The sequence below is a fragment of the Hyaena hyaena genome, unplaced genomic scaffold (genome assembly GCF_003009895.1).
Source record: "Hyaena hyaena isolate Hyena2069 unplaced genomic scaffold, ASM300989v1 scaffold_486, whole genome shotgun sequence".
Taxonomy (NCBI): Eukaryota; Metazoa; Chordata; class Mammalia; order Carnivora; family Hyaenidae; genus Hyaena; species Hyaena hyaena.
This window is the reverse complement of record NW_024081116.1, coordinates 130,073-202,161: the sequence shown is the minus strand read 5'-3', so window position 1 is coordinate 202,161 and position 72,089 is coordinate 130,073. Positions and strand designations below refer to the sequence as shown.

The 72,089-nt window shown below is 35.1% G+C and overlaps 1 pseudogene; it reads right to left on the bottom strand.

Annotated features, from left to right (window-relative positions):
- Window positions 1–24,795: 24,795 nt before the first annotated feature.
- LOC120246724 lies at window positions 24,796–26,294 on the bottom strand (annotated as a pseudogene).
- Between the last annotated feature and the right edge of the window lie 45,795 nt (window positions 26,295–72,089).

The window sequence follows — 72,089 nt, the reverse complement described above, 5'->3', positions numbered from 1 at the left end:
CCCAATTAAAATAAGAGAAGTCAGAAAAAAGAGGGAAGTAAAATGAACAAGGAACAAATGCAAATAGACAATATTAACAAAATAGTGAATTTTAATTCAAATATATCAGTAATATCAGTTTTAATTCAAATATATCAGTAATCGGTAAACATATTAAAATGCAGAGATTATAGAGTGAATTAAAAAATAACAAGAACCATCTAAAGTTGGTCAGAGGACAGTATTTGAAATAAAGACTCTAATTAATATTTTCAGGATAGAGAAAGATATATAATGCAAGCACTAATCAAAGTGAAACTTGTGTGGCTGTATGGACCTCAGAAAAAGATGAGTAAAAGAAAAGAAAGAAAAAGGTGAATAATATAGGAGAATACCAAAGGTAAACAAGAATATTATGTAATAATAAAGAGGCTACTTTTCCAGGAAGACATAATATTCCTAACGCTGTATGACCTAATGTGTGTGTGTGTGTGTGTGTGTGTGTGTGTGTGTGTGTGAAAACACGAGGCAAAAACTGTCAGAACTGGAAAGAGAAATAGGCAAATTAACTACTATGATTACAGACATCAATGTCACCTTCCAGTAATTTATATATTAAGTGAGCAGAATGTCCGTAGGGGTATAGATGATCTGAATAGTACTATCAATAAACTTGACCTAATTGATACTTACACAACACTCCACCCAATAGTAGAATACATATGAAACATCACAAAGATAAACCGCAACCCAGGCCACAAAACAAACCTTAGCAAATTAAAAAAAAAAAAATTATGCAAAGTATATTTTCAGACCATGAAATAATTAAACTAAAAATCAATAACAGAAGTACAGCTAAGAATTGCCATATAATTGGAAATGGAACAATATGCTTCTAAAAATTAGATGAGTCTATCAGGACATTACAAAGGGAATTTTTTTTTTAAATTCTATGATCCAACAATTACACCTGTGGTATTCATGCAAAGGAGTTGAGAATTTATGTCCACAGAAAAACGAAAAAGAAAATAAAAAACAAATGAACAAACAAATAAAGCTTGTACATGGGTGTTTACAGCAGCTTTCTCCATAATTTCCAAACCTTGGAGGCAATAAAGATGTCTTTCAGCAGGTGCATAGGTAAATAAACTGTGGTACACCCAGATAATGGAATATTAGCAGTAAAAGGAAACTACCTCTTAAGCCATGAAAAGAAATAGAAGAACCTTAAATGCGTACTACTAAGTTACATAAGGCAATCAGAAAGACTACACACTGTAAATTCCAACTATATGATGTTTTGGGAAAGGTAAAACTAAAGACAGTGGAAAGATCCATGATTGAGGGGAGAGGTGAGATGACTGGGTGGACACAAAAGACTTTTAGGGAAGTGAAAGCCTTCTGTATGATATCATAGTGAGAGATACAAGTCATTATAAATTTGTCAAACAGTGAGGAATGAAAGGAACATCTTAACACAATTTGTAGTTTGTATTATCAAGCTCTGATCAGTGGCTTTCACAGCACTAAGGTTGCTAATTTCCCATCTTTAAATATGAGCTGAGTGTAGTGACTTGCTTCCAAAGTTCAGAGTATGGAAATGAGAAGAGAGGTAAAAATTACAACTAATTTTACAATGAATAACCATGGCAATCTCTACCTCAGCCAGTTGATAGAGTTGTATATCAACAGCGAAGTCATATTGATAACATGTACCTTTCATATGACAGAATGAGAATAGCATTTCATCTTTGTGGTAGTCTACCTCCCCCCAAATTGTAATCCTTGTCTAGTCATGAGTAAACAAAATCAGGCAAAACCAAGTTGAGAGACATTCTATAAAATATCCAATCAGTATATCTTAAAAACATCAAGGTCATCAAAAACAAAGAAAATCTAGGAAGCTGTCACAAACTAAAAGAGGTTAATATATGAAATTGATGAGTAAATATATTAAGTTAATAAATGACTTAAATGTATTATAGAAAGGATCCTGGAAAAAAGAAAGACCATTAAAGAAATCTATGCAATAAGAATAAATCATGGATTTACTTAATTGTAAATAATAATAATAATAATAATAAACAGGATAATGAATATATAGAATGTGATATATGCATAGTTTTCATACAGAACATAAAAGTAGTAAACTACTACTACTTGTGTCAACCTAGCATTTATTGAGAAAGTAAATTGAATGGAATATATATAATCCAATGTTTATCATATATTTTATTTTATTTTTATTATTTTTTAACATTTATTTTTGAGAGAGAGAGAGAAATAGAGAGAGAGAGAGACAGAGCATGAGCAGGGGAGGGGCAGAGAGAGGGAGACACAGAATATGAAGCAGGCTTCAGGCTGTGAGCAGTCAGCATGGAGCCTGATGCAAGGGTTGAACTCCCGAACCGTGAGATCATGACCTGAGCCAAAGCTGGACACTTAACTGCCTGAGCCACTCCGATGTCTCTATATCATATATTTTGAAGTATGATATACTTTATATAAATTTTAAGACATGAAATATGCTTAAAGACACAAAAAGAGATAGATGATCGATCGATCGATAGATAATAGATATCCTATATTATTGCAAAAGCTACTTGTAGAACAATGAACTTAGCGGAATTTAATCTTTTTCAGCTTTATTAGAGTACAATTGGCAAATAAAATAAGAATTATATATTTAAAGTGATGATTATATACATGTATATATTGAGTTAATTAACACATAATCATTTCACATAGTGTCTTTTTTTTTTTTGTGAGAACACTTAACTTCTCCTCTCTGAGTAATTTTCAATCATGTGATTGTCAATCAAATGTGTCATCCTCTTCCACATGAAAATTGTGTTCCATTCACATACACTTCACTTTCCTTATGTTTGGCCTGGCTAATTCTTTTTCATTTGTTTTATAGCTCAGAAGTATCTTCCTTCAGAAAGCCAACTTTTATATCCAGGTTAAATGCCCATACATTTCATCCTTTTAGCATCCAGCATTTTCATTATGATGCTACTGATTATGCTATAAAGTTTATGCTGGTAAAGTTATCCACACTGATACTCACTAAAATGTAAAATCACAATGGGTATAGGGACTGAATTCAGAACTTAGCGAAGTGCTCATACAAAAAAGCTTCAAGAATGTATATAGATTAAGGATTAACGTCAAAATTGTTTTACTCTTCCTATCAAAATATTAAGAAGGTATTACAAGGAAAAACACTATTTTTTAAAATAAATATAAAGGGATTTCTGAAATACGATGCAGTTTTAATGTTTTGAAGCATAGCTAAAGTTTTAAAACACAGAGCAGTAAGTTCTGGAAGGCACTCAGGTTGGAACACATGGCATCAGCAAAGAATGAGGTAGAAATATTTGGGAAATAGAATTTTTTCTATTGTCTTCAAAATTACTCTTACGTGATGGAATAAGTGTCCTTAAGTCACTTATGAGGCTGCATATATTATGCAGATATAACTTTATAACTTTTTTCCAAAAATGTGAAAAGTTACTCTCATGTAATAACCTGTTTTCCTTCCTTCATTTTCTGTGAAGGAAGTAAGGTTCAAAATGAAGGAGGCTTCTCTACCTCCACCGACTATTAGTTCAAGATGATTAACCATGAAGACTGTATTCATTTGATCCATGTCCACAAATATTATAAAATACTGGCTTTTAAAATTAGTATATTATATGCATTTATAAAAGATGTTTCCATAAAAATGCATTAATAGTATCTATATTAATAATACTTCTAGAGGATAGTGACGTGCTGTTACACTGCCTTACTTTATCATGATTCCACGTTATATTTTTCTCTAAGGGAAATGAAAAATGAAATGGCAAATATTTGGTAAAAAGAAACTGTGTTAAAAATGTGTCAAAATAGGGGCGCCTGGGTGGCTTAGTCGTTTAAGCGTCCGACTTTCCGACTTTCGCTTAGGTCATGATCTCGCGGTTTGTGGGTTCGAGCCCCGCGTCGGGCTCTGTGCTGACTGCCAGCTCAGAGCCTTGAGCCTGTTTAGTCTGTGACTCCCTCTCTCTCTGACCCTCCCCTGCTCACGCTGATTCTCTCTCCTAGAAATAAATAAAACATTTAAAAAAAAAAATATGTGTCAAAATAAACACTTTTAATTTTGGAAATTATATTTTGTAGGTTTAATACATATATCAAAATTTTCAAATTATAGAAGTATGTACATTTTGTTATATTTATATGCCAATTGTTAATCAGTGAAGCTAGAAAAAAAAACATATTTTTCACTCACTATAATTTCAGAAATCAAATAATAACAAACCCCAAGATATATTTTTCTAATAATCAAAATTGCCAATTTAAGATATGTTTTAACATCTATGATTGTGATATTTTAAAGTAATCAATCTAACTGGTGGTATATTTAGCCTCTTGATTAAACCAATCATTATAATACACTTTTATACTTATATAACTTTATTACATTTCAAATAAATTTATTTTTCTTAACTATTTCTCTTTCCCCCTTTCATTGGGATCTATTGTTTTAATATCTGTGATCTTTTTGCTCTTATTGTTTATATTTATTCCACTTCCATTTGGTTCATTTTTCTCCTCCTAAGGTCTCTTCCAATGTTTCAAATTCCTTGGATGCTTTCTATAGATACAGTGGCTTCTGAAATAATGTTGCCTGACTAATTAGAGTACCAGGTGGTTGGCTAAATAGACAAGATAAGTCCCATTCTCCATACTTTGTTCACTGCCTCTATGCCTGCTCAAATACAGAATTTTAATTTCCTGGATTTGAAGAGTCAGCCAACTACCCTTTTAGTTGAAAAGATATAAAGATCTAAAAATGATGAACCTACAGGTTCAATGACAGTGACTGGTGCTAGAGATGGAATAAACTCTGTCTCAGAGGCCAAAAGGCAATGCATATCATCAATTACTTATAATCTAGAACTATGCTTGGATGTATTTTCTTTGCCATCAGATTATAAATCTCTACAGATTCAATTCTATTGTTTATTCTTTTTTAAATCATGATAAATATGATGCATGTAAAAACTGAAATTGATTGTATGAGTCAGAATTTTTTCCCAATGTTTCATCCACCTTTGAAATCTTAGCTTTATTTTTCATTTTTGGCATATAGCAATGGTAAATACCAATTACTATGCTAAACAGTGGTAGCAGAAAGTTGTGCAAAATACGTGTCTAGCCAGAAGAATGTCACAGTGTTTGTATGGTACAGTTTGACAATTACAATCCATTGGTAGACTTGTCAAAGCAGGATACTTAATACTATCAGTGTTTAACACTGTATATATACTAAAAGTTATATAAAATAATTTCACTTGACATAAAAGAAACAACTCAATATCCATGAATTGTGAAATTAAAATTGTGGTATATGTATATAAAGGAATATGTTAGCAAGGACAACACATGAACTATATCTACATATAATATGTTTGAATCTTATAAACATAATATTGATAAAAACAACCCAGCCAGACTCAAAGAATATAAATTGTATTATTCATATTGAATAAAATTTATAAATAGAAAACACTGAATTTAAAGTCAGAGTATATTATATTTGGGGAGTAAAGAGAGGAAACTAATTAAGATGGGAAAGAACAGTGTTTTCTAAGGTATTGTTAATAGCCTCTGTATTAGTTTTCTATTACTATAAAACAAATAACAAGTTACAACAATGCTCATTTGGGGCTTCTGGGTGGCTCAGTCGGTTAAGCGTCAGACTTCAGTTCAGGTCATGAACTTGCAGTCTGTGAGTTCGAGCCCTGCATCAGGCTCTGGGCTGACAGTTTGGAGCCTGGTGCCTGCTTTGAATTCTGTGTCTCCCACTCTCTCTGCCCTTCCCCTGCTCATTCTCTGTCTCTCTCTGTCTCTCAAAAATAAACATTTTTTTAAATGCACATTTATTAGTTGACAGTTTTCTTGGCTCAGGAGTCTAGCAGTTTAGCTGGATCTCTACAATCAAAGAGTTGGCCAGTATCTCATTGTCATTTGGGGGCTAGTTTGGGAAAGGGTTTGCTTTCAGATCACTAATGTTAGCATATGTAATTTCCTTACAGTTTTAAGGTTTGTGGTAGTTTGCTTCACGAAAGTCTCTAGAACAAGTTTGCTAATGAGATATGACAAAATCATGGGAGTGATGTTTCATCACTTTTTCCATGGTCTATTTCTTAGAAACAAGTCACATATCCTGCCAACACTCAAGGGGAAAGGATTATAAGGATACACATACAAAATGAAGGGACCATTTGGTGGTTACCTCAGGTTTTGCATGCCACATCATCTGGGTGGTGATTAGTTTGGTCAGTTCACCTTATTGTAAGTGATTCATTTGAAAACCATCTTATGCGTTAGTTAGACTCAGTGGATGTCATATCAACTATGTAAGATAAGCCGATGTGTTTTAAAAAGAAGGTCTTAATTAGAAGCCTAAAGGAATATTAATTATTGACAAGATATCAAATGGTAAATCCCCTTGTTTTCAATGATAATAACTAAAGAAAAAAAAACAAATGTAGTGTAACACACTGACATTCTCAGATTAATTTGAAACAAGTCGATGAGTAATGTAATTATTATGCATAACTGACATTCTTATAAAATTTCCTCTAAAATGTAAGTCAGGTATATTAGCTTTCTGTTGCTATTTTACAACTTATTTCAAATTTGGCAGTTTAAAACAGCATCCATTTATTATCTCACATGTCTGTAGGTTAAAAGTCCAATATGGCATGGCTAGATTATTTACTTATCTCACAAAGCCAAAGTCAAGAGTGGGCTGAGCTCTTATCAGGAGTCCCAAAGGAAGCACATATGTCCAAATTAAATCACGCTTTGGACTCATCACCCTGTTTCTATGCTGCTGCTCTCTTCTAGAGGCTACCTGTCTTCCTTTTAAAGGTGTCTTCTCCATCTTTGAGTGAGGCAAAGAACATCAAACCACCTCCTGCCACAAATCTCACCAACTTCCTCTTCTGTCTTTAAGATCTCCTGGGCATGTATTGTGTTCACTTGGATAATCCAGGATAATTTCCATGTTATAAAATTGGATGATTAAAAACCTTAATTAAATCTCTTCAAAGTCTCTTTTGCCGTGAAAATTAACATAAACAGACATAAGAATAGGGAATAATGGTCATAGAAAGAAAAATTCGCCTATCACGTAAGCATATTAGCATTTGAATGCAAAGCCTAGATCTCAAAATTAGAAACTTCTTATGTTAATACACTATTTTATTCTGAAGCCACATGCCTTGTTTTACTCTTGTCTCTGCAAGACATAATAAGTAAAATCCTATTGTAGGAAGAATAACTATTATTTGAATATATCAATGCATTTACTAGTCATGGTATGGAACTTTTACAAGCTAAACATATATTTTGCCTTGCCCATTAAAACAAAAAAAGCAGTGAGTGGTATCTTTACAATTCACATTTGTACTTTTAGAAATCAGAAAATAACTGTTCTTAAAACAAAGCAGGTATAAAAATATCTGTTTAAAGTTTCTATGTGCATTTCTTTGTATATCAAAATACAAAATCTACTCCACATCACATTCCATGCATTGGTCATAATATTATGCAAATAATTTCTCTAAGGAGTTTTGCTGTTGTGGATGCATATCATATATTATGTCAGTTATGCATATAGTATCACATGTTAATACCTTAATCTCCTTTTGTACATAGTTCTCCAGTTTAATCAGTTTTTCAAAATCACTGATCTGATTATACCAGTTTTCTCTTTTGTAAATACAAATGAGGTACAATATCAAATTTAGGAAAACAATTTTTAATGAATGTTTTCTTTTAGATAGTAAATAAATTATTGAGATATTAATTAATATTAATTGAGATATAATTGCCAAACTGTTATTCAAAGTGCCAGCACCATAACAAAGCCCACTAAAAATGTATGAAGAACCAAATTCTCCACATTCTTACCAACACCTGTAATTCCCTGTGTTTTCTATTACAGCCATACTTAAAGGTGTGATGCCCTCGTTTGGTTTTGATTTGCACTTTCATAGCGGCTAATGATGTTTAGATATTTTCATGTGACTATTAGACATGCCTCTATTTACTTTCAAGAAATGATTTTTCAGATACATTGCCAAATTTTTAATTGTTTTTCCCCTTTTATTACTGAGTTATAGGAAGTTTTTTGTATATTCTGGATACAAGTCCTACCTAAGACATATCATTTGCAAATATTTTCTCCCATTAAGTGGATTGTCTTTTCACTTTCTTGATGGTATACTTTTCATCACAGAAGCTTTTAATCATGATGAACTTGAGTTCATATATTTTTTCTTCTATCATGTGTGCTTTGGCTGTTCTATCCAAGAAAGCACTGTGTAACTCATGGTCAAAAAATGTATATTCCTAGGTTTTTTTTCTAAGATTTTATTATTTTGTTATAACCATTAGGTCTATGCTCATTTTACATCACATTTTGTGTATACCGTGAGATAGCAGTCCAAGCTTGCACTGATGTGTTAGCAAAGCCTAAAGAATTAGGAAGCCACAGGATGAACACACCAAGACGGGGTAAACATGATTAGGTACAGAGCAAAGGCCCTCAGTATAGGACAAAGATACAAGAATAGAAAAGCTTCAGGATGGAGGCATCAGAAATGAAGTAAACAAGATTAGGTGTCAGGGTGGAATCATCCCTCAACTTAGTACAATAGCAAAAAGTTGCCTTCATAGGAAGGAAGGACCAAAATGGGTAAATAAGTAAACAGGACTATGGACCCAGCAAGACGATGTTGCCCTCAGCAGAGCTAATTAGCAAAAGAAAGGTGCCTTGTTGACCCTGAGGTAGCATGCTCTGTCTTTCTTGTCCCTTAGGACAGTTTAGGTAAACAGGTGGTGCCTCACATCTGCTGTAAACAACCTTCCACCTAGCACCAGAATTTTGTTTTGTATTGACTCAAACACCTAATACTGCATATCTTCAAAACCTCCTTCCCGCCACACCCATGAGTTAATGTTCATGGTTTCACTGTCTTTTTGAGTACACCCATCATGCTTGTAAGCCCTCTGATCCTACTAAAAACAGAGCAAGGACCCTTACTGGGGGCTCTTGTCTCCTTCTGGACATTAGCTTCTCTCGCATTTTAATCATGTGTCCCGCTCTCTTGCTGGACAAGAGAGAACTCCAGACCCAGAGTCTGTGACATATAGAGTTATCCCAATGCCATTTGTTGACAAGATGATCCTTTGCCTATTTCGTTTTTGGCACCCTTTACAAAAGCCAATTCATCATAAATGTAAGATTTGTTTTGGACTGTCATTTCTATTTCATTAATATGTGACTATTTTTATAACTCACTTTATTAGTAAGGCTTGAAATCAGAAAGTATGAGTCCTCCAACTTTGTTCTTTTTCAAGATTGCATTGGCTGACTGAGGATACTTGAGATTTCATATGAATTTTAGGAACATCTTGTCCATTTCTATAACAATACCTTTTGGGACTTTGATATTGATAGTATTTATCTGTAGATAAGTTTGACTAGTTTTGCCATCTCAACATACTAAGTCTTCCAATCAATGAACATTAATTGTCTTTACATTTATTTAGATCTTTTAAAATGTCACTTAAAAATTGATTTTAAAGAAACAAATTTCTTTTATATAATAAAAAAATAAACTTAAAGAAACAATCCCATTTACAATAGCATGAAAACAGTAAAATGCTTAGAAATAAGTTTAACCAAATACGTTAAAGATCTGTATATTGAAAACTATAAGAAACTGATGAAAGAAATTATAAAAGGCAGATGTATTATGTTCATAACCTGGAACAATTAATATTGTCAAAAATGGTCTCACTATCCAAAGTGATCTACAGGTTCAATTCAATAGAGATTACTCTATTAAAATTCCAATAGCATTTCATGGTGAAGATGGCAGCTACACTTGTGGTGAGCATAGCATCATGTATAGACTTGTCAAATCACGACATTGTACACCTGAAACTAATGTAACTAATGTAATTGCGTGTTAATTACACTTCAGTAAAAATAAGAATTCCAATAGCCTTTTTCCCAAAAGTAGAAAAATCATATCTAAAATTTGCCAAGTACCAAAAAGACCCTTTTGCTCAAAGCAGTCTAGACAGAGAAGAATGGAGTTGGAGAAGGCACACTTCCTGTTTTCAAACTGTATTATAAAGCTATAGTAATCAAAACAGTAGGAGAAGCACATAGGACAATAGAACAGAATAGAGCAAAATTAATGCCACGCATGTATGGCCAATTAATCTTTGACAAGGATGCCAAGAACACAAAATGAGGAAAGGCTAGTTTCTTTGATAAATGGTGCTGAAAAAACTAGATATCTGCGTGCAAAAGAATAAAACCAGACCCCTATACCACTCAAACAAAATTAACTTGAAATAGATTAAAGAATTAAACATAAAACATGAAACCGTAAAATATTAAAAGAAAACATGCAGAAAACTCACTGGCATTGGTCTTTGCAATGATTATTTGGATGCGACACCGAAAGCACAGGCACTCCGAAAGTAGAGAATATTTTTATTTATTCTAAATAAAAATAAATACTGAATGAATGAATGAATGAATGTTAAATAATTAATAAGGCTATATCAAACTAAAAGCTTCTATATAGAAAAAGAAACTATCAATAAAATGGAAACTATTAAATGGAGAAAATATTTGCAAGTTATATTTCAACAAATGGTTAATTTCCAAAATACACAAGGTATTAATACAACTCAAGAGCAAAACAACAAAAAAAACCTGACTTAAAAAAAAGTAGCAAATGGAGCGCCTGGGTGACTTAGTCGGTTAAGCGTCCGACTTTCGCTTAGGTCATGATCTTGCGGTTCGTGGGTTCTAGCCCCGTGTCAGGCTCTTTGTTGACTGCCAGCTCAGAGCCTGGAGCCTGTTTCAGAATCTGTGACTCCCTCTCTCTCTGACCCTCCCCTGCTCAGGCTGTCTCTCTCTCTCTCTCTCTCTCTCTCCTAGAATAAATTTAAAAAAAAAAATTTTTTTAAGTAGCAAAGGAACTGAGTAGTCGTTTTCCCAACAAGACATACAAATGGCCAACAGATACATGAAAAGATATATAATATCACTAATCATCAGGGAAACGCAAATCAAAATCAAAATTAAGCACTACCTCATACCTGTCAAAATGGCTATTGCAAAAATACAAGAGACAACCAATATTGGCAAGGATGTAGAGAAAAAGTAATCTTTGTATGCTGTTGGTAGAGATATAAACTGGTACAGCTATTATGGTAAACAGTATAAAAGTTCTTTAAAAAAATAAAAATAGAAATGCCACACGATCCAGAATCTCATTCCGGGGTTCAGTATAAATAACATCGTTATCTAGAAGAAACATTTGTACTCCCCTATTCATTTCAGCATTATTCATAATATCCAATATATAAAAACAACATATAGGTTTGCCAACAAATGAATAATGAAAACACATAAATATACAATAAGATAGAATTCAGCCTTAAAAAAGAAAGAGATCCTGCCTTTTGCAACAACACAGATGAGGCTAGAGAGCATTAGGTTAAGTGAAGTAAGCTGCATAAAGGAAAAAACTCTGAATGATGATATTTATATGTTGAATTCTTTAACTTCTTTCATCTATGTCTTGTAGTTATCAGTAATAAGTCTTCAGCTTCGTTAAAATTACTTATTTCCACCCCCCTCCCCCATAAGCCCTCGGTTTGCTCTCTGTATTTAAGAATCTCCTATGGGGTTGCCTCCCTTTCTTTTTTTTTTTTAATTTTAATGTTTATTTAGTTTTGAGAGACAGTGTGAGTTGGGGAGGAGCAGAGAGAGAGGGAGACATAGAATCTGAGGCAGGCTCCAGGCTCTGAGCTGTCAGCACAGAGCCCGACACGGGGCTTGAACCCACAAACCACGAGATCATGATCTGAGCTGAAGTCAGACGCTTAACTGACAGCCACCCAGGCGCCCCAGCCTCCCTTTCTTTTTGAAACTATTTCTTCCCCTTCCCTTCCCCCATGATCTTCTGTTAAATTTCTCAAGTTCCACATATGAGTGAAAACATATGATATCTGTCTTTCTCTGACTGACTTATTTCACTTAGCATAATAGCCTCTAGTTCTATCCATGTTGTTGCATTGAGGAGGGCACTTACTGGATGTTGTATGTAAATGACGAATTGCGGGAATCTACCACCGAAATCAAGAGCACATTGTATACACTGTATGTTAGCTAACGTGACAATAAATTATATAAATAAATAAATACATACATACATACATACTGGCACTCAGATTGGCCACAGCAAGGAAAAAAAAATTATTTCCTAATATTTGTTCTTTTTGTTGCTATTATAAAAGAAAGTGTTTTCTTAATTTTCTTTTTAGATCATTCATTTGTAGTGCGTGAAGTTGCAATAGATGCATGTATGTTGATCTTGTATCCTGCATTTGTGTTTAAATGTTTCATTGGCTTATGAGATTTTTAGTAGAAATATTAGGATTTCTATATACATCGTCATATCATTTGTGAACACATCTATTCACAAATATCATGTGTGAATTTGCTTCTTCCTTTCCAATCTCAATACTTACTTCTTTTTCTTTCCATGTTGCCCTATCTTGAACCTACCAGTACAACGTTTTCTAAGTAGTGGTTAAAATGGACATTTTTGCCTTGTTCCTGATTTTAGTGGGGAAATCATTCTGTCTTTCATCATTAATATGTTACCTACAGGTGCTTCTTAGATGCTTGTGTTAGTTTGAGTTAGTTTTATTATCTTCCTACATTTTATAGTATCTTCAATGAAAAGGTGTTAGATTTAAATCAAATGTTTTATTGCATGCTATCAATGTCATACAGTTTTTGTACTTCCTCTATTAATGTGATCTATTAAATTCATTGGTTTTCAGACCATATATTCTTACATTCCTTGGATAAATCCTATTTTTTCAATGTATTAACCGTTTTATATGTTATAGTATTCTGTTTGCTTATAATCAGCTTCATTAAGATTCTCTGTTTGGAGGCGCCTGGGTGACTCAGTTGGTTAAGCGTCCGACTTCGGCTCATGTCATGATCTCACGGTTAGTGGGTTTGAGCAGAGCCTGGAGCCTGCTTCAGATTCTGTATTTCCCTCTCTCTCTCTCTGACCCTCCCCTGTTCACACTGTTTCTCTCTCTCAGAAATAAATAAATCATTAAAAAAAACTCTCTGTTCTGTTTGTTCTGTTTTGTGTGTATTCTGATTACCTTGTCACTTACTTTCAACCAAAAAAAAAAAAAAATCCCTGTAGTATTTCTTCTAGCAACAAATTCATTGAGTGCTGTTTTCGGGGGTTTTTTGTTTGTTTGTTTGTTTCATTTAAGATTGTTATTTCAGCTTGATTTTTGAAAGGTAGTTTTACTGGATTTGAGATTAATGTTGACATTTTTTTCTTTTAGCACTTTCAATATTTCATCCATTGATCCTTTAAACATGATTGGCTTTAGGCATTTGAACCTATATTTATAATAGCTGTTTTCAGGTCTTTGTCGTCTTCAGGCTATCATGGACCACTCAACTTCAGCTTCCTTTGCACGCCCATTTTCCTAAAAAAGTGTCATACTTTCCTGTCTCTTTTCATGTCTTATAATTTTCATTGAAAATTAGACATTTAAGGGGCGCCTGGGTGGCTCAGTCGGTTAAATCTGACTTCGGTTCATGTCATAATCTTGCAGTTCTAGGGTTCGAGCCCTGCATCGGGCTCTGTGCTGACAGCTAGCTCAAAGCCTGGAGCCTGCTTCGGATTCTGTGTCTCCCTCTCTCTCTGACCTCCAACCCCCCCACCCCGCTCACCCTATCTCTCTCTCTCTCTCTCTCAGAAATAAATAAAACATTAAAAAAAATTTTTTTTTTAAATAGGCATTTAAGAACTCTGTAGAAATACTGGATAGTTTCCTGTCTTATGTCCAGCTTTTTATTATTTGTCCACTTTTCTATTTGCTTAGTGTCTTGGTTCAACACATTATGCAGACCAACAGTTTTTTATTTTTTTTTATTATTTTATTTATTTATGAGAGAGAGAGAGAGATAGAGTGCGAGCAGGGGAGGGGCAGAGGGAGAGGGAGACACAGAATCCAAAGCAGGCTCCAGGCTCTGAGCTCTCAGCACAGAGCCCGACGCAGGGCTCGAATCCACAGACCACGAGATCATGACCTGAGCGAAGTCAAACGCTTACCGACTGAGCCACCTAGGTGCCTCCAACAGTTTTTAACTTTGATGAAGTCCAGCTTACAAATTATTTCTTTAACAGATTGAGACTATGGTCTTGTATCTAAAAAGTCATTGCTATATCCAAGGTGATAGAGGTTTTCTCTTGTGTCATCTTCTAGGAGTTTAAAGTTTTGCATTTTATACTTAGTTCTGGGAGCCATTTCGAGTTATTTTTTGTAAAAGGTGTAAAGTCAGCCTCGCAATTCACTTTTTTGCATGTGGATATCCAGTTGTTCCAGCACCATTTGTAGAAAAGTTTTTTTTTGTTCCATTTTATTACCTTTGCTGTTTTGCCAAAGATTAGTTAACTATATTTATGTAATTCTGTTTCTAGGCACTCCATTCTGTTGCATTGACCTATTTGTTTACTCTTTTGTCCCTGTCACATTGTCTTGATTACTGTATTGACTAATTTTGTGAGGTCTACTTACCCCGTGTTATGCAGCCCTTTATGTCCCTATTCAGATTTTTTTCTTATTTTTATCTTTCAGCCAGATTTCCTAGAGGTTGCCTCTGTGTCAGCAGGAAGCTTCTGATAAATAAGAGTTGTGTGTAAACCTCCGGTGTCAATAAGTTTTTCACTGCTTACCATTGGGTATGTGTGGCCTGGAGATTACTTTCATATTTCAGGGAGTTTGTGGGCATATTCCATATTCAGCTAGAGTTCAAAGAGTTCTTTCTAGGTTTTCTTCTGGGAGAGCATATTCTTCAGCATGAGCACAATCTTCTGGACCACACAGGATAGCTGGATTAAAACCCAAAGTCCCTTTATTTTATGTATGTATTTATGTGTGTATGTATGTATGTATGTATGCATGTATTTTAGCACAATCCTTTTTGACTATATATTTCCCTGATCTTCTCATTAGCTTCTAACTGATACAACTAGTTGATTGCTTAACTATTTTTAACAGATTTCAGAATTATTAATTGTTTCACAATGTAATCCAAATATATTTAGGTCACTCAGCCAGGATCAGGGGGTGCTAATTCTGAGGGTTGCCTTGGTCCTCTCTGGACAGGACAGAACTTCTTTTCTATGGAGCAGGAGCTAAGCATCCTAGGGATGAAGAATCTGTCCTTCACTTCCCCACCCAGATCTTCCTTATGGAGCAGGAGCTGTGTGTATATGTATGTGGAAAGTAGGTTAAACGTGCATTGCTACTCAGCTTCCACACCTCATTCTCCTCTGTGTAGGTCTTCCACACCACAGAGCCTGGGAGGGAAGATTTATTGATGTTCAGTAGATGCAAAATCTACCCAGAAGAGCTCTTTTGCCCCAGGATTCTGGAGTAGTTGAGAGTAGATAGTCGTTGTCCTGGCCCTGGAATAGTTCTTCACAGAAGAGAGTTATAATCCCAGCTTGAAATGCCTGGACTTTCAGTGTTCTTAAAAATTCCCTTAGACTTTGTGGAATGACTGCTCTCAATCTATTATAAGCCATTTGTCCAATCTGTAGAAACACTGATTGACTGAGTGCTAATTTTGGACAGTTCATGAAAAGTTTCTCTGGTGGAGAATTTCATCAAGCTCCTCACATTGTATTTACTGACAAGAAATTTTAAAATGTGGAATGACTTGATGTTCAACATACAATCGATCCAGTATTTACTTTATTAAAAAATATTTAGGAAAAAGCTTTGATCTAGATAATAATTAAACACTCAAGAAATGTAACTTTTTTTCTACATGATGGTGAACATTTAGATTTTTTTTTTTGAAACACACAAATTATCTAATTTTTCATATTGCTTTAAAGATTTACTCTTGTGTTTGTTTGTCACTTAGTAGGAACTGGCCAGATGATAACTATTTAACATTTATAAGACAACAGTCTTTATAATTTCAAATATGTATCTAAATTATATAACAATAGAGTGACTTTATCCTAATGGTGAGGACTGCCCTATTCTTTCAGTGAATAATTCTCCATTCTCTGGACTTCAGATTTCTAATTATATAGCTCTTCATTTCAAAAATCTATAATCTCTATTGTATTAACACAGGTAGTTATCTATCCAGTGTCACTTTCTAAGATATTGCTCTCAGGGAACAGAAAATATCTTAAAAATCTCCCTTAAGAAAATAAAACCTTCACTAACAAAAAAAGAATGAAGTACATTGGGAAAAAGATATAGGGAAATTTCTGGGAGGCATGAGGCCTTGCCAGGTACTTACTTAAATCTTACCTACTCTCTGTACCTGTAAATACCACTTTAAAAAATAACATAAACAGAGGTGCCTGAGTGGCTCTGTTGTTTGGGCATCTGACTTCGGCTCAGGTCATGATCTCACCGTTTGTGAGTTTGAGCCCCATGTTGGGCTCTGTGCTGACAGCTCAGAGCCTGGAGCCTGCTTTGGATTCTATGTGTCCCTCTCTGCCTCTTCCCACTCACACTCTGTATCTCTCCAGATATAAATAAACATTAAAAAAATTAATGTATAAACAATTTTCTATATGAAGATAAATGACTCTTATATGGAAAAAATATCAAAAAGACAAAGAAACATATTTATTAGGTAACTATAACATGCCAGTTTTGATATGATAATTTAAGTTAGTTGAGAGAAGTATAATATAGTGAATACTGTATTTGAATGTAATGGGGTTAATAATTTAACTGTACCACCTTGGCCAAATTAATTATGCTTTCTTATTTTAAATTTCCTTCTAGGAATGCTAATACTGACTTTACATAAAGCAGTGTCAAGGATTAGTATAAATATATGTAAAGTATAATCATAGTAATGTTCTATCCTTATGAATCATCAAAACAACACCATTTGAGAGACACTGTTCCCTTATTCTGCGGATGAAGAAGCCAAGATATAAAGAAGTATAGTATGCTATATGGTTTATATGAAGATGGATCTAGAACTTGAGTTCAGCCATTCTTATTCCGATTCCTTTTGTTACTGTTGTTAACGCGCCCTAAATAGTATTGTTCTCTGATTTTTAATACATAGATTCTGAAATGTTGTTATAGTCCTAATGTCACTTCTTTACTATGAAAAATCTTTTAACCTATTTCAATCTCAGTTCTGTAATCATTATTAAAAGAAACAGAATATTCCACAGAGATGTGATAATCCCTGTGAATGTGTTTTCTGAATGACAATACATTATAAAATAATAATTGGTATATCTAATTCAGTAAATCAAATGGAATAGGAAACAATGGGTTTATCATGGTCATATTTACATGATACTTAGACTACATTTTTTTAAAATATAAGATTTTAATTTGGTGAATTAGATTTTTATTCATTCCTAAAAATTTGTAAATCCATTTATGTGCAAATTAAACCATTTTAAAAATTATATTGTAAGTATTACCCTTAGAAATATTATTTTAAATAAGTATAGTCAGAAGTAATATAAAGGATGAAGATTTTCATAATTGTCCTGCAAATATTAATCATGTGGATTATTTATTCTCAATAAATCTATGAGATTTCTATAAATATTTATTTTTTTGTAAAGAGCATTTGTTCTTTGGAAAAGCATACCGAATAAAACGTTTTTACACTAAATTGTTGAAGGATGTAGTTGAGAATATGTAACCATTGATTGGTGACCTAGATTCTGACACCCTCCCCAGTCCTTGGAACACTCTGCTCACGGTTTCCACAGTGCAGCCATTTTCAAGGACTGAGCCTTCAGAGAGTAAGGTGTTGTTGAGATCATTTTGACTGAATTTGTGACTGAGCCCCATTAAGGCCTCTATATAAACTTTAATATTCTGGTGGGTGGATGCAGGGGCACGTGGGTGGTTCAGTCAGTTAAGCGTCCGACTTCGGCTCAGGTCATGATCTCACAGTTTGTGGGTTCGAGCCCCATGTCAGGCTCTGTAGTGACAGCTAGCTCAGAGCCTGGAGCCTGTTTCAGATTCTGTATCTCCCTCTCTCTCTAACCCTCCCCTGATCACGCTTTCTCTCTCTCTCTCTCTCTCTCTCTCTCTCTCAGAAATAAATAAAACATTAAAAAAATATTCTGGTGGGTGGATGTTGAGATATATTCATCTTGCGGCCACAAAGGCAAACCTTGAGAATTTCTTTGTAAGTTACAAAGGCAAGTCTTTGTAAATTCCTTTCCTTATTAAACCTGCCACTTACCAATCTGAAGTGGCCTACCTCTTTCTTCTGTCTGTCCCTGCCCTCTGAGTACAGGGGCCAGGTTCAGATTTTGCCTAAGAAGCTTTTGAGATTGCAAACCCAACACTGAAAAGTGTATTTGCAAATACTTATTTTATTGAAGTCTCTTGAACCCAGTTAAAGTTCATGTAGAGCCATAATGCTTTATGTTATCCTGTTCGTTTATTTGTATTTTACAGTTTACAAAGCATTAACTTCTCCCTTCTGAAGGCGAACTTAGTTTATCAAGAACAATAAATTGTGATTCAGTATTAAGAGGTGAAAGTCTTCCCTAAGATATTTATAAAATACTCTTTCTAAGAGGTAAGAGGTTAAGGGCATGAATGTGTTTTACTTCATACAGTCTGGAAGTATACCCTGATATTTAGAATTTAATCAGGAGCAAACAAAAACAGTATTTTTATTATAGCGCTCTAAAAAAGAAATACATTTAAATGTATAATCTTATTATCATACTATTATTTTTTGACTCAAGGTAAGGAACTAAATTATTTCATATAATCTTTGTAGATATTTATAATAAAATCACTTGATGTGAATACTGAGGAATTATGTTTGTAAATGGTCATAATGCCAGGGTATTTGCAAAAGTGATCATTACCTCATTTATTTTACTATGTATAGTATTTGATTTTACTAGTACCCACAATTTATCTATCTTCCCAATGATGATAGACATTAGAATTTTAGAGTTTTGCTGCCTTATGGATAGCACTGCTATGACATTCTAGCACATGTAATTTGGAGAAAAGATACTTGTATTTCTGTTGAGTATACAAGGAATGGAATTGCAGAATAATGGGGTAGGTACTCATTGAGCTTTAGTAGATAGAATAAGAGTATTCCAAAGTAGATGTATATTTTCTCACTCAATAGCAGAGTATGGTGGATGTGGTTATTCCACATTCCAGCCCAAACTTAGTATTGTCTATCTTTTCATTTTCCTTATTCTGGTGATGGTGTAAGCATAGAACATTCTGATACAGATTGTCTTTCTCTGATGATGAATAAAGTTGGCATCATTTGAATATTTTTTAGCTACTTTGGTTACCTTTGTGAACTGTTCATATTGTTTGTTAATTTCTCCACTGGTATGTTTTTTTTCCCCTTGTTTTATAGGAATTCTTTATATGTTTTTAATATTTGCCTTTTGTCAAATGTATGCATTGCAAATAGTTCCCCTGTAATGATGATATCTGCTTTTATTTTTGTCATAGATATTCTCTTCCTTCCAGATATGCCATTGGTGTATTATTAGCTACAACATAATGTTCAACGTTTTAAGGATAAGAAGTTTTAACTGTTGGTGGATATTCAGTAAGAGAACTTGGTAATATAAAATTTAAAGAATAGAGATATACCACTTTCTAGCCACAGGTTTTATTAAGAACAATAAAACAGAGGTCATTAGTTCTTCTACTTTTACCTAGTATGCCACATTAGAAAACCTTTTCCTTCACTGAAAGGGTTTTTTCTCACTGTTTAAATATCATAGTGACAACTGTCTTTCTTACAAGCAGATTTATCATGATGCACACATTTTTATGACCTCCCACTCCTGTAGACCCTTTCAAGTTCCTGAGTTTTATTTATATGTTGATAAATAAATTTAAAACTTTATTCCCTTCACAAAATTCCTCCAAACCATAAGCCTCAGGCCTGAGAAAACCTGGATGTGATGCAGAACACCTTATTACATTTTTGGTTGTTTTTCTCTTACAAATAGTAGTAATCAAAATGTCTAAATACTTAAACTCTTCACCATTCGTGATGTTAATATAACAGAGCAGAAGAGATAGTGAGAGCAATGAGTCATTAACTGACTGATGATGTGCATTGGAGCTTTCTAATGAGGGAAATAGTAAGTAGAAATGGCCATAATTAGTTCTAGTAATGAAAATTAATAAATTTCAAGCCATCAATCACAAGAATGATTACATTTTGCCAAATGTATAAACTTCCAGAATAAGGGGAATTATAATATTTTTTTCCATACTGAGCAATTTTGATAAATCATGTGTCTTGAATGGGAAAGTGTATCTTTCTGACTTCTGCAAAATTTCAGACTGTAGTATTAGGAGAAATTAAGTTAATTAGACTGTTTATAATTAAATATTCAACCTACAGGGGTTTTCTAATCGGTTCCATATATCTTAAGAACAGATTGCCCGTTAGAAATAATTGTTACCTGAATTGATAGCCAATATTAAATAATCCCTTACACATGAAAGTAAAATCCTTGAGAAGCAATATTTTAACTAAATTTGCACTGTTCATGAGTAGAAAAAAATCAATCCAGCTTTCTGAGTGGAACATAAGAATTCTTTCAAGGAACTGCTTAATGTGACACATTCATATAATTAATGTTTTATAAAGGAAATTTCACAGCTCACACTTGAGGCTATGAAGTTTTATTATCTCTGGATATAACATACCACATTCTCTGCTTATTACTTTAGATTTCAGATCCTTTATACTGCAGAATATTGCCTGTTGTGCATAGTGTGCATAGATCTAAAACTCCCATGATCAACAACTTTCTTTTTTGCCTACCTTGTTTTCCAAAGCACTGCATACACTTGATGCTTCTCTGTCCCCTCTGAAGGCATGCTGGTACTGACTTCATGATTTTCTCACAACTAACTCCTTTCCTTCCATTCCCACAGCTACTCCCCATGTTGGCCCCTCACTTGTGGTTCTGTCCAAGTCTTTTTTCTTATCAATAATTCATAATATTCAGAGATATTTCACTAATGTATCAGCGTCCTCTACTCCTGAGAACAGAACAGAGCAACAGCAATAGCAACATGAGTGGTTTAGGCAAAACGTAAGAGATACTTAAATACAGAGAAAAAATTGAAGGTTGCTGTAGGAGGGGTGTGTGGGGGGATAGGTTAAATAGGTTAAAAAGAAGGGCACTGGTTGTCATATGTAAGAAATGAATCATAGGGTTCTACTCCTAAAGCCAAGATTATACTGTATGTTAACGAACTTGAATTTAAATATATCAAAAGTAAGAGTTATTTACTTACTAAAGGAGAGACACTTTTAGCTCTTAAATCTCAAATCTTCCCTAATCTGAATTCAACTTGTCTTTCAAAAATGATCTTTTGCTGTGATTTCCAAAACACCTCTCATCACTAAGAATCTCTGGCATGCTTTATTAATTCTAATATTTTCACTTACAAAATGTTCACTAATTCATTCACTCAAGATTCTCTTCTTTTATTGGAATCCCTTAAGGTCTGGCTTCTATTCCCCTTTTTTCTTGATCTCCACCCCATTTTCCCCTATCTCTGAGACAGTTTCTCTCTATAATGCCTATAGCACTTTTAAAGATAAAATCACAGTCCAGTTAAACTCTTAGTTCTATGTCTAATTCAAACAGCTTTAAATAATTTATTAAAATAATAAATATTCTTTAAAAATTTGTTTTGGTTTAAACAATTTGCAAATGTGTAAAGTGGTATTTGGTTCATGGAGCTGATGAAGTGATAAGTTTAATATTTTACTTCCTCTCCCGGCAGGTGAAGAGAAGCCAGAATTAATATCAAATCTCATAAATAGGTAAAAGTGAGAAAAGCCAAAAGGTAAATCTCAGTTACATACTTAGTAAGTCCCAAGGGTAAGGCAAAAAAACTTTAATCAGTGCACAAATCTAAAAGACAGAGTAAAATTGTAGGCAATCCTAGATGTCAGGAGCAAGATAAAATTGATTAAACTAAATCAAGGATAGGGGTGAACCGAGAAGGAGACTGGCACTCATGTGATATTAAAGGGTTTATTGCTTTCACCTACATAGTTCTTTGAAGGCTCAAAGAACTTCTAAGGATTAGAAGTACTAGTTAGATGCATTTCTCCATGCAGAAATAACAGATGTAAGAAAAACCTACATATGTGAACCTTAGCATAAAATAATTATTGATTCAAAAGCATGTATAACTAAATGTATTTCACACTTCTGCAAATTAAGTATGAGATACTATAATTTTCAGAAAATTTTCTAACCAACATTTCTTCTCTTTTGACAGGACAGAAAACTGTAAACAGCACCCTCAAGTCTATGTTGAACGCAAGATCAACTTCAGATTAATTATAATCACAAAATGACCCTCAATAAATTCAGAATGAATAATTTGTCAGGGCGCCTGTGCGGCTCAGTCTGTTAAGTGTTCGACTTCGGCTCAGGTCATGATCTCACGGTTCGTGGGTTCCAGCTGCACATCCAGCTCTGTGCTGACATCTAGCTCAGAGCATGGAGCCTGCTTCAGATTCTATGTCTCCTTCTGTCTCTGACCCTCCACTGATGCTGTCTGTTTCTCTCTCAGAAATAAATAAAATATTTTTAAAAAATTAAAAACACAACAGAAAAAATAATTTGTCAAGAACCACTTATCTGCCTGCTCTAATGCTATGTAATTTCACATGTATTTCATTATTTAATATACCCCAAATTTCATGAAATATTGCAGAGAACAGTAGTTCTTTCCCCCAAAATATATTTCATACGTAACTATTCAAATGGAGTAATGAGGATTATATTCCTTGTGCTAGTGTGTTTGTTCTGAAGGAAAAAAAAACAAACAACCAAACACTTGCCTTTAATGACATCTGGTATGGCAAAGCACCCTTTCCTAAGAGAAATAGCTTTTACTGGTGAAAATTATAAAAACAAACCAACAACAACAGCAACAACAACAACATTCAAAACCCCTGAATATTGTACTAAGGACATAAACAAATCGAAGAAGAAAGAAATTCTGCTAAATGTGGGCAAACATATCATGAGTGGGAACTTGAGCCACTATACTCTCCAAACCTAGCGAGCTTCGTAGGATGGGATTCCTTCTCAGGTAGGTGTGGCTACTATTGCCAGTCTCTCTGTTCTTCCAGGGCACAGCCTAGGACTAGTCTCTCCAGAAGATGCAAGACTTCAGCAATTCTTTTTCTCCCCAGCTCTATGTTGCGGGAGCTCTATTCCAGATAATAGACAAGGCGAGACCTGGGGCCCCCTTCTTCCATTTATCCTCAACTCATAAGAAGGATGGACAGGAGCCCTAACATTTTTCTTTAACATTGCCATAGGCTAGAGGATTTTATGCCAGTGGGGGCATAGTGAGAACATCACAAGCTACTGCTCTTGCACTGAGCTGTTCGTAAAGCAAATGTTTCATTCTGAATTTGGCCACTGTCTCTACCTCTAGCTCAACTCCACAGCCCACAGTGCACAAGATTTACACAGCAGGAGAGGAAGACAATAAGAACAAAGAGTTGTCCCCAAGGAAACAGACCGTATTTGGAACAAAGCATGGAGAAGTTTAAGTATAAGGATATTGTTGAAAACCATGGAAATTTTGGTAGTAAGCAATTAAGAGGAGGCTGGTGGCTCTGTGAGAGCAACAATATTAACTTCAACCAGTTAGAATTTTAACTGAGAGAACCGGCAAAAATATAGATGAGAAGAATCTTCCTGGAGCCAAACCAAGCCCCCCAAAATGGCCTTAAAAACTGAATTTTTTTTTTTGGTCTGGTCATTCTCTCTGTTCCTCTCTCTCCCTCACTCTCTTTCTCTCTTTCTCTCTCTCTCTTTGTTTTTTTAAAAATTGAGGTATAACTGGAATACAGTTTAGTTTCAAGTGTACAGCATAGTGATTTGCCATTTGTATACATCATAAAATAATTATTACAACAAATGTAGTTATCATCTGTCACTATACAAAATGAATACAATATTACTGGCTATATTCTCTATGCTATGCAGTGTGGGAGAAGATATTTGTAAATCATGTCTAATAAGAAGTTGATATTAAAAATACATAAAGAACTCATACAACTTAACAACAACAACTACAACCTACACAATCTGATTTAAATATGAAAAATGGAGCAGAAGATCTGAATAGACATTTTCCAAAGAAGACATACAGGCGGACTACAAGCACATGAAAAAAGCTTAATATCACTCATCACCATGGAAATGCACATCAAAACCAGAGCGAGATATCAGTGCACATTTGTCATAATGGCTATTATCAGAAGACAGGTGATAACACATGCTGGTGAAGATTCCCACCTTGTGCACTGTTAGTGGGAATGCAAACTGGTGCAGCCACTGTGGAAAAGAGTATGAAGGTTCCTCAAATATTGAAAATTAGAACGACCATATGAAGTCCATTTTTTAACAATCTTTTTTTTATTTCTTACATGTAAAACCATCTCAATAGAGCAGACATAGATTAGAAGACAGACGGGAGGGCTGCATGCAAGGGAGGGTCTTGGCTGCCGCTGCTTTGTATTTGTTTTAAACCTAAGTGAATAAGATTTCCACTGTCACTCATGTCCTCCAGAACTACTGCCCGCAAAGGCTCAGTGACCTCTGGCTAGCTGGGATCTCCTAATGCCTCTGTGACTGAGCTCCCTGTGCACTGATAGAGGACACTGACCCTCTTGCCATCTCAACGTTGCCAGACTGGGGTCTCCAGCTGGCTGGGGAGAGGCTGACCCTGCCCTCGATGACCAGGTGAAGTGGATATAGAGGATGCAAGCTGCATCCACGAATCGTGTAGATGTGTAGGTTCACGATGGTGCTGTGAGCAGGCCTCTTGTTCTGGGGTAGAAGCCTCTCAAAGTGAAACCTGTAGAAATCCATCCCCTCTCTGCGATTTCCCTGAGCCTGGAGCGCAAAAGAAGTAAGACTTGAATCATAAATCTTCCTGTAGTCATCAAGGGCCCCATTGTTAACAACCTCAGTCTATTGTTTGATGATCTTAATGATCTCCTGTTTGTGCACTTCGAGGTCTTCCTCTTCCATGGTGATGTTGCAGCAGCTCTCTGTGGAGCTCTTGATGCCATCTGTGAACTGTACACCATGGTGGTTTCTGTTCCTTTACAACACCTTCTGACTTCTTGTTCAACACACTTTTGGCAGCTGAACAATTACTGGAGGAAAGCATGGTCAGGAGCATGAAGGCCCTCATTTTTTCAGGACATTAAACTTGCACAAACATTCCACAGTCTCTCGGTGATGCATTGTAGATACCACTGGGTAATCTGTGACAGGCCCATCGGTACTTGAGAGCCTGGTGAAGCATGATGCATTTTGTGGGGTTTATGGTCAGGCTCTGGTTAATCAAGTTCTTGCTTCAGGAGTCACTGTTTTCCACACTTATGATAGGAAAGCAAAGGCTGTGGCTTTGATCTGACAGCTTGTGCTGATCTCCATCCAAGAAAGGAGACTATCCCAATAGAAATATATACAAGAAGATCCCACAGGCTCAGATAGCCACAGGTTTTCCATAGGAATCTTTTCTCAAAGAGAAAAGATGTCTTAGGGGACACATAACCTGAGGTCTCATCAGTTAAGTGTACTCTATTGTTCTCTCCACACTTCAATGACTAGGCCAGCTTTATATTGGCATCTTTGCATTTACTTGCCATCAGCAGGTTGTCAGTCTTTAGTTCTTGGTAGACAATGTCATGCTGGTAGATGTGGCCAACTCTTTCCAGAATTTGATGTATGCAGTATCTAGAACCAGTTTTACTATACTACCCTCTGGTTGCAATCTCTTCAAATAGCTACTTGCAAGTAACAAGGTCAAATATGAAGTCGTGCAACCCTTCTTTTGTCATAATGGTGCATGATATTTGCATGTTTCAAAAGTTACAATAGCTTGATTACACACTCTAGTGTCTGCGGCTCCTAGGTAGGTAACTTATTGGTCTTGATGAGTTTTGCTGAGTCATCCTGCATGCAGGAATTCTTCACACACTTGCATGCCACAGAGAAAGCAACACTGCTGAGTTCCTTAAAGTGCCTGTAGTCATTGGTGAAGTAGGTTTGGGTGGTGGTGGTGGCCACATTGGCCTGGCAGGCAGACATGGTAGTGTAGACCACACTGATGTCTGCAATCACCACCACTCAGCCAAGGCAGCCAGAGTTGATGAGGCAAAAACAAAAAACAAAACCATTAAGGCCAAATTTAATTGTATCACACTTAGGTCAATGTGTGCTCCAAAATACCACTTATATAGGCATCCTCAACAATACTATCAGCTGACTTCTCATCAGATATACTGGAGGCTATATAGTAGCATCATAATTCAAAGGCCTCAAAGAAAAAGAATTAAAGTAAGAACTCTGTATCCATCAAAACTATTTTTAAAACCCTGAGATATATTGTTTCTAGAAGCTTTTCACCACAGGAAATACTAACCGGCATCATTCAGGCTGAAATGAAAGGATACTGAACAGTAACTGAAAATTACACAATAGAATAAATAACAGTGGTAAAGATAACTGCACAGGTAAATAATAAATCAGGTTAGAAGTATTTTTGTAACATTTTTCTCCTATCTGATTTAAGATAAAGCCATATAAAGTAATAATTATAAAAATGTATTGGTTGTATTTCTAATGGGTCAATTGATCAGGAAATACATAAAAATTATAATTTTACATATTTACATATGTAAAAGAAGTTATTTATAAAAGACCTCATGTCCTAGATCCCAATCACTTAAAATGTCCAGAGTGGGCAAATTCATTCAGAGAGAAAGTAAATTTGGGGTTTCTGAAGATGGTTTCGTAGGAAATGAGGAGTGACTTTTGGTGGATACAGAAGTTCTAAAATCGATTGTGGTGATGATTTCACAACTCAATGAATATACTAAAAAAGGTATATTGCATAATTTAAATGTTTGAGGTATATAAAATGTGCATTATATTCCCCCCAAATTACCTTAATATGATAAGATGTGAAGTTTGATTCCAAACCCTGCCACCACTCACCAAACCTTTATGGCAAGAGCAAAACAGTTTCATGCTTTGGCAAGGCAGCCACAGAAAGATTTGGACTCTCTTCATGGATAAAACATTAAATTCCTCCTGACTAGAGCTGCTGTCATCACTTAGCTATACATCTGAGAAAAACAAGTCAAGATGAAGGACAAAAAATTAGAGATTTAGAAAACACAAAATAAAAATACATTGCTTGCATCTCATCAAATAATTGGTTTTTATGTGACTATTTAATCCCTAAATACTTGAAGGGTCTCTTTCCTTCTTAATGTAATGAAAGGCAGCAATTCCTTAGCTCTGTCTGAGGTCAGCATTCAGGCAGCTTCCTCACTGTTCAGTCTGCTTTGAAAATCGAACAGTGGTGCATTCCCATGAAGAACTAACCGTGGGGGAGTTACTTTCACTTGTTTGATTTTAGCTTACTACTCTGTATCCTTTACATTCCCTACTGTCTTTTTTGAAAATTTTATTAGAGAAAGAGAGAGAGAGAGATGGAGAGAGAGCAAGCTAGCTAGTCAGGAGGGACAGAGGGAGAGAGAGAGAATCCTAAGCAGGCTCCATGCTCAGTGCAGAGCCTGCCTCAGGGGCTGGATCCCACCACCCTGGTATCATGACCTGAAATGAAATCAAGAGTCAAATACTCAACTGACTGAACCACCCAGGTGTCCATCCATTGACTGTTCTGATAACAAGCTGAGGTAAAAACCACTTAAGATAAGCCCTAGATGTTGTTCATCCCAATCTTTGAATAGGGCCTACCTTATGTGTTGACTTTGCCCAGGGCCTTTGATGATGTCACTAGGGTGCTATGAGATCATTGCATCCTGAAGGAAGAATGCATTTAGTGGTTCTAATAAGGGCTAATACTAATCATTACTTATTAATCATTATGGTACAGATACTGATTAATTAAAGTGAACACGTAAACAATCAAAATGGGTACCAGTAAGTGAATCCTTTTCATCAAAATACACTGGCTTTCTCTCCTTCATTTAGAATGATAGAGTTGTGTTGTTTTCTCTCCTGGATCTGAAATAATACTTTGGAAATATACTGTCTTTACTTTTAACAAAAATCCTTCAGCATCTATTTATTACCCAACTGTCAATTCAGTTAGTATTTTCTGTCTTTGTTTAAACTCACAAAAGTCATTTCAACCCCTATATGTGAGAGGAAAAGGGGGAATTCTCCCCAAACCCAGATTTGGGAGAGAGAATCTGATTTGTGGAAGAGGTAAGAACCGATGGGAACTCTGACATACATTCTGGACTCTCAGAACTTTGGAAAGATAGGAACAAAATAAGGAAATGAATACCCTGATCTGTTTTTCCTGCCTGCAGATTTTTTGCTAATGTTTTCCATCAGGAAAACAAACAGCAAACCACTAGACATGGTGGCATCAAATGATGCAGTTTGTTCAGTTTGGTCTCCTTGGACACTGAGCAGATCAGAAAAAAAAACACTGAATATGAAAAGTAGGATGAAAAGTTGAAAACATGAAGATTAACTCAAGCAGAGCATGAATTTATGAACAAATGAATCAGATAATTTCTCTCAGGTCTTCCTTGATCCTAAACATGCACTTGACAAACGGCCTATTCTTTGCCCATCCTAATGTGGAAAGTAAAGAAATTAAATGTAAACACACCTTCCTTCTCAGCAGTTTTAAAGGCTATTTACAGAGGCAATCTTTGAGTTACTTCAATAACATCCAGTTTAAAAAAAGGAATGGATAATTTCTATAACCATCATCCATTAATAATATATGCAATAATAGTATTACATGTGATCGTTTATTTAGAAAAGCCAAATATTGATGTTTGTTGAGTTATATCATTCAATGATGATAATAGTTTCAATAGCAGATGTGCAGAAGGGAGGCTTGTCATCCTATTATTAATATATCACATTCTAATTTGTTCCCTATCAAGTTAAGAGTCAAAGCCCTTCATAGGTGTGAATTATGTGAGTGCCAATGAATAAAATCAATATTTTTCCCCTCTCAACCTAACATAAAAGATCTTTCAGTGCAATCAGGTGAATAGATTTTTATCAACACTTTAAGTTCTATTACGTTCATGGAAATCGTACTCACCATTCTTTTCTTGTCATTGCTGATTTTGTAGAAAGCCTATGAAACATCCTGTATGTTTTATTTCAATTGTTTGAAGATTGTCCTATTGGAAATTCTGGATCGCTTAAACTGACTACGAATGAAGCACTTTAGGTATTGCTGAGGACATAAGAGAAGGGGATTGAATACTCTGAAAGCAAGAAAGAACAGCTGAAGGCAAGGCATTTGACTGATGCAAAGTACTTTTACATTGAAATTAAATCACTAATGAGGCTCCTGGGTGGCTCAGTCCATTAAGCATTTGACTTTGGCTCAGGTCATAATCTCATAGTTTGTAGTTCTAGTCCTGCATCAGGCTGGACTGCTGCTCAGAGCCTGGAGCCTGCTTCAGATTCTATTTTCCCCTCTCTCTCTGCCCCTCTGCCACTCATGCTCTGTCTGTCTCTAAAAAATAAATAAAGGTTAAAAATTTTTAAAAAAAGAAATCAAAGCATTAAGGTTAGTCAATACAAAAAACACATAATTATTCTTTACATGTCAACATAGTTTGTTTTTTGTGTGTAAAAACTATTCATTAAATGCCCTGGCCAAATAAATTACACGTATTAATTCATGTTAAATAAAATGTATATGTGTAAGGTTTCTGAGAAGAAGTAACATTATTTTAATATGAATATAGGCTGTATATTTATGGATATTTTAAATTTTAGAGTATGAAGTTTCCAATACCTAACAAGGTCATGGATACTACATAAATAAGTTATCCCACATAGCATAGGCAGTAATGACCAATAGTAATGGTATAATACTGAAGATGATATAAAAGATTGATTTAAGAAAATTTGCAAATATGAAAGTATGACAGAAATATTAGTAATATATCATTGCAATAAAAAATAATTGGGACACATTGGTGGCTCAGTCGGTTAAGAATTCAACTCTTGAAGGGGTGCCTGAGTAGCTCAATTGGCATCCAACTTAAGCTCGGGTCACGATCTCACAGTTCGTGAGTTCAAGTGCCGCATTGGGCTTGTGCTGAAGCTCAGAGCCGGGAGCCTGCTTCAGATTCTGTGTCTCCCTTGCTCTCTGCCCCTCCCCTGCTCATGCTCTGTCTCTCTCTGTCCTCAAAAATAAATAAACATTAAAAATTTAAAAAAAAAGAATTCAGCTCTTGGTTTTTGTTCAGGACATGATCTCCTGGTTCATGAGATCGATCCCCATGTCTGGCTCTGTGCTGACAGCTCGAAGTCCTCCTAGGATTCTCTCTCTCCTTCTCTCTGCCCTCCCCTAAAAGTGTTGTCTCTCAGAATAAATAAATAAACTTAAAAAAAAAGGAGCAGCAAAACATTAAAAACAAGAAATAACTTTTATGAAGACCATATGATTTTAAATCTCAGTATTGTAGGATGTCTGGCTGCCTCGGTCAGCAGAGCATGCAAATCTTGATCTTGGAGTCATGACTTTGTGCCCTGTGTTGGCATGAAACCCACTTAAAAAATAAATAATTACTTAATAAAAATAAATAAATAACTGCTTATATTGGCTCTATTCTTGAGGAAATTATCACAGTTCTACTTAAGATATATAAATGCCAGGAGCCGCACCGGCCTCTCTGGACGGCAGTCACAGCAAGGATATGGTAGCGTTTGCACAGCTCCTGCCATGAGAAATGAAAACTGGTATCTCCTTCTGCTACTACTGGCTCATGTTGGAAATAAGGCTGCTGGTATTGACCAGGCCTCACAATATTCCATATCAGACCGATATTCCAAACACAAACACCTCATAAGGGAAAGCATATTCTTGCCTTTACAAAAGAGATTTTAGATGAAAGCTCTGTGGATGATTGTAAAAAGGCTTTTCTTCAAGGCCTTGCAGATCCAAGACTTACATAATAAAGGGGGCCAAGAACATAGAGTTACAATTGAGTCTGACCCTGAGACAAAGAGCCTAATTTAGAGTTAAGGGTAAATATCCACCCCCACCCATTTGTTTCTGCTTGGAGAATCTTCTGGCCTTGTATATGCTGATTACTCCCTGTGAAGGAACCTATTGAGGAAATACTTTTGTCTTTATGGGAGCAAAGGTGTTTCCTGGAAGACTGTTTTTCTTGATACTTCCACCTTAAAAGAAGTAACTTCATCCTTTTTATGCTAAAAACTTTGTCTAAAGATACCTTCTTCCCCATAGGATAAGCATCTCAATCACTATTGATAAAGGTTATGTAGGAGTCTTCTAGATTTCCGGGAAATTCTTACATATCTAAGATGTTTGTCATCAGAAATCATTGTCTAAGGCAAATGCCACTTTTGTGCCCTCCCCCAAACACTTATAAAATAAAGTTGAGCCCCAGTCAGAGCAGAGATGCCTGCCTGGTGATCAGAAAGAATCTCCTGGGCTCTCTCATATAAACATATCACTAGAACCATAAGGCAATTAGAAATAATTACTAATTTGATAAAAATGGTATTTCAGGATGCTAAGTTGTATATCATTATCTTATTCAATTTTATTATTTGTATTTGCATAAATATGAAAATAACTAAGAATGAAGAAAGCATGGTTGGAAAGCATTAAGTACAGCTCCATATTTGACGCAAGAATTTTTCATGGCTATTTATAGTCCAAATGAGAAATATTACATAAATATATACCACTATGCATAGAAAAGAATGTTAATAATTAAATTATATTTCTCTATTCTTGCAAATTTTTTTTCTGGTTTCCAAAAAATATTAAGACAACAAAAATATATGAAAATACAATCTTAGTTCCATAGCCCAAGCAACAAGCATGTTATGTTTTTAAGGGAAACATGAATAAATAGTTTTTCAGTTTGTGCTCTAAGCATCAGTTTATGCTCTAATTCTAACTTTTGAATCATATTAATTATATATTTGCTAGATTTAATTTTATTAAAGGCTATAATTAAAATCAATATTTCCCTCTAATGTTTTGTTTTGAGAGATAGAGAGAGTGTGCAAGTTGGGGAGAGGGTCAGAGGAATAGAGAGAGGGAGAGAGGAAGAAAGAAAGAATCCATGCTCAGTGCAGAGCTCAATGCAGGGCTCAATCCCACAATCCTGGGATCATGACTTGAGCCAAAATCAAGAGCTCCATGCTCAATCGCTTGAGTCACCCAGGCATTATATTGTTTTTAATGTATAGAATAGAAACTATTATGAACTGAATGATTGTGTCCTTGAAGATCATGTGTTGAAACCCTACCTTTCATGTGATAGAATTCAGAAGTAGATCTTTTAGAAACCCTTTTCTAATTAGAATTAGATGAGGTCATGAGGATGAAGCCCTCATGAATGGGATTAGTGCACATAGGAAAGTCAGGGGATAGCAGTCTGCAACCCGGAGGACTCACTAGACCTTGACCATACTGGCTCCTTGATCATGACTCCTTGTCTCATGAAATGTGAAAAATAAGTTTCTGTTGTCTATAAACCACCCTGTCTTTAGTATTACTTTTATAGCAAGCTACGACAGAGACTTTCAAAAGTAACTCTCACATTCCTCAGATAAAGACTTAGCAATTCATTCAATTTTGAGCATTGCTTTAATTATTATTTACCTTTCAATTGTGTCTTCCTGGCTCTATCACTTACTTATTTTGTGGCCTTGAACACATTATATTCTCTGTTCTTCAGTCACCTCATTTATACAATATTTCAGACAAAGAGCTGAGTTAAACCTTGGGCTATAAAGCCTGACTTCTGTACAGGGACCCTAAAAACTAATAGGTAACTTTACAAATTTGAGGTGTGTATGTGTGTGTCTGTGTGTCTATGTGTCTGTGTGTTTGTTTTGGGCAATTTGTGGGGATTTGCCTCACACACACTTAGAAGAGTTTGTCTTCTATAACACACGATTATATATTACCCCATAGTTTTGGTATGTTTAAGTTCCTTAAAGTGCTCTGTGATCTCAGTAGCTGCTTTTGCTATTGCTAGAATTAAATTATAGAAAATTATGTGACCGAATAAACTTGTGCTCCAGGAACCACAACTTACAGGTTTGCTTAAATGGAAATTTGAAAACAGATAGGAAAAGAAATATTGATTTTGTGAAAAAAACAAACAAACAGCTAATGGAGCACATTAATTGTATTTTTAAAGAGAGTTTTCAGTTCTGGAGGTCTTTTATTCAGCGATATGCACTAAATATATTGTGTGTTTCATAATCAAAGTTTTCCTTAAACCAAATATTAGGTGATGTGAATTTCAAATGAAACTCATCTTTCAAAATGTCAATCATAGTAATACAGAAAAGCAAAGTTCTTCAAAATTGGAAACACTGCAACACTGAATGCCACAGTGAGCATTGCCACACTGCTAATGTTCAAAGTATTAATACTGAGAATACATGTATTTGTTAATTTTATCCTGCTTGTTGCTTTCATCATTACTTACCTAACAACTGGGACTCAGTATAAAAGATATTTTTCAAATACACAGTTGACAAATAGCTAGATCATTTATGATGGGAACTGATAGGTAGAGAAGTGAAAAGGTAAAAAAAAACTCATTTTCAGGAATTGTTGTAGCAAAATGCTATTGTAGTATTCCAAAATGTAAGAAAACCATTGCTATTATTAGAATTCTGTTATTTTAAATGCATAATGATACATATTTTTCAGAATGTGCCTGGCAAATAAAATTTTAGAGCTTTCTGATTTTTAACTCAACTTTAAAATTTTTACAAGTTGAATAACTGTTTTAAAAACAGACCCTAAATAAGCTTGTGTGATCATATAGTATTTTCTGATGCCTTCAAGGAAATTTGATTAGCAGTTACTTCATGCTGGTTTTAATAAATCATTACATTCAAAGCAGATGTGCTTTTCATAATCCTAAATTTAAATTCTTTCAGTCCTCTTTTCTTTTGAAGTGTGTATGTTATGCTCTCAAAAGCATTCAATTTTATATCAATAAAAATATTTAAATGCATAAGTTAAAGAGTGTTCCTTTTAAATAAGCATTCTAAACTACTATGAGGCTAAATTTGAATGTGAATTACTACACCTTTGAAGAATAGCTATATCATTAATCTGTAATCAGCCATTGACATATTCATTTGTTCAAGAGACCAGCTGTTGGTAGGGCAATTTTCATAAAATTAAGAAATCAATGTTATAACCATATGTAGTGTTTGATTTGATACAGAGGGGAATTAGTAATAAAACGAGAGCATAGTACTTCATAAAGAGATGACATTCACATAACCTTAACCCTTTGCATGAATAAATCTGATATTAAAAGTGTTTTATACTAAGAAATAGTTTTTTTCACCTTCCAATGTATGTCCTGTAAATCCTTTATTTATGTTTTGTAGATAAGTAATATAAAAAAAATAACAGCAAAAAGATGACCCAGTAAATATCATGTCCTTAGCATGAGTATCTGTGACTAGAAAGAAATAGATCCAGCAATAATTTATGAATAAATTTCCACATCACAAGTCATTTTAAAATTATAATATAATTACCATAATAAAAAAGGTTTTGATACAAAATATTTACTAAATCTAATGACTTGAGTATATGTAAAATATATTTATATAATTTATGTATATCAAAAATTAATTATTTAAATAAAAAGAAAAATAATTTAGATATAGAGATTATGTGATTGTCAAATCTGTCAACACAGAATAATAAATTATTTATAATCTATTCTTATAGAAAATAAGCAAATTATATACATTACTTTTACTGGCTAATTTTTTTGGAAGCTTATTTTGAGAGAGAGAGTGGGTGTGTACACACACGTGCAAGCAGGAGACGGGCAGAAAGAGAAGGAGGGAGAGAGTTCCAGGCAGGCTCCCTGCTGTCAGCACAGAGACTGACAAGGGCTGGATCTCATGAAGTGTGAGACCATGACCGGAGCCTAAATCAAGTGTCAGAAACTTAACTGACTGAGCCACCCAGGTGCCCCACAACATTGTATTCTTTTAATAAATTTTACTGAATTAAAATAATCTATAATAAGGGCACCTGGGTGGCTCAGCTAGTTAAAATCTGACTTCAGCTCATGATCTCGCAGTTGGTGGGTTCGAGCCCTGCATCCAGCTCTGTGCTGACAGTTCAAAGTCTGGAGCCTGCTTCGGATTCTGTGGCTCCCTCTCTCTCTGTCCCTCCCTGCTCACACTCTGTCTTTCTCTCAAAAATAAACAAACATTAAAAACTGAAAAGAATAATCTATACTACTTAAAATCTAGTGTTTATAAAATCTATAATATTAAAAATAAAAATTTTAAATATATTTTTGTTATAGATGATATTTATAAATGAGTATAAAAATATTCATGAAGACACATTGTTTAGTTTTATATTTTGTTCATAGTAATTTTATTTAAACACAGGAATTTGAGAGTATATAACTTTGCTTTGATTTTCTCTTAGTAGGTATCAGGGGCCCAGTTGAGCTGGGAGAGCCTAGCTGGCAAAGAAGACAATTAAAGCAGCAAGTCAGAAATTAAAGAGTTGGGACTAATCACTTACTGCAGTGGTACCAGCAAGATAGTAAAACTGGAGAAAGGCCAACAAGGCCCTTGCATTTGGGAAGTGCTGCGGGTCAGTTGGATCAACACAAAGGGTCTCACTTTTGGGCAGCCCTGAACAAAAGACTCCAGCAGTTTTATGCACTCTGAGTGGGGGAGGGGTTGAGGATAAGGGTGGAGCACAAGGCAGGAGGACTGGGAAGGAAAAGTACTGAGTACTGAGTTAAAAACTGACTTCAGGTTTCCCCCTCGCTTCCCATAAGGAAACCTCAATGCCAGAAGACCTGTCTCTGGCCAAGCCTTTGGATGGAGACCTAGGGATGAAGGTGCCTAGCAATGAAGGAATGAAGGCTAGGGATTTAAATATATCAAGAGAACGATCTTCTAGAATGCCTTAACAGAATTGCCCGGCAATTGTGGAGCCAGAAAGAAATATATAATTCTATCATTCTTACTATTGAAAATCAACTAACATTTACTGAGCATATGATATTAGTACATTTCACAAATGTTATTTTCTGCTTTCACTGAATTGAGTCCTCATTACAACTACATTGAGTGGATCATATATCCTCGAAACTAATAAAGTGCAGCTGAGAATGGTCGAGGTGCATGCACTAGGTTATACATTGGGTAAAAGGTTGAAACCCTTTATTCTGTTTCTGCTGATATTCAGAAATATTTTATCACTACATATCTGCTTGGGCACAAGACACTCAAAATGATAGATAATCCATGACAATGTAAATAGCTGCTGTGTACCTATTTCTCTCACTTTTCAGGCACTTTTTTTCTGCTGTCAAGAGACCTCTTTTGAACTGACAGGAAATAGCAAGCATACAGTTCAGAGGGACACACTTTGTCATGTTAAGAAAATGATATCTTTGAGATTTTATGGTTGATATCAGTTCAACTGTTTCTGCTACAATTTTTTTCTGCTGCAGTTTTAGTATAGATTTTTGGTTGAGCTTATAGTATTTATTTAAATCATATAATAAAATCTCTCTGCTTTAGTTAAATACATTTTGGAATTGTATTTATTATTATGGGATGGATCCTAAAAAAGACAAAGATGCCGCTTTAAGTATTAAAATAACCGAAGACAGCATCCTATACATTTTCCTTCTTGCATCTTTGCATTGATGTTAAGTAGGAGCTGGGTATACAAAAAATGAACAATACATTATTTGTGCTTTCAAGTAGCTTAACAGATAAAAAGGTTAATAGACATATAGGTAAGCAATTATAAAATGGAATCAAAAACAATACAATAGTGGGAAACTATTGAAACAAATAGGCTATAAATCAACCCATAGCTAGATAAACACAGAATTCTTGACCAAAGTATTACTATGAAGTAGATATAAGAGTAGTCATTAGGAAAAATGGCATTCCAAGAAAATGAAATACCATATGTACAATCCTGGAAGACAAAGAAAACATAGCTCCTCTTGGGAATTCCAAGGAATTATGTGTGATTGGAATACATATCATGGGCGCTGAGAGGTAAAGTTTAGAAAGGAACAAGAAGTGTCCTTAAGAGTTTCAGGTTCAGTAGTTATAGAGGTGAGTCTAAGTGACAAGTAGTGAAGGGCCTTAGGTTGTCATGCTAAAGTTTGGATTCCCCATCAGCAATAGTAAGCTTCTGCAAAGGTTTAAACAGGGAAGAAGTATAATCAGTCTTTCATTTTCTAATCACCTTGGGTGCAAGGTAGAGAATGCTTTGGTAACAGTCAAACTGGGAGCAGAACAATTAACAGGTTGTGATAATTTAAATGAATGAGAGTGACAAACCGAAATAATGTAAATAGAAGTAAAGAAACTTGATGGATTTTAATGATATTAAGATCCTTGGTTATTGAAACAAAGATAATACAGTGATCAAAAAAATTATGTTGTCTTGGTCCCTTCAGGCTGCTCTACAAAATACCGTAGACTGGGTGGCTTCTAGACAACAGACTTTTTCACAGTTCTGTAAGCTGAAAGGCACAAAATCAAGGTTTATAGTAGATTCAGTGCCTGGTGAGATCCTACCTGTTAGTTCATAGATGGCTGTTTTTCTCTCTGTTTTCACATGGCCAAAGGGATCTTTCTGGGGTTTCTTTTATAAAGACATTAATTTCATTCATAAGAGCTCTGAACTTATGATCTAATCATTTCTCAAAGAACTTACCTCCAGATACTATCACACTGAGGATTAGGTTTCAACATGAATTTTGATAGGGACACAAATATTCAGTGTTAACATTTTTGGTCTGACAAGAAAACAGTGATATAGCCTCCAAATACTGATATGAGGGCCACAGGAAGAACAGAAAATTAGTTGTGAGGCAGAAAGAATTTCTTCCTAGACAGACTATTTGAACCTCTAGTACCTCCAGTACCACGCTATTATGTGGTACTCAAGAGAAAGGTTTGAGTCGGACATATGACATGAATAGCAGGCAGTGGCCTACACTTAACTCTTTAGAAGGGTTCTGAATGATTTAAATTTCAAAATTACAACAGGTTTCAAAGTAACTTGTCACCAAATAAAATACAAATCTCTAGAACAACTCACATTTACCCTAACCATACACTATTATGACAGGAGGCAGAACGTGATAGGAGGAAATGTCTGTAACGTGTTTACCTTTGTACTGAAATGTTATTTCACTTTGTATCACAAAAAGGCTAGTAATTGTCCCCCTGAAACCCAACTCTAAAAAACGAAAAACTTAAATTTTATGTGCTATATTCCAGTAAAGCCAATCAATCAACCAACCAACCAATAAACTAATAAAAAAGAGAGAAACCTTTTGGATATTCTTCATTTATCCCATAAAAGTCTGATGAATGTGAGATGAAATGTGTGTGTGTATTGAAAGCGTGCATATTTAATAGAAATGTTCGAAACCAATTTGTCGGAGGCCAGCTCTGGCAGGTCCAGGGGTCCCTGGAGGATGGACAGTGTCGGCGAGGGAGAGATGAGAGAGGCCACGAGAGTCTTTCTGATCACCAGGCAGACATCTCTTCTCTGACTGGGGCTCAACTTTATTTTATCATTAAGTGTTTGGGGGACGGCACAGAAGTGGCATTTGCCTTAGACAATGATTTTTGATGACAAACTTCTTTGATATGTAAGAATTTCCTGGAACATAGATTTGTAGAAGACTCCTGCATAACCTTTATCAATAGTGATTGAGGTAGGGGATTTAGATGCTTATCCTATGGGTAATGAAGGTATCTTTAGCATACTAGACAAAGTATTTAGCATAAAAAGGATGAAGTTACTTCTTTGTGAGCAGGGCTCAATAGCTTGTTTAAAGAGGATTAAGAAAAACAGGTCTTTCAGGAAACACCTTTGCTCCCATAATCACAAAAGAAGTTCCTCAGTAGCTTCCTTCGCAGGGAGCAATCAGCATATTCAAGGCCAGAATAGGTCACTCACAAATGCCTGGGGGGCTGGTGCTCCAAGCAGAAACAATTGGGTGGGAATGGATATCTCTCCTTAACTCTAAATTAGGCTCTTTGTCTCAGGGCCAGACTCAATTATAACTCTTGTGTTCTTAGCCCCCTTTATTATCTAAGTCTTGGATCTGCAAGGCCCTTAGGAAGAGCCTTTTGACAATCATCCACAATGCTTTCATTTGAAGTCTCTTTTGAAAAGGCAGTAATATGCTTTTCCTTATGAGGAATCTGTGTGGGGAATATCGGTCTGATTTGGAATATTGTGAGGCCTGGTCAATACCAGCAGCCTCATTTCCAACATGAGCCAGTAGTAGCAGAAGGAGATACCAGTTTTCGTTTCTCACGTCAGGAGCTGTGCAAACGCTGCCATTTCCTCGCTGTGACTATTATCCAGCAAGGCCAGTGCAGCTCCCAGCACCAATTGTCAAGAAATATATATTTTAAAAGGTGAATGTGGTCACACAGATGAATAACTATTTGAACCCATGAGTTTGACCAAAGTTTATAGAAAGGAGGCTACGCTTTAAGTCTTTTTCCCCTGAATTCTCAATGTAATTATCTTCATTTGGTTTTTGTTATTTTAAGTCAAAATATGAATTGCATTGAAGGCATGCCAATTTGTAAAATAATCTTATTAAAATATTATGCTCGAAAAAAAGAGGGGTGCCTGGGTGGCTCAGTTGATTAAGCATCAATTCTTGATCTTGGCTCAGGTCATGATCTCATGGTTCATGAAATTGAGACCCACATGTTGCTCTGAACTCAGCGTGGAACCTGCTTGGGATTCTCTCTCTCCTTCTCTCTTTCTCTTCCCCTCCCTTGATCTAGCTCTCGATTCAATATTCAGTATCAATGTGTCTCATGTTTCATTAGTGTTATTTTTCTAGAACATTATCTTCTGTCTCTTATTATCATTTTCAGCTATTATTATATTTCTCAATGTTTCTTCTTATGACACTAAAATTTTCATAATACTCCACCTAACAACTATGTATTTAACATTCTTATCAAATGAAACAGATAGACAATGATGGACCATTAAATAGGTATCCACAAAATTTTTAAAAATATATGAAATTTTAAAAATACTTATTTATTTTCAGAGAGAGAGACCATGCATGCGTGTGTGTGTGTGTGTGTGTGTGTGTGTGTGTGTGTGAGGGAGGAAGGGAAGAGCAAGAGAGGGAGAGAGAATCCCAAACAGGCTCTGCACTGTCATCACAGAGCCCAGTGGGGGTGGGGAGGTTGATCTCATGGACTGTGAGTTCATGACCTGAGCCGAAATCAAGAGTCTGACAATTAACTAACTGAGCCACCAGGTGCTCTTTTCCTCCTCTGCCGCAGTCACACTCTCTCTAAAGTAAAACTATAAATAAATAAATATCTACATAACAGATTTTCTAAATGCAGTAGGATTGAAAAAATCAATGTTAACCAGGGGAATAAGTTTAGGAATTCCCTGAGCTTGTACCCATGGGTTAACAAGGCATAAAAGAATAGGAAACCTCAGGATGAAAGCATCCAAGATTAGATAAACAAGGTTAGGTATTCAGGGCAGAAGGGCCCCTCCCTCCCCCACCTTAGTACAATAGCAGAAAGCCGCTTTCATAGGAAGGAAGGACCAAAATAGGTAAACAGGTAAATGGGGCTATAGTTTTGCCTCTGGGCAAAGTTGCCCAGAGGTGAGCTAATTAGCAAAAGAATGGTGCCTTGTTGACCCTGAGGTGGCAAGCTCTGTCTGTCTAATCCCCTAGGCTAGCTGAGATAAACAGATGCAGGAGCCCCTCATGCCCACCTAACACAACCTTCTTCCTGGCACCAGGACTCTGTTTTATATTGACCCAAATTCCTAACACCATGTATTTTCAAAACCCCCTTTCCCTCATGCCCATGAGTTAATGTTCATGGATTCATTGTCTCTTTGTGCACATCCATCACACTTGTAAGCCTTCTGATCTTAATAAAAACAGAGCGAGGACCCTTATTTGGGGCTCCTGTCTCCTCTTGGACATTAGCCTCTCTCTCATTTTAATCCTGCAGGACAAGAGAGAATTCCAGACCCAGAGTCTATGACATATTAATATATCTCCAAATCATAAAACGCAATTCTAAATATCCTACCTGTCTAAGAAGAAATCCCATGTGGAAATGGAATGTATTTTGAATATATTTTGAATGGAATGATAATGAAAACAATGTATCACAATTGGAGAAGGTGCAGCTATAGGAATGCTTAAAGGGAGATCTTAGATTTATTTATTATATTAGGAAAGAAATACATTTAAAGTCAGTTACCTAGCTTTCCAACATAAGATTGAAAACCACAAAGCTAAATTCAAAATAATAAGAAGAGAAAAATTATCTAGGAAAAAATTCAGAGAGGTCCTCTGAATAAATTAATAAAATCTATAAAAATTGAAAAAATTCATCAAGAATAGTTTAATAGAAAATACAAATTATAAGTATTTTTAATTTTCATTTTTATGTTCCCTCAAATTCTTAACATACAAATCTTTATTTCATTGGTTTGTTTATTGGAAACTCTGGCTTTATCATTTTTATTTCATTAGGAAAAGATTGGTCATTATTTTGTCAATTATTTTTAGCATCTTTTCCTATTCTCTTTCTGGAATGCTAATTGCACATATAGTAGACTATTTACCCTTTTTTATTTTCTTCAAGTTTTAAAACATTTTATTTGCATATTAAAAATATGTACAACCTGACAATTAAAATCATTTGAACAAAAAACATGGCATTCTGATTAAGCTGCATTTTACTACCTGCAGGACAACTTGGACCAGCTTGATTTTTAATCTAGATTCTACTGTCTTCCCACCCAGCTTCTTCCTTCCCCAACACGCAAACTCTTTATTTCCCCTGCTGTCCAGACAGGTGGGAAAGGCTGGAGCAGCCTTCCTTGTCAGTAGTTCTGGATTCTTTCATGTGAGAAGAGATAGCACAGTCACTTAAGCTTGATCCAACCTCTTTGTGTCTTACAAAGTTAAATAGCTCAGAGAAGGAAATGACGACAGCAGTGCTTGTGGGATGTAATGCATACTGGTGGTGCACGCCTCCTTACAAGACCTTACAATGCACCTGCTTGCTTCTCCTGTGCAATAGTTTCTTTTGAAGGCAATGAATTCTGTCTTCTTAAATTTTTGACTTACCAAATTTATCAATCTCACCCTTATGGGGTTTGTCAGATATGTTTGCAGAAGAAAGGGAGTCAGAAGTGCCAAGCCAGCAGAGTCCAGCCTGAGCAGTGGCCCCTGCCCAGTGCCTAGACTATTTACTTTAATTTCATATTTTACTTATGATTTGTTCATGCCTATATCTATCTATCTATCTATCTATCTATCTATCTATCTATCTATCATCTATGTGTTTTACTTCTGCAATTTTATTTCATAGCTTTTATTGTGTTCTCCTTAAAATATTTGAGCATGCTTGTCATAACTTTTACACTTTTCTACAAATCCTATCATTTTTGTTTCTATTGTTTGATTTATCTATTTGCTATGTATCCTATTTTTCTGCTTCCTCATATGTCTAATACTTTATATGATGTCAAACATTGTGAATTTTATGTTGTGGAATACTTGATTTTGTTTTGTTTTGATTTTTCTTTTAAGAAAAATTGCAATTTTTATTAGTGGGCAGTTGAGTTTTTGGAACATGAGTTCTCTCAAGTTGAGGCTTGTTTTAAGCTATTTTGGGCAGACCAGAACAGTGTTTACTTTGTGGCTAGTTCAACTCCACTACTGTGATGCAACTCTTCCTGGGTTTCCATTGAATGTCCCACATATTTAACAGGTCTCTATATTTTCACTGTTGGCCATTCTAACACTTTCTGCCCTTTTTGAATTAATGGGAATTTTTCAACTTATAGCTCTTATGTATTTTTTTTTTTTTTTTACTGAAAGTTCATTTTTGTCTTGCATTTTGGAATTTCTTTCTACAAATTCACAGATTAGTATCGAGCCAAAACTCCAGTGGATCCCTACCTAGATTTTTCTAGAGCTCTTTTGCAAAATGCTTCCTCTTTCATGTTACTCTGCCTCACACATTCTAGCTTTCTTAGGCTTCCTGAATTCCTCATCGTCCCCTTCTATTCAAAGTAGTGTCTGACTCTGTGTCTTCTCCCTCTCTGGAAGTCCAGAGCAATGATTTCCTTTGTGAACAATTATAGTTTTATTCTGACTCTTTTTCAGTGACTGAAAACTTGTTTCTGTATTTTTGACCATCTTTATAGTTATTTATGGTGTGGGCATAAGTACAGATTCTGTTACTACCTCATAACTAAAACTAAAATTCTCAATATTTTTTAAAGAAAAGTTAGTAATTGGAAGAGAAAATTGTCTATGGCGACATCACAGTTTTTGCTAATGAAACAGTGTAAAATAGAGCAGCAGAAAGGATGCTAGAGAACATGATCATTTTAATTATTTTTATCTGAGTCATATATGATAAAGCAAATCCAAGAAGATATATGGATGGACAAATATGAGTAATTGCTTCTGAACTCTAAGTCACTAGCAACCTGAAATGCCTACATTTTGTCCTGAGTTGCAAGAGGATTTTGCCTCAATTTATTGGTCCAATATTCTCCATACATCTTTTGTTCAATCATGTTTTCTTGCACAATATAAGGAACCGTATGTAGAATCATTTAAAAACTATCATAGAAAGCCACCTGGGTGGCTCAGTTTGTTAAGTGTCTGTTTCTTCATTTTGGCTCCTGTCATGATATCATGGTCTGTGGGTTTGAGCCCCACATCAAGTTCTGCATTGACAGTGTGGAGCCTGCTTGGGATTCTCTCTCTTTCTCTCTCTCTCTCTCTCTCTGCCCTTCCCCTATTCTATCTCAAAATAAATAAATAAAACTTTAAAAAAAGTATCATAGAGTGGGCTCTACCTGTGGTCATCACAGGACTCTATTACTTCTTCAGTTATTCCATATGTTTTGTCTAACATTAACTGAGAAAATGTTGCTCTGAGTAAATTTTTACAAATAAAAAACAAAAAGTTTTCTAGGATTCGAGTATTCAGTTGTTTTAAAATCTTTTTAAATCTGTAATCTGTTTAGCTCTACAAATTGGATGTTATCATCTAATACCATTAATGCAGAATATAAAAGAACAGTTTCTGGATTTATGTAATATGATGTTATTATTCATTTATAAAGAAATGTAAGAGCCTTTGAAAGAGAGTTTTATAACATTCCAGTTACTAGGCAAGACAGAGGTGGTTATATAACTACCTCCATATTAGAAAAAAAACTAAACTTTTAATCAATTCATGTGTAACCTAAATCAGATAAATTATTTTTTTCAGAGTCAAATTAAAAATCAAGCTAAATAATATTTTTAACAAATAAAAATATATGTAAACAAAATATACTTCTGTAACTTTTTATTTGTTTTCTCATTTTAAAAGTACCAAAAATAGGGGCATCTGTGTGGCTCAGTCAGTTGTGTCAGACTCTTGATTTCAGTTCAGGTCTTGATCCCAGGGTCATGGGATCCACCCCTATATTAGGCTCCTTGGTGGGTGTGGAGACTGCTTAAGATTCTTTCTCTCTCCCTCTGTCCCTCTCCCCAACTCATTCTCTCTCTCTCTCCCTCTCTCAAATTAAGAATAAACAGTACAAAAAAACCCACTGTATATATTTTTCACAACTTTTATGGAAATCATGGCTATGACTATCTGTATGCATGTCTCCTGATATTTGTAGTTTAATATTTATTGGGTATGTTGATCATTTAATTCTACATTTAAGTACACAGGATTTTTGCTCACAATAAGTAAATATTTAAACTTATATATGTTGCAAAAGAATGTGTTATCATAGATAATATATTATAGTTTCATTTACAATCAATGTTTCCTTTTTTTTTTTAATTTGAGAGAGAGAGTGCACATGGGTTGGGGAGAGGGACAGAGAGAGAGAGAGAGAGAGAGAGAGAGAGAGAGAGAGAGAATCCCAAGTCGTCCTCATGCTCAGCACAGAATCCCCTGGAGGGCTGGGTTCCCAAACTGTGGGATCACAATCTGGGTCAAAATCAAGTCAGTTGCCTGACTGACAGAGCCACCCAGGCATCCCCCTTTCAATTAATCTTCACTCACTAGTATTTACCAGCACTTATTTAATTTACTAAGTTGACAAAAATTATTAGAATATTTTTAAGATCTCACTAATACATTATCAAAAACAATAAATGCAAAAAAAATCAAATTGTGGTTATTACCCTGAAGTGAGATTCTTTATAAAAATGCAGTTTTCTTTATTGTTTAAGGTATTGTAATATAAAATATAATTATAGAAGATAACGAAATTGAAACAATTGGCTCCTGGCAATCTTGAAAATACATTATTTTTTATTTTTCTTCACCGTAATCTAGAGATAGAATAGACACTGAAATAAAATAATGGAATGTATGTCTGTTGAAACTGTACACAGACCTGGCCTATTTTTCCTCTTTTTGTGACAAGAAATTATCATGAAAAGAGCTGTTATAGACCTGGTATCATTCTTGACAGAATCTTAGAACAGAAAAGAACTCATGTTCTGCCTTCTTTGACATTGTAGGGTAGACTATTTTTACTTTACAAGAACTGAGAGTAAACTGTATCCTCCCCCAGAGGATATTTCAATTTAAGTTTTGAAAACTGTATATAAAGATAAGCAATTTAATAAAGCATTTATATAAGTCAAGAAGCATTTAGTCAAGAACAGAAACATTCCAATAAACTGAATTAAGACAAGTTGAGAAAGAAAATTGAAGAGGGATATTGATGATATAGTCAATGTAGTATCACTTTTGCTTTTACTGAATGTGATGAAAATTTTGCTATATTATATACTCATGTCTGCCTTTTATCAGTATCCTACAGATTATGAAATAAGCATCCAGTTTAAAATCATTTGACACTATGTTTTTCTTGAATATATGTCCTTTTTGTTTTGTTTTCAAAATCAACATATACACAAATATTAATACAATAAATACACATATTAATCAATATATATTGATAAATATATTATGACAAATAGACATATTAATCAATAAATATTTCTATATTATTACATTTAGGTATATATCTTAATTTGATATTTTATTATATGCATTTACGGTTTCATATAATTTAATTAATGTTAAATTCCAATCAGGCAATAAATTTATGAAACTTTCTTGAAACACTTATTGGATCTTTTTAACCTAAAGGAGCCAAGCTAGAGAATTTTAGTTACAAGTAACTGAATTGATAAAAAATGATACAAATAAAATGTCTAATATTAAATTATAAGTTGTCTATTTGAACTTGTATAAGACTTAATTTGCTGCATAAGATGTTATTTGCTGCCCTCCAAAAAGAAAAGAGAATATTTCCCATACTTTGATATCAAGATTGGGTATTTATTCAGATTATTTTTCTGATTCAAATCTTTACTTTTAAGGATTCAACAACCATTAAATCCAGCAATTCCTGGAAATTTATATTTCCAGAAATTCTCAGAAATTTATATAAAGGAAATGAAATCACTCTCTTAAAAAGATATCTGCACCCCCATGCTCATTTCAGCATTATTTACAATACTTAAGACATATAAGCAGCATAAAGATTCATGGATGGGTGGATAAAGAAAATGTGATATATATGTATATAGAACTCTTGTGTATCTGTATGTGTATATATGTATATATGTATATGTGTGTACACACACACACACACACAACGGAAGATTATTCCATAATTAAAAATGAAATACTGCCATTTTCAAAAGCACTGATAAATCTTGAATGCATTATGTTAAGTGAAATAAGTCAGACAAAGACAAACATTGCATGATCTCATTTTTATATGGAATCTAATGAAGAATGAACTCATTAGATAAGAAGAATGGATTGGTGGTTGCCAGAGGACAGTGAGGGGTCTGGGGGTGGGAAAAATGATTGAAAGAAGTCAAAAGGTACTAACTTTTAACTGAAAGATGAATAAGCCCTGGGGATATAATGTACAGCATGGTGACTACAGTGAACAATAATGTATTGTATATTTGAAAATTGCTAAGAGAGTAAATCTGAAAAGTTCTCATCACAAGGGAAAAATTGAAGCTATGTAAGGTGATAGATGTTAATTAAACTTATCCTAGTAATCATTTTGTAGTATATACATATATTAAATCATGATGTTCCACACCTAAAACTAATAAAATGTTGTATATAAATTATATCTCAATAAAAATGATTTGATGGCTAATGGTTTATGTTTATGTATGTGTATATTTAGATCACACATAATTTTGTGAATATGAATTCAACAGTGGATAAAACATAATATTTTTATTCATGTCATCCTGTTTCATAAACATAATTATATAATTCTATATTTTAGTTGTAATAATTTATAAAATAGACCCTGGAGATCTATTTTAATTTATTGTTTTCTATAAAATATATATGATATAAATATTTATGAAGGTGATTTTAACTTTTAAGGAAATTTTTTATACTGGTCCTAAAACAATAAAATTTTTTTCAAATTAAAAAATATCTTCATATACCTTTTAATGTAATTCTTTTCAAATGACTACATATTAAACTGCTTTCATCACACTCAACACAGAATAAAAAGGATGTTTTAAGTGATCTTTTAAGGAATGTATTTTTATCTTCTCATAATGTTACTGTAAGAAACAAATGATACACTGAAGATAGTTTTAAATCAGCTGCCTATGCTATATTGCTTTCTCTTCACAAGTAATTGATGTTAAGAAATGTTCACTTTTGTTTTATTTGATATATTACATACAAAACAGTGTTCTAAAATCTCAATTATAAAAATCTTTAACTAGTAGAATAATCATGCTATAGATACCCACATTTCTGTCCTTTTTTGAGAACTACACAATGTTAAATTGTGATTTTTCTTTATATTACTGAAATTAAAGTTATCCCACACAACAGTTCAATCATCAATCATCTTGAATGCGACATGATATATGATTCTTATCTTATAAGGTCTAACATAATTATCCTTTACTCTCCACAACCATACTCTCTTTTGATCCATTCTGTTATGTATTTAAAAACGCTAAATACATGTTTAAGTCAGATGCAAATATGTGGAGGAAATTACATTAAAAAGTAAAATTCAGAAAATACAATCCTCAACAAATGTATATGCTTAAAAAATATCTTACTATTAGCCAACTCTATTCAAGAAAAGAAAATGGAATAATTTTTTTTTTAATTTATTTCTGAGAGAGAGAAAGACAGCATGAACAGGGGGAAGGTCAGAGAGAGAGGGAGATACAGAATCTGAAACAGGCTCCAGGCTCTGAGCTGTCAGCACAGAGCCCGACATAGGGCTCAAACCCACCAACTGTGAGGTCATGACCTGAGCTGAAGTCAGACGCTTAACCAACTGAGCCACCCAGGTGCCCCGAAAATGGAATAATTTTGATAAATTAGTCCATGAGCTGCTTCCTTGAGAAATCAAGTTAGATTGGCATTTGTCATGTCTTTTTCAGATAAAGACATTGGTATTTGTTTTAAATTGTGCTGTGGTAATCCCACAGGTTAGAGCTGGAGGGCCAAAAGGGAACTGATCTTATTTATTTAAAATTATCATGTCTTAGAGATATCCCTGACCGTATATGTCTTTTAAAAAGAATACTATTAATTATCTACAGTGTAAAAGGAATTTTCAGTTTCTCCTAAAGACAGAGTAAAAGGACTTGGCTAACTTGCTGCCAGAAATAACAAGACAAGACAAATACATGAAGCAGCCATTTTCAAGATGCTGGCAATCAGGCAACACAGGACAATAATCACTGAGAGAGAGCAAACAAACAAGATAAACTCTAATTTTCTACTTTGAGAGAAACCAGGTTTTGGCATTGGTAGGGTCACCCCGGGTTGAACCCACCAAATACCATGTGTTGAAGAAACTGAGCTGAGAGAACAAGGAGAGCAAGACTGGGGAAATTTTCAGGACAGAGCACCAGGCAGAAGAAAGTTACACAAAAAGAGCTTCTAAGATAGACAGCCCCTCCCCTTAGCATTGAGCAGAGCCCTGGTGGACTCATGGTACAGATGCACTAAAGAGATCATAGATTTCAAGAATTACGTAAGACCAGGGGCACCTGGGTGGCTCAGTCGGTTAAGCGTCCTACTTCAGTTCAGGTCATGATCTCACAGTTCGTGGGTTCGAGCCCTTCGTCGGGCTCTGTGCTGACAGCTCTATATCAGATTCTGTGTCTCCCCCTCTCTCTGACCCTCCCCTGCTCACGCTGTCTCTCTCTCTCTCTCTCTCTCTCTCTCAGAAATAAATAAAACATTAAAAAAAAAAGAATTACATAAGACCAGATAAATAAACCATCCGAGCTGAGTACAGATAATGATGTCTGACATTTACACACACCTGAGAATATTGTCAGTTTCTACCAATCAAATTAGAACACCTCATCACTGACAGAGTACTTGGCCCTGTGCTCATAGACACCCTGCTTTGGTAGTAGGAAATAGTTACGTGAAGAACTTGGAGAATACAATCCACACAACTGACTGGGAAACATGGTTTAAAAATCACATATCTGATAAAGCACTACCGTTCAGAATCTATAAACAATCCTTAAATTCACTAATGGAAATACAATCTATCAAAAATGGGCAAAATATTTGGGCAGAAACTGCACCAAAGAAGATGTATGGATAGCCAATAAGTACATAAAAATATACTTGTGATATTATTTTACACTAAGGAAACAAATAATGAAACTACTAAGAATTGCCACTATGAACTTGTTAGAATGGCTAAAATTAGAAGATTGGCCATAACAAGTTCTGAGGAATATTATCCAGGTCATGATCTTATTTGGCCCTCAAAACTATCAAGAGATTTTTCAGTCACTTAAGTTTATTTCCTACTTGCATGTAGTCTTGAAAATATTATTCTAATGTCAAGTTCACTTGGGAATCTTGAATTTTTTCCCCCAATTTAACTTTATTAATACTTTATTTCTAGAACTTGACCTATATGACTTTCTACTAACTTTGTTTTGCAAAACCTCTGGAATTTTTCATGTGTTCCTATGCATTTATCCATATTTTAACAGTAAATTTTAAATATATGCATAAAGAATTCATAGTTTAGTGGCAGGTGAAACTTGAAGACCAACTTTCCATATGTTTTTAGAAAAGACTTTTGAAAATATGTTTTAAAAAGACATAATTTATGAAATTAAGATAATTATGCATAGAACCTTATGGTCAAGAAAAATACCTTATGAATATAGCTGCATAATCTTACTACTGTAGTAATATCTTTGTCTTGGTAGAAAGCTGAGCATGCAATCATCTGTCTTTTTGTCTTATTATGAAGATTCTTCTTGACTTTTCAGAGGTCTTTGATTCATGTCCCTTTATTTCAGATCAGTACTGAAACCATAAATCATACTTATTCCAAGGAATCCAGTAGCAAGCAGAGGCTATGATGTGACCTTAGTAATGTGGTCTTATAGTTTCTATTGGAAGCATCAAAATTATTAGTAGTTCTGTTCTATGTTTCTCCAAAGTGTTTTCCAGGTTGACAGCAGAACGACTTGTAAATTGTTTTAATGACTGGGAAAAGAATTACATTAAATTTATTAGTTCTTATCAAATTTATAAGTTTAAAATATCTTCACCAAAATATAGTGCCTAATTCTCAAAGTGAGATATCTCTCTCTCTGATGTGTGTCTGGGTCCTATACTTTCACTTGTGTTTGTTGTTATATTAAAGGAAAATATAATTGATTTTAAACTATATTATGTACCTTCAAATGACTTTTAAAATTTATCTCAGGGGCGCCTGGGTGGCTTAGTCGGTTAAGCGTCCGACTTTCGCTTAGGTCATGATCTCGCGGTTCGTGGGTTCGTGCCCTGCTTTTGGCTTTGTGCTGACTGCCTGCTCTGAGCCTGGAGTCTGTTTCAGTCTGTGACTCCCTCTCTCTCTGACCCTCCCCTGCTCACGCTGTCTCTCTCTCTCTCTCTCTCCTAGAAGTAAATAAAACATTTAAAATAAATAAATAAATAAAATTTATCTCAGACTAGAGGTGCCCAAGTAGCTCAGTCAGTTGAGTGTCTGACTCTTGCTCTAGGCTCAGGTCATTATCCCAGGGTCATGGAATCAAGCCACGCATGAGACTCCATGCTGAGTGTAGAGCTACTTAAGATTCTGTGTCTCTCTGCCCCTTTCCCTTGCTCTCACACTCTCTCTCAAAAAAAATTTTTTTTCTCAGACTGTAGTAAGTTTAATGGAATGCTAGTTATAAGATTCTAATAATAAATGTCAACCTTCTCATTCATACACTATTAATAAAAATACACCTAAACTCAAATGATGTTTTATGTCAATTATATCTCAATAAAGATGGAAATAAAAGAAACCTTTGAATATTACATGGCACTTTAGAGAGTTTTGTCTTACCATCTACTTACAAAACTGATGTCAAGGAAAAATTAATTAAGAAATTTACACTTTCATAGTTATGTTATTATATAATAAGTAATATAGACAGTGTATCATAGAAGAAAAGAGCCATAAATTAACAATTTTTGAATGTCACATGATGGCTAGAGAATAATATTTTCTCATAATAAACCTTCTAAGAATTTGTTCTGCTGGGAGCCTGGCTGTCTCAGTTGGTTAAGCCTCTGACTTTAGGTTTCAGCTCAGGTCATGATATCATGGTTCCTGAGTTTGAGCCCTGCACTGGGCTCCATGCTGACAGTGGAAATCCTGCTTGGGATTCTCTCTTTCTCTCTTTTTCTGTCCCTCCCCTACTCATGAGTTCTTTCTCTCATTATCTCAAATTAAATAAGTAAAAAAAAAAAAAAAAACTTAAAAGTAAAAAAAAGAATTTGTGCTGCTCCTTAGTTAAGATTATTAGATCCTGACTCAAAAATTATTTAAGTGGTAGAGCAATCACATTGGAAAGCACTGGTTTTTCTAATGACATATGATCATATAACATACCATATGTATGTATGTCGGCATATATTTTTTTTCTACCAGTCCATAAGTTGTCTTTTCATTTTGTTGATTGTTTTTTACACTGTACAGAAGCTTTTTAGTTTGATGTAATTCCAGTTGTTTGTTTTTGATTTTGTTGCTTGCAAATACATTTGATGTCATATCCAAAAAAATTATTGCTAAGATCAATGACAAGGAACTTTTTTTTCTATATTTTGTTCTAAGAGTTTTATGGTTTACATTCAATTCTTTAATCCACTTAAAGCTAATTTTTGTGAGGGGTATAAGATATGGGCCCAGTTTCATTCTTTTGCATGTAACTATTTAATTTTCCCAGAACTATATATTAAAAAGACTCTTTCCATTTACCCATTGAGTATTCTTATCTCCCTTGTCAATTATTAATTGACCTTATATGCATGGGTTTATTTCTGGTATGTTAATTCTGTTCTATTAATCTATATCCTTATTTTTTATGCCAGCATCATACTGTTTTGATTGCATTAGCTTAGTAATACAGTTTGAAATTAGGTAGTGTTATGCCTCTACACATTGTATTATTTTGATTTGTATGCCTTTAATTGCTGAAAAGTCCAAAATTTTAAAAGAGACTTATAGGACACATTTTTCCTTGGACATGATGGGTGTTTAGTACCTTTAGTTAAAGCCTAAATCAGGTATAATAATGGTAAACTAAAATAGCTATTAAGTTGGCATGTAAAATCGTCATTAAATAGTTTATGCTATTGATTGATAGGGAAGAAAACGACAGTCAATAAAAATATTGAGGGTGATTATATATGATAAATAATAGATAACCTGAATAAAAGTGTAGCTTTTTTAAGTTAAGTTGTTTATAGAGCTTTAAATTAAAAATCTATAGATTAGATTTTATGACAAAACTGATTGGTTGATTAGATTATAAATGCTATTTTTTTAAAAACAATTAGATTACATGATAAATAGAATGTTTTCTGGGATTTTTTATATACCAACTTTCAAAATCATAATTTATTTCTTATACCACTCTATTTAAGAATAATCCTTTAAAGAAAATGTCTTATTTCAGGATTTTTAATATTGAAATCCAGATTAAAAATATGTCTCCATATTTGATTAGTAAAAATGTAAATAATAATATAATATTATTTGCATTTTATGTCATTTTGTTTAGAGTCTGACACGGGGTTTGAACTCATGGACTGCAAGACCATGAAGCAAGCTGAAGTCGAATGCTTAACCGACTGAGCCACCCAGGCACCCCAAAAAGCAAATAATTTTAAATTGTAAAATAAAAAATTGGAAAAAATCTTTGAGAAATGGAGGTGTGCAGCACATTTTTAGAGGATATAAAATATGCTAACAAAAGAAAAAGCAATAAATGTACTTCACATAAATGAAAAACTTTTGTGCTTTTAAAAGTACTGTTAGCAAAATGAAAAGACACATGCCATTCTGGGGGAAAATATTTGCAAAACAAATTCTGCTAAAGATTTTGTGTATAAAACACAGAAATAATGTTGCAACACAATAAGAAAGAGTTTGATTTTTAAAAGTGGGCAAAAGGGGCACCAGGGTGGCTCAGTCAGTTAAGAGTCCGACGTCTGCTCAGGTAATGATCTCACATTTGGTGGGTTAAAAGCCCCACGTAGGGCTCTGTGCTGACAGCTAGCTCAGAGCCCGGAGCCTGTTTCAGATTCTGTATTTCCCTCTCTCTCTGACCCTCCCCTGCTCACGCTGTCTCTCTCTTTCTCTCAGAAATAAATAAAACATTAAAAAAAAATTAAAAAGTGGGCAAAAGTGTTAAGTGATCATTTCACAAAAGAGATATAAGGAGAAAATTAATCAAATGAAAGGTACTCAACATTATTTATTATGAAAATTCAAATTAAAACAATACTATGAAATACTATATCTCACCCATTAGAATTGCTAAAATTAAAAAGCCCGAAAGGAGATTTGTTACAGACGATGTTGAACTGGGGATCTCATGTATTCTGGTGAGAAAGCATAATTGCTCAGCTTCTTTGGAAAGCAGATTGTCAGTTTTTTGTAAAATTAAACATACTGTTACATACATTTTCGCAATTCCACTGCTAAGTATGTATGAAAGGGGAAAGAAAGCATACGTCTGAAATTTGTTTTCTCCACAAATGCTCATAGCATCTTTGCTCCAAATAGTCAAAATCGAGAGCATTCCTAACTTTCAGCAAATAAAGCACATGGAGTGGATACTCTTTAAAATTACAAAAGAAACAAAACATTGATATCATGACACAGCACAAATGAATCTGTAGGGATGCTAAATGACCAAAGCCAGACGCAAAAGGCCCTGTAGAGAGTAGTTCCTTTCATGTGACATTGTAGGACAGGCCCAGTAGAGGACGTCTTGGAGTAGGAAGAGGCAAAAAGAACTTTCAGGGGTAATACAAATGTACGTGCAGCTTTAATTTTTCTGTGGTTACATTTCTGAATAAATCTTCCAGATATCCAAGTGCACATCTTTTGGTAATATTGCAAAGTAACTGTAAATACATATACAGATAGGACTGTGATTTTTAAGAAACCATTCTGTTGAAATGCTCTTTGCTTGCTCTGTGATTTCTCTGTCTTCTATTCTTGTCTTCATTTACAATAGGAAACCTCAGGTAATAAGATCATCCTTTAACACCAGAAGTGATCTCTCGATCAGACATTATTAGGAAAAGTAGGGTATTATGAACATACCTCCTATCATTGTGCTTTATTGTGTTTCTCAGATACAGCGCTTTTTCAGATTGAAGGTTTGTGGTAACCCTGTGTCGAGCAAGTTTATTGTTGCCATTTTTCCATTTGCTCCACTTCCTGTCTCTGTGTCACAGTTTGATAATTCTTGCAATACTTTGAACTTTTTCATTACTATTATATTTGTTTTGGTGATCTGCGATCAGCGATCTTTGATGTTAATACTAAAATTGTTTTGGGGCCATGAACCACCCCCACATAAGATAGTAAACTTAACCTATAAATGTTGCCTATGTTCTGACTCCTCAATAGACCAGCTGTTGCACTATCTTTCTTCCTCTCTTGGGTTGTGCTAGTTCCTGAGACACAATAATATTGAAATTAGGCTAATAAGTAATCTTACCACGGCCTCGAAGTCTTCAAGTGAAGAGTCATATGTGTGTGACTTTAAATCAAAAGCTAGAAATGACAATGCATAGAAAGGAAATAATGTCAAAATCTGATATAAGCCAAAGGCTCTTGCACCAAGCAGTCAAATTGTAAATAGAAAGGAAGAGTTCTTGAAGAAAATTAAAAGGAATGATCTATGGAACGCACAAATGATAAGAAAGATAAACAGCCTTATTGCTGATGTGGAGAAAATTTTAGTGATCTACAGAGAAGATCAAGCCAGCCACAGCATTCCCATAAACCAAAGTTTACTCCATAGCAGGGCCTTAGGTCTCTTCAATTCTATGGAAGCTGAGGGAAGTTAGGAGCTGCTGAAGAAAAGCTTGAAGCTAGCAGAGGTTGGTTCATGAGGTTTAAGGAAAGAAACCATCTCTACAACATAAAAGTGCAAGGTGAAGCATCACATGCTGATGTAGAAGCTGCAGCAAGTTATCTAGAAGATCTAGCTAGGATGATTAATGAAGGTGCCTGCATCAAACATCAGATTTTCAATGTGGATGCAATAGTCCTGTGTCAGAAGAAGATGCCATCTAGGACTTTCATAGCTAGAGAGGAAAAGTTAATGCCTGGCTTCAAAAGCTTTAAAGGACAAGCTGACAGTCTTATTAGGGGCTAATGCATCTGGTGACTTTAAAATGAAGCCAGTGCTCATTTACCATTAAAAATCTAGTGTCCTTAAGAATTATGCTAAATCCACTCTACTTGTGCATTATAAATAGAGCAACAAGCTTGGATGACAGCACATATGTTTGCAACATGGTTTACTGAGTTTTTTAAGTCAACTGTTGGGACCTACTGCTTAGAAAAAAGATTCCTTTCAAAATATGACTGCTCATTGCCAATGCACCTGGTTACTCAAGGTGTGATGAAGATATACAATGAGATAAATGTTGCTTTCATGCCTGTTAACACAACATCCGTTTTGCAACTCATGCTGCCACAGATATGTGATTCCTGTGATGAATCTGGGCAAAATAAATTGAAAACTTTCTGGAAAGGATTCACGATTCTAGATGCTACTAAGAACACTTGCAATTCATGGGAAGAGGTTAAAAGATCAAAAGATGAACAGGAATTTAGAAGAAGTTGATTCCAACCCTCCTCGCTGACTTTGAGCTGTTCAAGACTTTACTGGAGGAAGTAAGTGTAGATGGATGTGGTGGAAATAACAAGAGAGCTAGAATTAGGAGTGGAAACTGAAGATCTCACTGAATGCTGCAATCTCGATAAACGTTTTATGGATGAGGAGGTGATTTTTGTGGATGAGAAAAGAAAGTGGCTTCTTGAGATGGAAACAACTCAGAGTGAAGATGCTGTGAAGATTGTTGAAATGACAATAAGGGGTTTAGAATATTACATCAATTCGGTCGATGAAGCAGCAACAGGATTTGGGGGGAATTGGCTTCAATTTGGAAAGAAGTTCTACTGTGGGTGGAAGACTATCAAACAGTATCTCATACTACAGAGAAATTGTTCTTGAAAAAAGAGACAATCAATGTGATACGCTTTATTTTTGTCTTATTTTAAGAAATTGCCCCAGCCACCCGAACCTTCAGCAACCACCACCTTGATCAGTCAACAGCCAACCACATAGAGGCAAAATCTTCTACGAGCAAAAATATCACAACTCACTTAAAGCTGAGATGGTGATTATCATTTTTTAGCAATAAAATATTTTTAATTAAGGTTTGCACATTTTTTTAAGGGATACTGCTATTTCACACTTAGTAGATCGACTACAGTGTAAGGATAACTTTTATTTGCTCTGGGAAACCAAAAGAATTCACTGGACCTGCTTTATTGTGATATTCAGCCTAATCAAATATCAGTATCTCTAAGGTATATGCCCATATATGGTAACAATCTGACTTTTATACCCTAGCCTGGGTACATAAAAATAAACATAGAGGCAATTTAAATATAATTTTTATAAATGCAAACTTGAAAAGTTATAAACATACAGTATTAATTAACAGTTCTCTTTTATAAATTGGAAAGAAAAGATAACTGTATAAATGTTAGTTGTTATTATTATTACAACATTATTGGTAGTATTGCCAATAATTATTGGTAGTATTATTTATTAGGTTGTGATTCGAATATGTCAGCTGATGTGCCTGCATGTGTCTCGTATTGCTAGAAAATGCCTGTAACTCTGTTCATACAGCTGTTTGATGTTTGTAGTTTAAAACCAAAGTTCATCAGCTTTTAAAAAAATGTTTTAGCTACTTTAATAACTTCTGTTAAGTGATACACAGCTGTTTATCTTAGAAAGGGAAAAGTGCTTGGTTATTTACACATTGCTTCCTATCTAAACCATATTCCTTCATAGAGGGAGACTCTGGTCTTATATAAGGTGCAGTACTTTGTGTGAGATGGTCTTAACTGGAATTCATGTGTATTAAATACCAGGACTTTCAGTATGTGTTAAAAAATAAATACCCTATTACTACCCAAGTTTTATTAACCATTGTATATCCATTTCATGACATTATTGTGTGAACATTTAAACACAGTAAATGTGAGAACATTCTTTAAAATTTAAATATGAATTATTTTTTAAAATATAATGTGTGGTTATATATGGCTATTAGATTATAAAAAAATATTTTTTCAGGTGACTTCATATTCATTTTCTTTAAGTTAGAGATTATTTTTCCACATTTCTAAGGAATTTATAATTCAACAAATCTCTTAAGATTTAGAGTGCATTAGCAAGCAATTTCTTAAGGCTATCCAAGTATATTTACATTAATGAATACCCATTCATAGAATTCTTCTCGTGATATCTAATATATTATTGTTTAGACACATATCATTCATTGCCTAGCAGTCATTCTCATCTATTGTTTGCTCTTCCTTTCCAAACCAGTTTTCAGGATCCCCCTCGAAACCTCCTAGGCTTAGCCAATAAATTCTTAGCCAGTAGGAATTACTGTCAATAGGGGTGCGTGAGTGCCTTAATCATTAAGCATCAGACTGCAGCTCAGGTCATGATCTTGAGGTTTGTAAGTTCAAGCCTCTCGTTGGGGGTCTATGGTGACAGCTCAGAGTCTAGACCCTGCTTCAGATTCTGTGTCTCCCTCTCTTTCTCTTTCTGCCTCTCCCCCTCTTGCACTTTGTCATTCTCTTTCTCTCTCTCTCTCAAAAATAAATAAACATTAAAAAAATGTAATTGCCGCCAATAGCTTGGAGAACAAGAAAAGGGGAGAAACCAGATATTCCCATTTTTATTCCTCACATCTCTGACCTATTCCAGTAGTGACTGCCTTGCCTCCATAATTCCTGCTCTCCATACACAATCCCTCTTCCATGATCCCAGAGGTCCATGGCCCCTGAAAGAATTTTATATCCAGAAGATGAACTTGACTTGTGGCCTCATTATTACTTTCTCCATTTCTAAAGAGTGGTCACTGATTCCTTGCCTCTTGCTAATATTTGAATTTCCTCAACACTCTATTTGACTTTGTGTCTTTTTCATACCTGTGTGATGAGTTCCCTTCATTAAATTAATTGTCATTAAAATACCCAGAGATGTTTTAGGGAATTTTCCAGGAACCAGTTTCTCTTGATGAGTTATTGGGATCATGTGGTCAACCAGCATGGAAAGTTTCTTCATTAGGATTTCCTGCATTGAAAAAAATAGAATATTAAAACTGGCTTATGTAGTAACAAATTAATTACAATTTTCATCTACTGTGATTGTTTAGTACTATGTGTCAGCTTGGTTACGGTGGAAACATGTCTTTCAGTCTATTCTTCCCTGTATGCATATGAGTGGAGTTAGGCAAAAGAGAAACATGACATTTGGAAGATGAAAATGGAGTAGCAGCCATTAATATCTGAAAGTCACCATGAGTAGATATGGTGAGATAATTCTGTATATATCTTCCACAACTTACCTGCTTCATATCCATGTCCTCTTTCTGAATCTACCTGCTGACTAATAGCGCCCCAGGCACACTGCCAGATAAGAAAGGAAAAATACTTTCACAGATTAATTCAGTGACTTTCAATACTAGCCCCACTCTGGTAGCTGAACAAGTCTTGCTACAGATTTGCCTCAAACTCCAAGTTGTTCACCTACACCATTGTTTTAAAAGGTTTGCTTAGTAATTTCTTTGATGACTCGCAATTTCTCTTTTGAGATTTTTTTTTTACAGTGGTTTGCATAATGGCATAAAATCCAATTACATAATCCATAAATTCCTCAAATACATGCCTTTATAATATAATAATCATAGTCTTTCTGTTTTTATGATAGAGTCCTGACAGATTCCTTCTTGGTTAAGTTCGAAATAAGAGATGTTTGAAGGCAAGGGTAGGAAAAACATGTAAACACTAAACTTAATTTAAATGGTAATAATGAAGACTTCTAGGTCTATGAAGTAAGATGCAATATTTGTTTCCATTGTTACTTGAGAACTTAAAGATGAAAATGACAGAGAAATAATAATTAGTTTTTAAAAACCTCAGAATTTTAAGTTAAGACTTCAAGGCAGACTTAGAAAATCAGAAAGATATATTCAGATTAAGGCACTTGGTGGGAATACGTAGGCACCTCAGATTTGAGTTGAGAGTTTTATATACCTACCAAGTCCTTCAGCACTCCATTGACAGTAGAAACATTCCTCCTCACTCATGTGAGAAAACTAGACCCCACTTGCTCAAATATTTTGTAATGATCACATCTGAGACTTGTCTTGCAAGGGGTGCCCATTTTCCTCAAGTTTCATTTCATCTTCTGTCTTTCCCCCTAGATAATAACTTGAAGATATTTGTGGAGAACGTTGAGGTCTATTTTAAGATGAGACAGCTTATATGCCAAATAATTGCATTATCTGGTTAACTTTTAATGTCAAATACCTGGATAACATATGTGGAAATTGATTCTAAAGTTTTTAGCCCAAGGTCAAAACACAAGAGGAGGACATGTTGAATGTATAATATAAGTGCAATTTTCCAGAGTCCTAGATTGAGTATACTTCATTTACTTAGTTGATTAACTTAAAGTTGGTTTAGTAAAATTGGTTCATATGAAGTCAGTAGACCACAGTTGCCATAATATGAAGAAAAGTATGGAATAAAGGTGGTATGAGAATTGGAAAGCCAGAGATTATGGTGGGAGATGCCACCATTGAAATGGGTCCATTATATCATTAAAAAAGTGGACATTTCCAATTGGCAGAGCCAAGATGGTAAAAGTAGGATTGGTAATTATTGCACATGAAATATAGAGGGTAGGAGAGGCAGAATGACTCTCAGTCACTTTTTTATAAGGTTTGTTTTTAACATTTATTTTTGAGAGATGGGAAGAGACAGAGTGCAATTGGAGGGGAAAGGCAGAGAGAGAAGACACAGAATCTATAGCAGGCTTTAACCTCTGAGCTGTCAGCACAGAGACTGATGTGATGCTCGAATCCATGAACTGTGAGATCATGACCTGAGCTGAAGCAGGACACTTAACCATTGGAGTCACATGTGACCCCATGCTTATAAGGGTTTCTTTTTTTTTAAAGTTTATTTATTTATTTTGAGAGAGAAAGAGAGTGTGTGTGTGCATGGAAGGCACAGAGAGAGAGTAAGAGAGAGAGAGAGAATCTGAACCAGGCTCTATACTGTCAGCACAGAGTCTGACCTCACTAACTCTGAGATCGTGACCTGAACCAAAATCAAGAGCTGGATGTTTAACTGACTAAGGCACCTACATGCCCCCTTTCAGTTACTTTGGCCCATAGGAAATGTGGTGGTCAGAAACTGAATATAATAACACTAAGATCAAGATATTATGTATCTCTCCAAAATACTGTTAAGCAACTTTAACTAGAATGTCCTAACCAAAATATTTCATGTAAACATACAAATGTTTGTGTTATTCTTTATGTAGTGACTTTGCTGGAACAAATTAATATGCATCATGAAAGGTGATATAAAGATAATAAATGGGCTATTTTACCTCTGCAAGAAAGATCAGAGCAGTTTGCTTTTATTTTTTTTAATGTTTTTTTAAAATTTATTTCTGAGTGAAAGAGAGACAGCATGAGCAGGGGAAGGTCAGAGAGAAAGGCAGACACAAAATCTGAAACAGGATCCAGGCTCTGAGCTAGCTCTTGGCACAGAGCCCAAAGTGGGGCTCCAACTCACGAACCGTGAGATCATGACCTGAGCTGAAGTTGGATGCTTAACCGATTGAGTCACCCAGGCGTACCAGCAGTTTGTTTTTAAATGACAGGGACAACAGTACCTTTATTATCTTTCTCAAGACTATGTTGAATGTCCTCCCTCCCCCTCCCCCCATTTAAAAAAAATAATCCACTGGAAGGAAAATTGTCTAAATATCACTAAACATAGCTGATTTGTAAGATGGCTGAGCATATAAAAAGTATAAAAATTGCACTTCTCTCAAAATAGCCAACGCTTGTTCTGTTTTTGAAACTAAGAATATTTACTGAAACAATTATCTGTCATAAGTTATACAGAAAGCCTACCTCGAAAACATTTTTAAACAGGAGCAAATAATATCATAGTAGTTGCATTTTTTTTCCTTTTTTTTTCTTCTTGCAAGAGAAGATGTTAATACACATCTCACAAACACTTCCTACTTGAACTGAATTGTCTCCCAAATCTCTTTTAACATTGTAAATAGGAACAACTCCTAAGATGCTTTCTTAATGCTTCAATAATAACATTTCGGGAAGTGCATTAAAGGCCATGATGGAAGGATAAAGTAAAATAAATGGTGCTCATCTCTGATCAGGTGAAGTATCTTCATAAAACAAATTTAAGAAAATACATCTCTTGTATAGTTCATTACTTCTCACCCACTAACATGCTGATTAAAAAAAATTTGCCAGAAACTCAGAAGAGGATTTTCCTGGGGTGATTTAGAAAAACCAGGGCATGATATTTTGGGGAGCTTAATTGGAAGCACATATGCTAGAATCGAGTCTAAGAATTGTGAAGCAACGGCTAAGACGTTATAGTATTAGAAATACATACTGGTTCACTATTGTTTCAGTCTGTAATTGAACAAGACTTACAGTAAATATCATAACGTAAAATAAACATAACAAATTTGTTAGAGCAAAGATATATACTAAGCATAAAACTCTTTGCTTACCCTAGTATTTGATATTCATCCTTAGCTACGTTGTGGATTGGTTGGTGGTTTCTGAAAAGATATGTATACCTGGAACCTGTGAATCTGTCTTTATTTGGAAAAAGAGACTTTGCAGATTCAGGAATATGAGATGAGATCATCCTAGATTGGGATCAACCCTAAATCCAATGACAAGTATGTTTGTAAGAAGAAAAGACACAGAGAAGAAGACCTGAAGATGGAGACAGAGATTAAAGTTATCACAATCCAAGAAACACCTGGAGCTACCAGATGCTGAAAGAGTCAAGAAAAGATCTTTCCTAGAGCCTTCGGAGAGTGCAGCCCTGTGCACCTCTTGATTTTGGAATTCTGGCCTCAAAAACTGAGAGAAAAAACAAATTCGGTCGATTTAAGCCACTAAACTTGCAGTAGTTTGTTATAGCAGTTCTAAGAAACCGATACAGGTACTGTCAGAAGAATCATTTTCTTTGGGGGAATTTCCAGAACAGAAGGTCAGTGTTCAGGTTTTAAACTAATCTGTGAACTGTGTCTTCAGACCTGTGGGGAAAAATTAACATGTTATTACAGTCACTTTCTGTCAGTCCCAGTTTGTGGTCATAGACAATGCTTCCTTACCCCCCACTTTTCCACCAGCATTATGAGACAGTGCATGTGAAATATCAAAGAATTTCAACAGAGTAATGACACGCCAAAGGAGAAACCATGGGCTATTCCATACTGTGCATGGTATCCTCTCAAAGATTAATTTAGACAACATTCATAAATGTGTGGCTCCAGTTCTACTTCAAAGAAGTCTCTTTGTAAACATGTCTTCCTTTCCCTTCTGTGTAGATACTAAGGCTACTTCCTTTTCAGCAATAATGTGATGGATACTTTACCTAAGCTGTAAAATCACATAGGGGTTGTTGTGTAACTAAATCTGAAATAACCTCTATTTAAGACTTCAGTCAGTAAGAGTTTCGAGGTGAGTGCATGTAACACAGAACCTGATGAGCAGTAGATATCATTCTCTTTCAACAGGTAATTAATGATCATGAGAGATTCTTTACTTATCTCTTGTACAAATCTTCCAAGTGATAGGCAGCAAGATTATGGAAATAAAAGTGCCTATGAGCTGGGGATTTACATTATGTGAAATGAAGTATAATTAAAAGCAGAGAGGCTGAATTATGTTGATACTTTGGATACTTTGTAATAATGATGTAGGTAGACAGATAGCACTATATCAATTAGTTAAATGAATTTAACGTCATTGTTTTAGACCTGTTCGTAGGAGTGGAGATAGATAGGAAACCAGAATCTTTAACATCTTTATCTTAGCCAATCTTGAATTTTATAATTGAGAAAGATGAAACTTCTGGCGTGTTATCATTCTGACTATTAGTGTGTTCCATCTTGCTCTTTGGCATACTGCTTATGTAGTTTTCTTAGGGATCTTATCATATATCATAATAATCTTTTATGAGAATGTGAGGCACATTGTGTGGTTACTTGAGAGCATGAGTAATTTTATTCGCCTCGGTGTCTGTAGCAGCCAGTATAGTTCTGGCACTCAGTAGGATGCAATCAACCTGTGTTCTGTGAATGGATGCAGGTGGAAAGAAAAGAAAAATACATGGAAGTAATAAGCAGGGAATATATCCCTGTCTGAAGAAAGGATAACATTACTTTTAATGTTAAAATGTTTATTGTAAGTATTATGTTTATAAAAGCTCATATGAAAGGGTAATAATTACTTGACTGAGGATAGACATAGGAAGAAAATTAATATTCTTATCATTTAGAATGTATGCTTTCACATGCCTGTATAAATGTGATTTTATTGTTTTATTCCTTCATTTATATATTTTATGTCCTTTCTAACTTTTTATGTAGCTAGGCCTATACATTTTTGTGTTAGCTGTGTTAAAAGCTAAATTATATTTGTACCTATACCATTAGGATGTGGTAGTTCACCTACTTTATACATACACATATTTGAAACCATATTTTAGGTATATAAAAATCAGATTTTTGCATCTTCTTCATAGTTCTTTTTTATATAATTTTGTACTACTTTTACTTTTCCTATTTATACATACTTTTTCTCCTAAATGCAATTTTCATTCTTTTTTAAATATTGCTTAACAGGTTTTATTTAATAAGTGAATATCTCATGATACATAGTTTTTTTACTTTTTATTATTTATTTTGAATATGAGATTATTGTAGATGCTTAGTGTTAACATACAGATAAATTTTCATTTTCCTCATTATTTAAAAATTTATAATGGTTTTACATTTTTTTCTGTTAAAAATAAGCCTAGTGTGAGGGGCACCTGGGTGGCTCAATCAGTTGAACATCCAACTCTTGATTTCAGCTGAGGTCAAATTTCAGTTCCTAAAACCTAGCCTCACCTTGGGCTCTGTGTTGACAATGTGGAGCCTGCTTGGGATTCTCTCTCCCTCTTTTTCCTTCCCTCCCCAACTCATTCTCCCTCTCTCTCTCTCTTTCAAAATAATTAATAAATATTTTAAAAATAAGCCTAATATAGATTGATTATGCGTTTTAATTAATTTTTTAATCTTTTATTCATTTTTGAGACAGAGAGAGAGAGACAGAGCACAAGTGAAGGAGAGGCAGAGAGGGAGACACAGAATCTGAAGCAGGCTCCAGGCTGTGAGGTCTCAGCACAGAGGGTAATGCAGGGCTTAAACTCACTAACTGCAAGATCATGACCTGAGCCAAAGTAGGACACTTAACCACTCGATCCACACAGGCACCCCAATTAATTGTGCTTTTCAATCAGTCTTTTGCTTATTTTAAAATTCTTATACAATAAATTATATCATACAACATAATGTGCCCGAATCCAGCTCCAGCCAGGTCCAGGGGTCCCTGAAGGGTGGACGGTGTCTGAGAGGGAGGGATGAGAGAGGCACCAGACTCTTTCTGGTCATCAACCAGGTCTCTCCACCCTGTCTGAGACTCAACTTTATTTTTATGAATTGGTGTTTGGGGGATGGCACTGGAGTGGCATTCTGATGATAAATCCTTTTATCAGTAAAGACTTTCCAGAACATTGATATGCAAAAGATGGGGAAGAGCCCAGAGGCGGCATAGGCATAGTAAAGGCAAAAGTTAAGCTCATTGCTTAATGGGAGGTATTAAGAAAAACAGGTCTTTCAGGAATGCAGTGTTGCTCCCATAACCATAAAAGAAGTTCCTATAGTAAGTTCCCTCACAAAGTGCAATCAGCATATCAAAGCCAGAATGAGTCACTCCTAATATCAATTAACAAGGTGACTTGGGGGTCAGTACTCAAGCCAAAATAATTGGGTGCGGGTAGGTATCGAGGTCACCATCTGATGGTAAGAGTCCGTGCAACTTACCTTAACCTCATAAGGAGTTTTCTCAACCTATGAGTTCAGAAAATGGCTCCCAACAATTATGCAAACAAACTAGGGAAATTTCAAAACAAACTAGGGAAATAGAATTGCACCCTCTCCATAGAAGCCAAAAGAATGTGCCCTTTCATATTTACATCACTTTCCATCTTTCAAAAGCTAATCACTATCATGTTATTTTTTTATTTTAAAAATTTCTTTAAAGTATTACTACATATATGCCTCTATCTTAAAAAAATATTTCTAGTGTTATTTGTGTTTAAACTTTATCTAATGGCCAAATGTCACATGATTTTTCCTGTGCTTTGTTCCTTTATATTTTCTGATATAGTTAAAAATATTTTTTCACTTATATTTATAAGGTTTTTGTATAATTTTCAAATATATATATTTAAATATATACATACATATACATATACACATATATGTATATAGTCTTCCTCTGTTTACATCAAACAAGAATAGTTGCTGCCCCAAAGTAGTCTAAATCAATAATTTAAAAATACTTAATTTTATATTAAAACATTTGTAAAATATAAAATATGAAATATGAAATGAGTAATTACAAATAAGACACAAAGAGCATTTTAAGTTGTATATAAGCAATGTTTTACTGTTTCTCCCTGCCAGCGTTATACCCAGATCACAGTATCCTCACTGACCAGAGACCACTGGTGAGACCGAGTCACACATGCAAAGGCAAAGGGCTTTATTACCGGCTCGAGCTCGGGCTCACTGACTTCACCAGCGCATGGATCCGCGCTGAGAGCCCCGAACAAGGGGTTTTTATGGGGTTTGTGATGGGGGAGTTACAGAAGTTGTGACATGGGAACAGTAATCCAATCATAATTATTCAACATCATTGACAGTGGGTTTGACCGTACACATTGTCTAGAGTATTCTTTACTTTTGGTGGGATCTAATTACAACATTTAGAGTACCTTTAAATTCAACCAATCACAGAGCGAGCCTAGGGTCTTGTTTGGCGACTAACGGGTTAACTTTAACATTTGGTAACAGGGTCCTATCTATAGTTTCTATCTCCAAGCCTCTCCCTCAGTAATGTGGAGGGTGGTCGCTGGACTTTCTTGATTGGGTGTTGCAAGGGTGGTTTCTCCTGCCTTGGGCAATGTGTAACTGCCTGATAGTTTCGGGAAAGCTGAAACTCAGGCATTCTAGTTCAGAGGGGAAACTTAAAGCCAGTCATGGAGTCAGTTTGGTTTAGACGTTTAGACTTGTGGCCTTACACCAGAAAAACATAAAATAATCCAAAATTAGAAATGAGTAATTTGAAGTGTAACAAAAAACTTTAAAAAACATTTAGATCTAATGATAAAAGAAATTTTAATTTACATTATTTTTTATGGTTTTTATGTGTGGAAGGAAATATATAGTTAGGAATACACACTTGCATTTTAAACCATGCATTACCCCATTCCTTAAAAGTAATGAATCATTTGTTCTTATTATCAATAATTTAGAGAGTACTTTTTACCACTCATTTGAAAGGCATTTGATTTTAAAATTACGGTTTTGATTTTTTTTTATTCAAGCAAAATTGAGATTAAAGAGTTATTGGATAAGGATAATGTTTCATATGAGAAGTTTCTGAATAATACTTGACTTAAAAATTCTCTCAATGTATAGGCAAGAATAAATTATTCAAAAGTGCCCTTGAGATATGTTGATTGTTCTTTCTCCTTGGTTATTACTTGCTAGTGCAGATCAGTATGTGTGATGACTATGCAGACACCTGGTCAGTAAAAGAGGTGATGGGTTCCAGCTGGGCTGAACAGAAAGGGAATTAAATAACAGTAAATGGATATTCACTCATTCCTGCGTCAAAGTATATTAAAACCAATGGTAGTATGATTTATTCTCTTTTTTATTTTTACTTTTTAATTTACATCCAGGTTAGTTAGCATATAATGCAATAATGATTTCATGAGTAGATTCTAGTGATTCATCCCCTACGTATCACACCCAGTGCTCACCCCAACAAGTGTCTTCCTTAATATGCCTCATCCATTTAGTCTATCCCTTCACCCACAACCCCTCCAGCAACCCTCAGTTTGTTCTCCATATTTAAGGGACTCTTCTGTTTTGTCCCTCTCACTGTTTTTGTATTATTTTTGCTTCCCTTCCCCTATGTTCATCTGTTTTTTCTTTTTCTTAAATTTTACCTATGAGTTTAGTCATATGATACTTGTCTTTCTCTGACTGGCTTAATCACTTAGCATAATACCCTCTACTTCCATCCATGTTTTTACAAATGGCAAGATTTCATTCTTTTTGATTGCTGAGTAATACTCCATTGTATATTTATACCACATCTTCTTTATCCATTCATCTGTCGATGGACATTGGCTATATCCCTCCTCCTGCTATTGTCGATAGTGCTGTTATAAACATTGGGGTACATGTGACCCTTTGAAACAGCACACATGTTGGTGCTATAAACATTGAGATGCATGTGTCCCTTCAAAACAACACACCTAGTAGTGCAATTGCTGGATTGTAGGGTAGTTATATTTTTAGTTCTTTGAAGAACCCCCACACTGTTTTCCAGAGTGGCTGCACCAGTTTGCTTTCCTACCAGTAGTGCAAATTGTTCCCCTTTCTCTACATCCTCACCGACATCTGTTTTTGACTTAGTTGTTAATTTTAGCCATTCTGACTGGTATCTGGTGGTATCTCATTGTGGTTTTCATTTGCATTTCCCTGATGATGAGTGATGTTCAGCATTTTTTCATGTGTCTGTTATCCATCTGGATGTCTTCTTTGGAAAAGTGACTATTCATGTCTTTTGTCCATTTCTTCACTGGGTTATTTGTGTTTTGGGTATTGATTTGATAATTTTTTTATCGATTTTGAATACTATAAGTATTTTTATAGATTTTGAATATTTTCAAATGGCATATCTAGTATGTCATTTGCAAATATCTTTCCTCATTTCGTTTGTTGCCTTTTAGTTTTGCTAATTATTTTATTTGCTTTAAAGAAGATTTATATCTTGATGAGGTTGCAATAGTTCATTTTTCCTTTTGTTTCCCTTGCCTCTGAAAACTGGTTGAGTAAGAAGTCGCTGCAGCTGAGGTCAAAGAGGTTTTACCTGCTTTTCTCCTCTAGGTTTTTTATCCATTTTGAGTTTATTTTTTTTTGTATGGTGTAAGACAGCCGTCTGGGTTCATTCTTCTGCATGTTGCTCTCCAGTTTTCCCAATACCATTTGCTGAAAAGACTGTCTTTATTCCACTGAATATTCTTTCCTGCTTTGTCAAAGATTAGTTGGCCATACAGTTGTGGGTCCATTTCTGTATTCTCTATTCAGTTCCATTGATCTAAGTGTCTATTTTTGTTCCAGTACCATAATCTTGATAATTACAGCTTTGGAATATATCTTGAAGTCCAGGATTGTGATGTCTCCACCTTTGGTTTTCTTTCTCAGGATTGCCTTGGCTATGTGGGGTATTTTCTGGTTCCATACAAATTTTAGGACTGTTTGTTCTAGCTCTGTGAAGAATGTTGGTGTTATTTTGATAGGGATTGCATTAAATGTGTAGATTGCTTTGGGTAGTATCAGCATTTTAACAATATTTGTTCTTTCAATCCAGGAGCATGGAATATTTTCCCATTTTTTTTGTCTTCCTGGATTTCTTTCATAAGTTTTCTATAGTTTTCAGTGTATAAATTTCATGTCTTTGGTTAGGTTTATTCCTAGGTATTTTATGGTTTTTGGTGCAATTGTAAATGGGATCAATTCCTTTATTTCTCTTTCTGTTGCTTCATTATTGGTCTATAGGAATGTAACTGATTTCTATGCATTTATTTTATATCCTGTGACTTTGCTGAATTCCTGGACCAGTTCTAGAAGTTTTTTGGTAGAATCTTTTCGATTTACCATATAGAGGATCATGTCATCTGCGAAGAATGAAAGTTTGACTTCTTCTCTGATGATTTGAATGCCTTTTTTTCCCTGGTGTTTTCTGATTGCTGAGGCTAGGAATTCCAATACTATGTTGTATAACAGTGGCAAGAGTGGACATTCCTGTCTTGTTCCTGACCTTAGGGGGAAAACTCTCAGGTTTTCCCCTTTGAGGATGATATTTGTGGTGGTTGTCTTGTATGTGGCCTTTATGATCTTGAACTACGATCCTTCTATCCCTACTTCCTTAAGGGTTTTTATCAAGAAATAATGCTGTACTTTGTTGAATGCTTTCTCTTCATTTGTTGAGAGGATCATGTGGTTTTTGCCCTTTATTTTATTAAAGTGATATATTACATTGATTGATTTCTGGATATTGAACCATCCTTGCATCCCAGGTATAAATTCCACTTGGTTGTGGTGAATTATCCTTTTATTTTTATTTTTTTAATTTTTTTTATGTTTTATTTATTTCTAGGAGAGAGAGAGAGACAGCGTGAGCAGGAGAGGGTCAGAGAGAGAGGGAGTCACAGACCGAAACAGGCTCCAGGCTCTGAGCTGGCAGTCAGCACAGAGCCCGACGCGGGGCTCGAACCCACGAACCGCGGAATCATGACCTAAGCGAAAGTCGGATGCTTAACAGACTAAGCCACCCAGGCGCCCCGTGAATTATCCTTTTAATGTATTGTTGAATCTGGTTGGCTAGTAACTTGTTGAGAATTTTTGCATCCATATTTGTCAGAAATATTGGTCTGTAGTTCTCATTTTTAGAGGGGTCTTTGTCTGGTTTTGAAATCAAGGTAATACTGGCCTCATAAAGAGTTTGGAAGTTTTCCTTCAATTTCTAATTTTTGTAAAAAGTTCAAAATAATATGTGTTAACTTTTCTTTAGATGTTTGGCAGAATTCTCCTGGAAAGCCATATGGCCCTAGACTCTTGTTTTTTGGGGAGATTTTTTTATTACTAATTCAATTTCTTTACTGGTTATAGGTGTGTTCAAATTTTCTATTTCTTCCAATTTCAATTTTGATAGTTTATATGTTTCTAGGAATTTGTCCATTTCTTCCAGATTGCCTATTTTATTGGCATATAATTGCCAACCAGCAATCAAGCATCCTCTTTTGTCTCCAGTTTCCTTCTACTGCCCACTTCTACACTGTCTGAGACCAAGTCGTCAGCCTGCTAAGTAGCACTTCCCTCCCAAATTTTATCTCAGATGGGACTGCTCAAACCCCTCACTTCTGAGGGCCCTGTGGCTTGAACTGCTCTGACCCTCTGGAGGAGGGTCTCATCAAGCTATGGCTGGTGCCAGCCCTTCTAGGGAGTATTCATGCAACTGTGCCACTCTAGTGGCCCAACGATTGCACCCAGTGCCAGCCCACCCTGGAAAAATTTTGTGTGATTATGTGGCAGCAGCAGTATAGGGACCATGGTAAATCACAACACACATCTGGTACCAAGCTTCACTGCTTCCTAGCATGTTTGTTCCAACATCTGCAAATGTGGCTATATGCTGGGGTCCACTGGGACCTTTTCCTGTGGGTAAGCTACATGGCCTCTACCAAATGTCCTCCATATGGCCCAAGGACCCCTTGGACCTCACTCTCTGCTCCTGGGGATTTGCCCTTCCCACCAGAGCACAACCAAGTATGCACCTGTGGAGTTTCTGGCTCTGCACTCCCCTGTTTATAGATCCATAATGGTATTGACACCTTTTTCATTCTCTTTTGTCTTTTCTCCCTTTCTTGTTCAGTTCCTCACTGGTGTTTCCACTCTTTCTCTTTCTTTTCAGCTGCTTTCAAGGGGGAGGGCTTTTCCTGTATTCTCTCCAGTGTCTCATTCCTCTCTCTGCAAACAAAAACAGTTCTCTACCTCCACAGTTTCTCTCTTCCCCAGTTCACCTCTCCTCACTGCATGCCTGCTGAGTTCTGTGGCTCAAGTTATGCTGATTGTTGTGTTATAACCCTCAGACCAATTTTCTAGGTGTGAAAAATGGTTTGATGCTGATCTAGCTGCATTTCAGGGATGAAAGAAGCAGGGAATTTCAATATTGCTCTTCCATCTTGGCCTCCACCCTCCAGTATGATCTATTTATTTTAAATGCTTATTTATTTATTTTTGAGATAGAGGGAGGGCACAAGCATGGAGGAGCAGAGAGAGAAAAGGAGACACAGAATCCAATTTGCGAGATCATGACCTAAGCATAGGTCAGATG